General features: G+C 38.5%; 5 protein-coding genes and 1 long non-coding RNA gene across 6 annotated transcripts; 4 read left to right on the top strand and 2 right to left on the bottom strand.

The window, feature by feature from the left end:
- The first annotated feature begins 500 nt into the window (after window positions 1-500).
- LOC139739065 (neutral cholesterol ester hydrolase 1-like) lies at window positions 501-17094 on the top strand. The gene is made up of 4 exons (XM_071649678.1): window positions 501-799; window positions 4912-5143; window positions 7670-7733; window positions 16175-17094. The coding sequence occupies exons 1-4, from the start codon at window positions 653-655 to the stop codon at window positions 16962-16964; spliced, it is 1233 nt and encodes a 410-aa protein (XP_071505779.1). The 5' UTR covers window positions 501-652; the 3' UTR covers window positions 16965-17094.
- Window positions 17095-29494: 12400 nt separating this feature from the next.
- On the top strand, window positions 29495-35024 carry LOC139739056 (arylacetamide deacetylase-like). The gene is made up of 4 exons (XM_071649668.1): window positions 29495-29632; window positions 32856-33096; window positions 33607-33670; window positions 34220-35024. The coding sequence occupies exons 1-4, from the start codon at window positions 29495-29497 to the stop codon at window positions 35022-35024; spliced, it is 1248 nt and encodes a 415-aa protein (XP_071505769.1).
- A 3822-nt stretch (window positions 35025-38846) lies between these two features.
- On the top strand, window positions 38847-52302 carry LOC139739055 (arylacetamide deacetylase-like). Its single transcript, XM_071649667.1, has 4 exons — window positions 38847-38984; window positions 49527-49767; window positions 50392-50455; window positions 51495-52302. Exons 1-4 carry the CDS (start codon window positions 38847-38849, stop codon window positions 52300-52302), a joined length of 1251 nt encoding a protein of 416 aa, XP_071505768.1.
- Window positions 45861-47746, bottom strand: LOC139739064 (uncharacterized). Its single transcript, XR_011711497.1, has 3 exons — window positions 47287-47746; window positions 46691-46835; window positions 45861-45910 (listed from the first exon to the last, which is right to left on the bottom strand). It is a non-coding gene; the product is annotated as an uncharacterized lncRNA (long non-coding RNA).
- Window positions 52303-57843: 5541 nt separating the features above from the next.
- LOC139739054 (neutral cholesterol ester hydrolase 1-like) lies at window positions 57844-62964 on the top strand. Its single transcript, XM_071649666.1, has 4 exons — window positions 57844-57984; window positions 58860-59100; window positions 59393-59456; window positions 62124-62964. The coding sequence occupies exons 1-4, from the start codon at window positions 57844-57846 to the stop codon at window positions 62929-62931; spliced, it is 1254 nt and encodes a 417-aa protein (XP_071505767.1). The 3' UTR covers window positions 62932-62964.
- Window positions 62965-65993: 3029 nt separating this feature from the next.
- Window positions 65994-69747, bottom strand: LOC139739063 (arylacetamide deacetylase-like). The gene is made up of 4 exons (XM_071649676.1): window positions 69514-69747; window positions 67980-68226; window positions 67619-67682; window positions 65994-66969 (listed from the first exon to the last, which is right to left on the bottom strand). Exons 1-4 carry the CDS (start codon window positions 69661-69663, stop codon window positions 66174-66176), a joined length of 1257 nt encoding a protein of 418 aa, XP_071505777.1. The 5' UTR covers window positions 69664-69747; the 3' UTR covers window positions 65994-66173.
- Window positions 69748-72089: the final 2342 nt, after the last annotated feature.

Raw genomic sequence — 72089 nt, 5'->3', positions numbered from 1 at the left:
TTTTTGTTCTTTTTTTTTTAACAATTTGATATGATTTGATTTGATATGGAGAATTATTTAAGACCTGAGGTCTGCACTGCGGCCAACTTCTTAAGAGACAAGCGATTTCAAGAGAGGAAAAAAATAATAATGTGTGAGACTATAGCTCACAGAGTCACACTGACCAATATAGCTCCTTGCACTGACCATCATGCACTGACCAATGTAGATGAATAGAAAGAAGTTTGGAAGGCAGACTAGATTATCTTTGTGCTGACATTCAGTAGCGTGCAGTGTAATGAGTATCCATAGTACAATTTTGTACGCTATGTTTACATTCGGAGTGTGCGAGTATAATGGAGATAAGCGTGTTGACTTGGCCGCGTGCCGTCCCGATCCCGTGCGTGATCCATATACGCGTCGATCGGTACCCGCGCCGTGCAACCGTATATAAATGTACACAAGATCCATGTGTGTGATGAGATATTCTGTAAATACATCAAACGCTGTGGATGCGCCGGTATTTCTAAGACTAAAGGCGGCTACCTAATACAGTGCCAGCGCTACTGTGAAATTACACGACAGAATTGGTATTCGTGATTTCATAATTTAAGCTTCATATGTTACTTGTCGACTTGAATTTCATCTGGTGTCGGAAAGAATCAGCGACAATATGGGCGTATCGCGCTATGTCTTCGTTCTTATCCTGATCGTCGGGGCCTTCTCTGGGTACCTGTTCCACCCGCCGGTGCCCAAGGGCTTGGCCGAGCCGTGGAAGTACAGACTGGTGCTAGGCGTCGCCAAAATAACGCGAGTGTTGGTAAGCCACACGCATACAACACCGTATCACGAATAACTTGATTACCTTGAGTGATGAGTTAATATTTTGCAAACCCTACCGCAAGGTAGCTCAGGGTGTATAGGTCTAGCCTTTTTTTCCCAGTAAATCGACAATAAAAAGAGCCACGCACGGCCCAGAGGCAGAGAGCGAGAATCCATATCCACCCCATACACTGTATGGAGTGCAGCGGTGATCATGTTTTGACTTAGTGTTACTGTACTGTAGGCTAGTGTAGAAGGCAGGGAGGTGTGATTACACTCCCACCTCCCTGATGTGAAAAGCGTCAGTGCTAGCTGCTGTAGGATGGGGGGTTGGGTGTCCGGACACTTATGACTCTCGCGTACTGACTTGCTTACTCTACTTTGAATACGCATTTACGCACAGCTCCTCACTGACAAACAACTGTTCACGTAGGCGCGTCATTGTCAAACCAGACGCACTTTACAGTACGCGTCCGGTCCCACAACCTGTCCGGACACCCAATGACTGGGTATACAATATGTATGTAGCATAGAGGAATCTAGACCGAAAGATCCGTCTGTCCAGAAAAGTCTTTTATTTTTTTTTTTTGACGTTATTGCTCTCCTCTGGAGGGGATCCGTGAAGCCAGACGCAGTCTCCGCAGAACATAGGTCATACATTTGTATGTCATATCCCCGATGATCAGATACAGACCGATCTTTCGGTCAAAGAGGAATCATGACAATTTAGTTACACAAGTGTAGAAAACATGTCACAGCAGCAGTATTCCTTGTGCATCAACTAACAAATCTAAATATGATTTCTTTTAACTGCAAATCAGTTTCAATGTTTTTGATTGTACATGTATGAATGCTACGACCTACAGTTGTACAGAACCAAAGAAGCATTCTGCAAGCAGGACTTAAAACACAAGCAGGACTTAAAACCTGCCCCCAATGTTCAACCTCCCATGCCAAAATTTGACCACATGCAAAATCATGTGATTCTATATGTCTAGTACCCTACATTGTATACTTTGGAGCCTCATTTCTTGGTGCACAGTTTTCCAGAGTGTGTTTTCTATACAATAGATACATTGTAAGTTTGATACATTTGAGATAAGAGTACTGGGGGGCATTTCATGAAGCGTTTTGTCAGATATTTCGTCTGACAAAATGTTAAAAGCTACTGAAATCCTTGCATCTGATTGGCTCAGAGCAAATTTGTCCGACAAGTTGTCGGACAAAAAGCTGGAGTCTTTTCTTTTGGAATCTTTGTACCATGCATACTGTAGTTATGGGTAAACTCAGCCACTTGTAATGCGTGCACTTGGGGCCGAGTTTGCCCACTAGGCCGAATTTACCCATATTGGGCCATAACTACGGTACCTCTCACTTACAACGAGAATGCGGGATGATATTTCAGACTTACAACGTACAATACATTTGACCAGTTCACACTGGTTACTGTGTACTCCAGTATACTGGGTACAGAGTTTCAAAATTTATAGTGATAGGGGTGAGGAATAAAAATGTTTTCAAAATTTCCATTAATTTTAACAGATCCTAATGAACAAGGATGATGACATAGAAGATTCACCATAAGAATGTAGGATTGGGGCTCAAGGAAGCAGAGCAAAAGAAAAAAAAAAACATACAATGTTATATTTGTAGTGTAAATTCCAGACAGGTAAAAATATAGTGTATATTGTAAGGAAGCATGGTACATGTATTGTAGTGGAATTTCATTGGTACATTTCTGAAGTCTCCTACATGTCATCATCCTTGTTCAGTGTAATTTGTTTGGTGGGCTTCCCCTTTGAAATTGATGTCAGGTGACTTTTTGTTGGTTTTGTGATGCAGGGTCACATGTTTGCAGTTAAGACAGACATAAAATATAATTGGTGAAGCATAAACAACATGTTTACAAACAGAAAATAAAATAAAAAACCAGTGACATTCAGTAAATTCTTTGTATTCAAGATTGTCAACAGTATCAAAGGGCCTTCATTATACAGCCTGATAGATATAAAAGCCAGTTTATACCCCCAGCCCTGGTAATTAATGAATAGAAGGATTTGTGTAATCCCTTCTCATTGACAACAACAGGCAAAGAAAGTCTCACCAGTGATGTATGCTTTAATACAGAACAATCTGGGAACTCTGTTTTATCATTTTGGAGAATGGGTCAATATTTTTGACCCTGTATCACAAAGCCACCATAACATCGCCAGACATGGCTATTTTGTTCGGGACAGATTCTAGATATTCTAGAGCTTAGTTTAGAAGCATCAAAATGACATATCCTAATGCAAGCACACTTACTTAACTTGTCTAATAATGAAGAGAAAGGAAAGTACACCCCTGGAAGAGAAAATAAGCTTTGAAGAGAAGGTTCTATTCAAGCTCTTAAAGGGATCATATACATGTAGTTTTGGTTGAGACCTAATTTCAGGTTTCTTAAATTTTTTGGTGTGATAATGAGAAACCTCTTATGAAATATGAAAGAACATGTAATGCAATGAGGAATTCAATGTTTATTTGATGAAAATTGGTTTTCATTTATATGGCTGAGATATCCAAAACAGAGCAATTCTAATAATTGTGGGACCCACACTTTATTACGATCACTTTGTTTTACTCTGTTTTTGGATGTTTCAGCCATTTCAAACCAGATTTTCATCAAATAAACTTTGAATTCCTTTTCAAATGGTATGCGCTGTACTACAATGTATTTCATGAGTGTTTTCTTGGTATATCGCAAAAGGTTAAAAGCCAAATTCTCATCTCCACCAATACTTTACTATCCCTTTAAGCTCTCCCAACTGTGCTCTGTGCAATCAATGGGAACAAACAACGGTATGAAACTACAATGTACATAGGAGCCTATTTGAAGCGCAAACAGACAAACCAATCATGCCAACCAAAGCACAACCTCCTTGCCCTTGATGGAGGTTATAATGGAAGATGAAATAATGATGCCTGTAGCGTGATATCCAGTTTCATGCCCATGCCAAGGGAAGTTCTGTACCCTGTAACTTGGAGAAGGAATCCTCCAACCTTGTCATTTGCCACCAGCAACTTCACTACATAAAGATGTCATCAGTGTTTCTGAGGGACAATATCCTTAGTAGAAGCTCATGGATTCAGTAGTCTTTGAGATTGTCCTGCTCAGGTCATGAAGCACAGGAAATGAGATCAGAAACCTTGAAAGTTGGGGATGAAGATCAACAGACTGGGGAAAACATGCCAGCACTGTTGGCTGTGAGATGGGACCCATGTTGGGGGAGAATTCAGGCAGAATGGTTCACGTCCAGACTGCTGTAAAACCAGAAATGTTCGTGTGCATTTTGATTTCGCAAATTTTTCGAAAGCCAAGATAAATTTTGCAAAATTACAAATAAAATGCATGCAAAAGCTCTTGTCTTCACTACATTGTACACACATTGAATGCCAGTGGCAATTTGTGAAACTTCATGCCACGAAAAAGGCTGTCATCTCCCATTCAGGAAAATGTTATTGTCCTGAAAATATCTTGTTTTACTGTAGATCTTACTCACTATGTCCAGCACTCTGGTACAAATGGGCAGCATTTCATAAGGCTCTTTTACAATAGTTATGAGTGCAGTAATTGAAGTTTCTATGGCAGCAGCCATCAACCAATCCAATGTATGTGAGTCATTGTTATGGTTACGACAATTATAGCAACTTTCAATATTTCAAAGCCAGTTTCAATTACTGAGAGTACAATGTACAAATGTAATATCCAGTTGGAATACATTATCACTATGTAGCAGGGCATTAGGTGGCATTGTGTCGCAGTCAACACAATGATGTGACACTTTGACGAACCCACCCTTTCAGCAAAATGCAGGGGCGGGGCTTTGGATAAATGATAAGGTTCCAGCCAATGCAACACTAAAATGCCAGCCCTTTCCGTACAAGTTGATACAATGTTGTATTAATATGTACAGTTTTCTAGAAGAGTACCATGTTCATGATGTTCAGAGAAACCATGAAATAATATTATGTACAATGCATGGATATACAATGTATGATAAAGTTTTGATATGAATGAATTAATGATATTTTAGTAGTCATTATTCTTTCCCCTATTTTGTGTTTTAACAGGCATTTGTCAAGTACCAGTTTGTCGGCGGAAACCAAACATTCATTGAGATGTATCGTGGAATGTACCGCAAGCATCGACCCAAGGAGGTCGTTCCCGGCTCCAATATCAGGTCAGAGGTCATGTCCTTCGATGGGGTCAAAGTTCGTGTCTATGAGCCAATCAAGAGGAAGGAGGCGGAGGTGCCTGCAATGATCTTCATGCATGGGGGTGGATTAGCTCTGGCGAGTATCGGTGAGCACGAAGGGAGTAGTATGTTTGTCTGTTTGTTTGTTATTCTGTGTTCTATCAATGGTATTATTATATTTTCTGTTTTCTTTAAGTTGTTTTCCAGGAAGCAGAAGTCCTTTCATCTCAATGTAATGCATTTCAGAAGGTAAACATGAACATGTACACTTGTAATACTGTGTCATGCCTAGTCATATTTTATGTTGGGTTTACATTACTATTGTATGTTCCTAATAGCCAAGGAACATTACATATTGGGCCACAAACTGGGATGGACGTGAGACACTGCAGGGGACAGGATGGACAAAAGTAGCAGGTCATGATTGCCAATGATGTCAGATGAGATTTTTAGGCTTTCCAAAAGATTGCCACATGTGGCATTCACAGTGCTGATAAGAAATCTACATGTACAGTAGGCTGTGGCAACGCGAGATGAACAACATATTGATATGAAGAAACAAGGCCAAAACTTGAGTGCAAAGAAAGAAAAAACAAAACAAAACAAAACCTAAATACCATGGCTGATGGGGACATACAAACCTAGCATTGCAAAGGTATGGTGAATTCTACCAGGGTACATGTTGGAATTTTATCTGGAGTGACTACTAGCATACAAATGTATGCCATGAAGTTGGGATGGGTGGTAAACCTCTGTTGGAGAAATCATGCTAGATTATGTTTCTGAATCCCATCTCTCTCAGATTTTAATGTTCTGAAGCATCCTGTGTTCATGTTCAATATTCAGTTTCAGCAAGTAGATCTCCATTTTGTTTTATAGTTTACTCATTTAAAAAAACACTGCTAGCATTACTATACATGTACCCACAATATTAAAGATCATGCAGGAACGACATCGTAAACATCTGTGCCAGTTTGTGAAGAAAGTAATCCATTGGATGTACCAATTGGACAAAATCACATTGAGGACCAGAAAATGTGTCATTACAATTGTCAAATGCATACATCGTGTATAATGTGCTGCAAACGCAAGGCACCGTGGGTTTTGTTTCCATGACAACCAAATTCTGTCTCGGATTGGATCAGGCCCTGACCGAAGTCAACCCAGAAGTTAGACACTTCCTATTGGTTGTTCACGCCTTCTGAAACCTAAAGATGTACAAAACAATATTGTGTGAATGTGCACGAGGTGAAGGCTAGGCCAAATTGTTTTATCAGTGTCAAATCAGTACTACACAATTGTTTGATTTGTGCATACACCGTGTAAGAGTAATTATGCGTGATAAAAGCACTAATTGTGTGTGTGTGTGAATATTTGTGTCATACTGTAAATGATACTTCATTACAGGGTTACATGTTCTAAATTCTATACAAACGAACCTGCCTTAGTACCGAACTGTCTATAAAAGTCATGTCTACTTTTTGTTAATACATTGTACAGCCGCTAAAAGTATCCCCAAGAAAAGTTAAAATACTGATGACACTTGTATAAAATGTGGCAAAGTGACCTCCTACAGTAGCATATTTTTTTCCCCAGTATACTGTGAAACCAGAAATTTTCATGTGCATTGCAGTTTTGTGAATTTTGCAAGAGTGAAGATTTACAAAGTGTATGTTTCAAAGTAAATCCACACTACACTACAGTGCATTGCATGCCAGTGGCAATTCACAAAAATTTCTTTATACCGGAAAAAGGACAATGGAAAACATTCATACTGCAAATATTTCTTTCTTTACAGTATGGGTGTGACTTGAAGTATTTGTATGGCAGCCACAGACTATGTTAAAGGGAACCCAAACCCAAAGAGCAATGTGGATTAAATGAGAGCAGCAACATTACATGTATGTAGTCTTTAACACATCAGTGAAAGTTTGAGGAAAATCAGACAATCGGTGCAAAAGTTATGAATTTTTAAAGTTTTGGTGTTGGAACCACTGGATGAGGAGACTACTAGAGGTTATGAAGTATGAGTGGACAACAATATAAAGAAAATGTAAAGAGAATTCCACACACACACACACACACACACAAATTGTTTTTCATGAAAATTACACATTCCATCAACTTGATACTGACGTAATAATTGTTACAGTAGTAGCAATCATTCCCCCTGCTTTCTGAAAACGGTTACTAGTCAAGTGGTCATTCATTACCGGTACGCTAGAAAAGTGAGTTTTTTGTGGAATTTTCTCTATATTTTCTCTATATTGTTGTCCACTCATACGTCATAACCTCTAATTGTCTCCTCATCTAGCAGTTCCAATGCCAAAACGTGAAAACTTCATAACTTTGCATCGATTGTCCAATTTTCCTCAAACTTTCACTGATGTGTTCTACTAATATTGCTGCTTTCACTCAATCCAGATTACTCTTTGGGTTTGAGTTCCCTTTAAGCTTTGGCTGGTGACAAACTGTATTGTACTTTGTACATCATGTATTTTCAAGCCTTTTTTGCTATGTACAACTGTACTTAATACTCATCATATTATCAAAGAGCTAGTGTATTTGCCCTTTCACTACAATTTGAGTCAGTATTTGTACTCAGGCTTGTTTTGTTGACCTTTGTTAAACAGATGTCTATGACCGCTTGACCCGTCGCATGGCAGAAGAGCTGGACATTGTCCTGGTGTCTGTGGAGTAAGTTCCTTTCTCTATTTTTCCATGGTAGTTCTCTGTTTGTAATAGACAAAATAATAGACAAAGAGTCGATGTGATATTACATGATAATGGTATCAGATTAAAACATGGTCTACTGTACTGTTGATAATTGTACTGTATGTGCCCACAAGTGCTTCTTCTTTTTTATTGTTATTAAATTGCTAGTCAAGTTACTGTAAATGAATGTGGCAAACTTTCTTTATGCCTTTAAATTTTTAGCCCCATGCAACATGTTATCAGGAAGGTGCCAACAGTATCTGTGATTTAAAGTAGAACACCGCCTCATTGTACTTCCTGTAGGGCGGTGAGTTGGCTCAGTCGGTAGCGCGTCTGCCTCATGATCACGCGGCCTGGGTTCGAACCCGAGTCTGGACTGAGCAATGTTGTGTGTAAACATACCGTCCCCTCTAGCAAGAGGCAAAACACTCTGTCCCTCGGATAGAACATAAAATGGAGGTCCCGTGTATGAGAAAGTCACAGCTCATGCAAGTAAAAGATCCCACTTCATTCATTCATCGCAAAGAGCAGGGTGTCTAACCCGGTGAAGTGGTCCCACCCCACATCCAACTGGACCCCATGGAAGACCAGCTTAGTGTAGCTGAATATGGGCTATCCAGCCATCTTCACAGATGGAAAATGAACAACAACAACAACAACAACTGTTGACCTGTATCCAGAAAATGCAACACTGCACACAAAACATTTCTCAGTAGGATGGTTCTCTGTGAAATGGTGATTTGATTCCATGACAAACCTTGTGAAATACACATACATTGTATTTCCTTCTCTTGTTTTTGGAAGCATGCATTTCCAAAAAGGTTTCATGCTAGAAACTTCCACTTTTATTTTGTTCAGTCCAGTCTTTCACATCTATTCTGCTAATCACTCTTACACGTGTATGAGCCATCCTCTCTCAAAAGCAGGAATTCACAAAAGCTATTTTGATTCTAGTCCATTAATTATGCAATTTTTTACTGTGCTACAGTGTAGATCGTATGACACATCACACACTGCAGCTGACATCCAGCTATAAACATGTACTGATATGTGTATATAATACCTCTTTTGCACTTTTAATTGTCCGTGGTATAAATGTAAACCATAGATTTGATTTAATTACATGTACCTTTGTGAATTTAGGTTTTATACAGTAGAGTTTACATGAATGATCACTGGAACTCTAAGGGTTTATACCCTGCGTCAAAAGTGCCATTATAATCTGTTCGTGCCTTAGAACCACTCACCATTTAAATATCTTTTGTATATCATGGCTATAATTTCTGGGAACAAAACAAAAGACAATAAAGACAAATCATGACTTTGATATCATAATGACATCTTTATATGGAATTTTTGAGCGTAAATTCTATGTTTGACTGTCATCTGTCTTTGTGTATTAATGATGCACATTATACAGTATGTACATGCATGTACAGTTGTACATCCAATGCTTATTGCTTCCAATATAATAAGGTCCTCTGTATTGATAAAAGTAAAGGATTAGCCGCATGCATGAATGTGCAGGAGGCACACGTGTGTAATAGTCTACTTGTAGCTGGCAGAGAACTTAATAGTTTTTATCACACATGGAAGCGCGGTGGCTGGATGCTAGGGCCAGTGAGATATCACTCCCTTTGACATCGACAGTGTGGAGTGATGTATCGTTTACAGAGCGACCACCTGGCAAAAGATTGATGTGATAATGTGTGTCTGAGTGATTTATCTGTGTATGATAGCAAAAAACAACAAAGTCACTGGCTGATAGTACCCTTAAATCACAACCTGTACCAGGGGCGGATATACACTGTACGTTTTAGCTGGGGGGGGGGGGGGGGGGGGGGGGGGGGGGGGGACCCAATGGCGATGTGGAGCATCCGAGAGGTGGATGTCCTCTTCTCACTGATTTTTCTTTTGTTTTTGTTGTTGCTATTTTGAATGTCCATAAGTGATGTGTTCCTGGCATCTACAATGTACTAACACAATGGAAACCAGTATTACAGAGTGCTAGGAACACTGAGAATTTCAATGGTTTTGAAAATCCTCGTGCGACAATGCTGACTTCAGTTGGTGCACATCACAAGACTGACACCCAGGAGTCATACAGCCCATGGGTCATACAGCTCACGAGTCATACAGCCCATGAGTAATACAGCTCATGAGTCATGCAACCCATGAATTCGACCCTAAGCAAACAAGGCTCATGAGATTGACACATTAAACCCTGTGTTGTATCTGTCGAACTCATGGGCTGTTTTAACTATGTGTGTCACTCTCATGGGCTTTATTTGCCTAGTGTTGAAGTTGTGGGCTGTCTGACTCATGGGTGTCTGTCTTGTGGGATGACCCCGACTTATAACACAGATGTCGTTGTGTGCTCAGATTGCCTTGTCCACATTTTTATTTTATTTCTTTATTACTTTTGTGGCTAGCAACATTCCTGACTTTACTCTGAATTTGAAAAATTGCAACATTAGTATACATGTACATACTGTATGTCGGGTTGCCTAACTGTACCAAATTCCATCATAAACTTTGTACAAAACATTGCAAGTTAAAGTGAGATTTTTCTAACTTTGTATGAACCTTCACAAGGTGTTTTATATGTGAAGGTTAAAATGAAGAAGAAAAAGGAGAAGGAGAAGGAGAAAGAAAACGATATTAAAGGGAAAAAAATGAAGTATGTATGAGCTATTAAGAAAATAAATGATAGGATTAATGTAGTCACAGTTTCGGTGTCCATGCCACCCAGAAAGAGGAAACTATAGATAGAAATAATGCCATGATTTTAATATTGCTTGTACATAAAGGGATTGCTAGGTTACAGTACAAATTTGTATTGCATACTGCACCAATACCTGTACACCAGTGTACTGGTATACACTTCTTCCCCTTTCTAATACAAATATGAAACATATGCTGTTTAGTGTGTAATTACATCTGAACACCAGGATATCATATTAGACATCATGTTGGTTGAAATTTTTGTCTGAGGAGGTGTTAAAAAGTCTGCCTTGAGTGATGAATCTAGGCATACTCCGTACAGCTGTATGTGATATTATTACAACCATATGTTTTAATGTGATAATTTGATCCTGTATACACTGGTCATATGCACTTTGTATGTACATAATGTATATGGCAGTATTGCATTATTACAGAGATGTGCCCTTATTGTTCCAAACTAGAATGAACACCAATATGTACATTGTACATTGTACCATGAAGTATGGAACACTTTTCATGATCAAAGGCAGTATCCCTTCCACAATATTTCATTACATTTCAGCTGCAAAGGCACGACATCACTAAAAAGGCGTGAGGATACAAGTGTTCATTAGAGCTGTGATACAGTGTACATGTATGCTGTATGGTACTTGCCATTTTTATGCATCCTTTGTGAAAAACACACATAGTATCTTTAAATGTACAGTTTCGTCACCTACATACATTGTACATGTACACAGTATGTGAACAAAAGTAATTGTGCAAATTTTATACTGTAAAGCCCAAAATTTAAACAGATGAACTTGTCAAATGATATGAAATTCCCAGTCAAATGAAGCAAGCCATACAAGTACATGGCTTGACATTCCTATTGTGGTTAATTTTTGGTTGATTTTGCAGTATTCATAATATCACAAGTTCCACAAGCATTTTAATATCAAATACTGTAAAACGTAATATTTTCGCAGCATGACATTTTTGCGAATTGGAGCCGATGTCCTTTTTGGGGGCATGAAATTTTTGCTAGTTGCCTCTAACATTCAATGCACGTATGTGACCCTGCACCACAAAACCAACAAAAGTCAACAAATGTGGATTTTTAGCTCACCTGAGCCAAAGGCTCAAGTGAGCTATTGCGATCGCCCTTCGTCCGGCGTCCGTCGTGCGTCGTGCGTCGTGCGTCGTGCGTCGTCCGTCGTCCGTCGTCCGTCGTCCGTCGTCCGTCGTCCGTCGTCCGTCGTGCGTCGTGCGTAAACTTTTTACATTTTCATCTTCTTCTTGAAAACCCCATGACCGATTTTCATCAAACTTGGCAGGTAGCATCCCTAGGGGGTTAGGAACTCAATTTGTTAAAATGGGCACCATGCCCCACCCAGGGGGCCCCCAGGGGGGCCCAAACCCCCCAAAATTAAGGAATCTGTAAAAATCTTCTTCTCTAGAACCAGAAGTGATAGAGCGAAGTTAATACTATGAGTTAGTACATTGATGACTGTAGTTTCAAGTTTGTTCATGGCAGAATCAGGGGTGCCCCCCTTGGGACCCAGGGGAGGGGGGTGGGGAAGGGTTCTAATGGGGCCTAAATTGTACATTTTCATCTTCTTCTTGAGAACTCCATGACCCATTTTCACCAAACTTGGCAGGTAGCATCCCTAGGGGGTTAGGAACTCCATTTATTAAAATGGGCACCATGACCCACCCAGGGGGCCCCCAGGGGGCCCAAACCCCCCAAAATTAAGGAATCCGCAAAAACCTTCTTCTCTAGAACCAGAAGTGATAGAGCTAGGTTAATACTATGAGTTAGCACATTGATGACTGTAGTTTCAAGTTTGTTCATGGCAGAATCAGGGGTGCCCCCCTTGGGACCCAGGGGGGGGGGGGGGGGGGGGTGGGGGTGAGGAGGGGTCCTAATGGGGCCTAAATTGTACATTTTTATCTTCTTCTTGAGAACCCCATGACCCATTTTCACCAAACTTGGCAGGTAGCATTCCTAGGGGGTTAGGATCTCAATTTGTTAAAATGGGCACCATGCCCCGCCCAGGGGGCCCCCAGGGGGCCCAAACCCCCCAAATGAAGGAATCTTTAAAAATCTTCTCTAGAATCAGAAGTTATAGAGCTGAGATAATACTATGAGTGAGTACATTAATGACTGTAGTTTCAAGTTTGTTCATAGGAGATCCAGGGGTGCCCCTCTTGGGGGTAGGGGGAGGGGGGTGGTTGGAAGGGTCCAAATGGGGGCCTGAATTGTACATTTTCATCTTCTTCCTGAAAACCTCATGATGGATTTTTGTCAAACTTGGCAGGTAGCATCCCTAGGTGGTCAGGATCTCAATTTATCAAACTGGGCACCATGCCCCACCCAGAGGGCCCCAGGGGGCCCCAATTCCCCCAAATTAAGGAATCTTGAAAAAATTGGGCCCTTATTGTACATTTTCATCTTCCACTTGAGAATGCCTCGTCAAATTTTGGTAGAGCTGTGAATAATTTAGATTAGTGACTGCGTGAAAGGTGAACTTGCGATACTCAGGTGAGCGCTAGACCCGCGGGTCTCTTGTTAGTTCATGTAAAGGTCAGATTCTGAAAGAGCAGACTCTAAGCTTTAAAATGATATGAACAACTCGATCCAAATGGACTCTCCTACAGCACCCTACCTAAACATTGGAAAGAAAGCACACACTGTGGATAAGTGTGAACTGAGAAAAAGAGGCTGTGTAGAACAGGGTCTATTCAAGAGCTTCGTCTTTACCAAGCTGTGCTAGCTGTGTGATGAAAGGATCAAATGACAGGATGAACACCACCAGAGCAACAACAATGAAGGGATTATCAGATTAAGCTGAAATTGTGCATGCTTTATCAACACATTCTGTTAAAGGGAAGTAGTCCTGAGATTTTCACTGTACTGATAATTAAGAAGAGTAAAAGATATAACCTTTCACCAATTCATACGCGTGGACATCAAAAATTGTCTCCGTACGCGATTTTTAAAAAATAATTCCTGCAAGCGATCGTGTAAGAGCCTGCCAAAAGGTGCAATGTCATTGATGCCCTACTCTCAAGTTGACAGCCGTGCCTCAGAAAACCAATTTAAGTGTTCAAACTGATCATATCTGATTTTTTCATAAAATGTGACAATATGTGGTTTTATTATTTCAAACAAAATATTTCAAGCTTATTCATATATACAATTAATATAAAAATAAATAGTATACATAAGTATTTATAAATAACTAGGGATGACGAGCAGAACACCGCTGGAAAGAGTTGTGCATCGATGACGTATGACTCTCCGCCAAGACTTGCTCATTTGCAGAGTCACACTTTTTTAACCGAAATGTACGAGCTTATTTGGTGATTTGAAAGTTTGTTTTTGATGAAAGTAGTTCATTGGAGGTACCAACAACAACATATTTTTTTAAATTTCGTGAGGACTGCGTCCCTTTAATGATCAATGCCAACTTTCGAAGCAGTAGCATTATCCCTTCTAAAGCTTTTGGAGTTGAAAGTGATAAGCATGGACATGGTTTTTAAGAAATGAAAAGAGGACTCTTTGAGGACCACCTAATCACACCATTCTACCAAGTAGTGTTCCAGAAAAACTGCTGAAACCCAATTTCCTTTTTGTTTTGGGATCCCAAACTTTAGTATAATGTAGAAGAAGACTTGCCCTTTCAGAAATTATGAAAAAGTCAAGACAGGCTAGGTTGACCTATTTCACCTATTTTCATCTCTCACACAAAAGTAATGCGTGCGACTTTTTGTTAGTTTTATGATGCACGGTCACATATAGTGTAGACAAGAAGTTTCATGTGCATTTTAATTTCAAGAATCTTGGCTCTCGCAAAATTCGCAAAATTAAAATGCACGCCAACATTCCCCATTTTACAGGAAAATAGCAAAAGAGGCCTGGCCTTGAATTTAGGGGTAGGATGAAGTTCAGGATTAGGATTAGGGTCAGGATCAGGAAAAGGGTGTGGAGTAATTGTCCAGGGGGTAATTGTCCTGGAACTGCTTTAAAGGGCGGTGTAAGAATATAGAACTCTCTCACCTTGGCTCTTGAGCAATATTACAATGACAATACCCCAAAACAAGCATGGAATTGGCATGAACAAAGCGACTTTCTGTACAAAATATCAGACATGAATGTAAATGTTTTTAATACACTGAGCCAGCACTCAAGTTTGAATTGGGTTATCTTTGTGAACGCCACACTATGTACACACTGACCAAATATTTGATTTTATAATGTCAATATTCACTATCTTATCAGGCCTGTGTGTTTCAAGTTCAGTCAAGATATCGCAAAGTTTGTGTAATCTAAATTTCAAGGCCATAATGGTCCTTCTCCCAGTCATTAAGTTTTTTCCCTGGGTGGGGGGGGGGGGGGGGGGGGGCAATGAAATATTCCTGAGCATGCGTATACCAGTAATATACGTACTATGTAGTCTCAGTTTAGTTATCAATACCGTCTTATTCTCCCAGGTTACTAGTATCCTCTTCAGCTATATTTACATTGCACTGTTCTTTGTACTTTGATCTCCTTGTGGATATGTACGCTTCCTAATGAATGCTGCTGTTGCCTCCTCAGTACATATCACTGTGGTTTGACAGTGCATGATATTTTTGTTGTTGCTGTTGTTTTACCCCATATTAGTATGCAGTATTGAATAACACAAAATTTTAGCAGTTTTAGGGCCAAGTTTTAAAATGTCAACAGTCTTGGACTTCGGGCACTTTGGCCCGAATTCACGAAGGTGGTACAAATGAAACCATGGTTTAAACCATGGACAAAAACCATGGAGCGCCAAGTGTCGCACGGAATATTTCGTTACGAAATTGATCATTTCGTTGACATATTGACTGTTTCGTTAACGAAATTATCATTTCGTGGACGAAATGTTCATTTAGTTACAAAATGTTGTCATTTCATTTCAAAATATTCATTTTATCGACGAAATGACTGATTTCGTAACGAGATATTCCGTGCGACACTTGGCGCTCAGTGGTTTTTGTCCATGGTTTAAACCATGGTTTCTTTTGTACCAGACCTTCGTGAATGCGGGCCTTTGTGTCTATTCACTTATTTTTGTGTTTTGTTTTCCAAAGACGTCTGATGCTCAAGAGGTAAGGGTATTCACTGATGTGCAGTGCTCTGATGCAGCATCTGTAGGAAGTCAATTTCATCACCTCCCTTGTTACCATGGAAATGACAAAGAGAAATACACCTAATCATTAGCCAATCATTTCATCAAGGAATTTTTATGAACATGTGGGGTCAAATGTGCAATGTAATAACCATTCACACTGATGACCTCATAATCCATGTCCAAACTATTACACTTGTAATAGGTTTACATTGTACATCAGTCTGCTCTCCTCTCCTCTCTATAAAATCCATTGAATTTGCCGCAGCCACCAAGTTGTGTGTTTAAATGTTTTACAGTGCTGGTACATTGTAGGTGTGATACATACTGTAAGTCTGGGCACTGTGTGTGAAAATGTGTGCATTTCTTTGCATGGGTCACATAATTTCTGCATAATTTATTGGTTTGAATAGCAAGACATTATGATGAAACAAAAGGGCAGTGTGGTCAGCCAGTATTACAAAACTTGTATGCATTCCATTCTAGAATACCTGGTGAAAGCACCTATGAAGGGTATTAAATAAGATGTTGTTCTGTTTTATCCCAATTTCTTTTCAGATACCGATTGATACCCGAGTATCTCTTTCCAGCTCAGATAGAAGATTCCCTGACAGCTACCAAATACCTCCTGACTCATGCTAGTGAGTTTGGGGTGGATCCCAAGCGAGTTGGTGTTTCTGGAGACAGTGCTGGGGGGTACCTGGCAGCAGTCATTGCCCAGCAAATCCACGACATGCCTGAATTCCCCGACATTAAGGTTCAGATCCTCTTCTACCCGGGGACTCAGATGTACGACTTTAGCACGCCGTCGTACCAAAAGTGCAAGGCGGTCTTTGGCGAAAACGGCATGCTGACCCAGAAGACGCTGGCGTGGCTGGGCAGCATGTATCACTTTGGCCGGGCGGACCTTGACTTCATGGGCAAGCTGATGGCCAATAATCACACAGCGCCGTCCTTCAAGCAGTCGGCCCGATACCAGCGGAACATCAACCACAGCCTTATTCCCAAGGAGCTGGTGCCAGACTTTTACAAGCCGCCTCCCAACAACACGGGTGACCTGGCGCTGTGGGAAAGGGTCAAGGAGATCTTCTCTGATCCCCGTCACGACCCGCTGATGCGCGATGACCTGCAAGGCATGCCGCGCACGTTCGTCGCCACCTGCGGCTTTGACTGCATCCGTGATGATGGCATTATGTACGCAAAGCGGTTGGAGCAAGACGGCAACCATGTGGAATGGGTGAACTACGCAGGATGTTTTCATGGCATCCTTTGGCAAGGCTGGATCAACTTTAAGATTGGAAACCTGATGCTAAAGGATGGCCTAGAGTTCTTCAAGGCGAATATCTGAAATAAAGTATCAGTGATTTTTATTTTTCTATCTCCTCTCCTTTTCACCCTGTTCTCTTTATAATGATATATGTTTTATTAGTAGTAAAAAAAAAGGAAATCATGCCATGATTAATTATTTGTGTAGTATTTACTAGACAGGATGATCATGTATACTCTAGAATTGTCTTAATTTGCACATTTTGTGTATTATATGTAAATGCAGATTTATTTATTCACAAAATGTGTGTATTGCATTTAATAGCACTTCAAGTTACCTTAGCATGAATAAAAAATATATGGAATTAGAATTACATGTACTTTCAAAATCAAGCACCTTGTCAAAAGTTGTTAGCATGCAATGCTTTAATGTCTGTTTTCTGCAACACTTTATTAGTTTAAAAGAGTAAAATGTTAATCTCAAACTATCTCACACACAAAATAAGACAAACAACAATCTCTTTGCAAAATTTCATGCAAAGTAGCATATTTTTTATATGATTTTGAAATTGGTAGTTACTCAGTATAGACTACATGCTCATTGATATGTGTAATTCTGTGATTACAAAGAGAAAATATGAGAGTTAGGGTTTGGGTTCTATGCGTGGTTGATGTAATTACATGATATTATAATGATTCTGATATTGAATATAATGATGATGATTTTGTCATTCTTTGTTATGATTATTGATATTTATACAACTTTCATATTGATTAATGACCACGTTTGCCTATATTGGTTTTTATTTTTCTTGTGCAGACGTAAGATGTCATTCCTGTTTCTTGTCTAGACCCTACCTTTGTCCTTGCCTACAGGGTACAGCAGACACTTGCAATACTCCATGTTTGTTATTAGAGCTATGACAACCCTTGGTCAAAGTGTTGATGAAAGCTCATACATGTACCTCAAAACTGTTTATCATTCGCCAGATATCCTCTGTTTTGTTGGTTAAAATTCATATACGATCCCAGATGTTGACATCAGCAGTTTTTAATGCAAATTTATCAAGGTCAGTCTTCTTCCAAGTTCTGTTTCCTGTCAGTGAAAAGAGTAGATTAATCTGTTTGCTGTGTTGTTCTTCTTGTGACTGTGTGTCGATACCATCAAAAGTTACTAGTTTTTTCAACATACATAAATGCCTTGATGTCCCAAAATCACTTCAAGAACTTCAAAGTTTCCCCAAATGATGAATGAATTAGCAGCGTTATAAAGTGTGCATTTTGTATGTACTTGTAGTTCTGTGTATGCTGCATGCATACAGTAAAACCTCAGGAAAGACATATACAAGGTTGTACACATAGCAGAACACTTCTGAAAGCCAATACTGACAATGTAAGCTCCTTTATTACCCCAAAGCAAGTGGGAGATACCTATTGAAGATAGGTAGGACATAAAATGGAGAACCTATATGGGGTTAATCACGTCTCATGCACATAAAAGATCCGGTGACATGACAATTGCTCCTTCGACAATTGCTCCTGTCTTATTTTCTCCAAGGACGTACATTGTAGGGTTAGTATTAGGGTTTTGATAGGATTATAGGTTTAGTTTGATGTGAGGATTAGGATTAGGGTCATGTCTTTGTGGGTAGAATTTATGTTTGGCTTAGCGTGTAGATGTATATTCATTGGAGCAATTGTCTTAGGAGCAAATGCCATGGAACCAAAAGATTCAGCTTCATTCATTCATCACAAAGAGCAGTGTGTAAACCATGTGAAGTGTTCTCCCTATCCACCCACACAAGAAAAACTGGCGAATGATGTCGACCTCCCGTGGTTCGCCCCAGGTAACTAGCAATAGTCATGCAAATGGTATCAGCCTGGCACATTGTGCCCTACATTTAAATGAGTGAATCTACAATTGTAAATGCAGGTTTTGTTTTGTTTTGTTTTGTTTTGTTTTGTTTGTTTCGTTTTTAGTTTATTTTATCCTCTGCAGTACTTCCTGAATGAAAGACAGTGATTCCTAACATACAGTGTAAAAGAGAATGGTTGCCCTATGAAAATCTCTTGCTCTTTCACATTACTTGCCCAGTGAGGAATTTCACTTGCCCCATGTTGCAAGCATGTAAACCCTTGGCATGCACAATCATACTCACTGTGTTTTGTTCTGTTGTCTTTGTAACCTGAAGATTTGTGTATGGACATCTTTATTTATGAAAACAAGAATAATGTGAATGTAAAGATTGCTTGTTGTTGATTATGTGTATCGATGAATTTTGATGTCTTTGCAAAAGGCATAATTTTGATTGAAATCATCTGAAATAGGTAGTAAAATCGAAATAGGTAAATTACCACGCCATGTGCAACATTTTTGTTTTCCATGTACTGTTTCTTACAGATGATTGCTCTTATTATCAAATTTTATGACAGTTATGGAGTTTGATTCTGATTTATAGATTTGAATTGTCCACTTTCCAATGCTGCTAGTGTGTTATCACTATAGGAGAATGAAAATGTGATGGAAATATAATTTGTATAAAAGCTGTGATTCAAGGCATTAGATCATGTAATAATCATGTGAAAGAGAATACAGGAAGTTATGACAAATTTCAGGTCAGTTCAAGGCTGGTGGGTCATTTATCGTTGCATCCATTTAGTACGGTCACATATAGCAACCAATTTGATCATGTACAGTTGTAACTGTTAACGGTGACATCATGTTGTTACAAGTAGATTTGTCCTATATGTTGCACATTACTCTTCAAAAGAGTAATTTCCATGATTATGCTCAGAGTACAAATGAATTATTTTTTTTAAAATCTTCATTTCACTAGAAGAATTTAAATCAGTCTTCATGCACATGAAAAAAAAAATGTATGAATAAATGTTTTAGAGGAGCATCTAAGAATAATACTACTCAATTACCCAGATTGGCATGCCTTATTTGCCTAGATAAAGCTTTATTCAACAAATTCCTTCACTAATATGATTATATTCTTGTACATATCTGATCATGTTCTCATTTTAGCTCATATTTTGAGTAATATTGTTCCATTGTTCACCATCCGTGTTCCAACATTGTTTTTTTTTAATGGTATGCCTTTGAAATCAATACATAGTCAAATGACAGCTCATGATGCATATTAGGAAATGTAGGATTATATGTGTATAGTCTGATAGTTTAATAACAGTTCATTTGTGACCATCCAGCTCAAAACCCCCCAAAGTAAGCAAAAATGAATTCCTCTCTTTTACATAGTTTGAAAGAGTATGAAAGCTCTAAGCATTGAAACTTGTTAAGCCATTGAGGATGGGTTTATTTTGCTACAACATGCATTTCCCATAGACACCTGCCTGAGCGTACTCATGACTCGTCCTCAACTGGGTAAGCCTTGTTGGGCTATCCTAACCCATCTAAAAATGATTTGGATCAGAAAGAGTTAGGAGATGTAGTTTTACAGAGAAGGGAGAAAAAAAGATTTAAAGATTAGTGTCTCTCAGGCATGCTGTGCATACAATAATGAAAATGTGTTGTATTTCCAAGTGAAAACAACACCTGACTGAAAAAAAAAAATATGGTCTAGAAAACCAGATAATAATATAGATTTCAGTTTTGTTTTGTTTTAAACTGATTGATATTGACAGTAAGTAGAGAAGAGATTACTCTCCCAGGTAAGACAAACTTTAAGAATTTGAGCCAGTCAGCTCAAGTGACATGTTTTGGTCCATTACAGAGAATTGTAATGTGTGACTTTTTGTGGATTTTGAGCTTTGCAGTCACATATAAGGAACACTTAAATAGAACATATGTCAAATAAGGTGGACAGTATCAAGGTAATGATATGGCCTTGAGGTGATGGAATTTAGAGGAAAGAAAAATGTGCAATGAATGATAAAGAATGTCTGATGTCACATAGACAATTACAAGTAGAGATATGTAGCAGATAGTTTAATAATCTATAGACACATGTAATGTTTGGTTTTTGTTTGTTTCTTGTTGTTGTTTTTTACCAACAGCTGAAGTTGGCCAAAAGCAAGACAAAACTCAAACGCTTTTTTTTCAATGCAGATGAGCTCCAAGCTTCCATGCAATCAATGTCTTACCAATGAAATGATCCTAGGGAAAAATGATATTTTTTGTTGATGCTGCTGTATCCTTGTGCATGAAGTGTTGAGTTTGGAAAGCTTGGAGCAAGAATTTCCCATACTTTCCTTCTCTGAATTGGTTAATCAATTAAGCTGGCATAGTTTACATTGATTGCATACCTGCCCATCATATCACATAATTTATGTGACATTTTCATTCTGTTCTTTGATAGGGATTTGCTGTCCAGTATTTTTCAGATTTTGTTTGTCTGTTATATGAAGGAAATTTATATTTATTTGTTTGTGTGTTTTTTGTTTTGATATTTTGCTGTTATGGGAAACATATCTATCTGATTTATCGCTTGATTGCATATACGTGTATCTCACCAGATCAAGCCAAGTGGAATTCAAGTGGGCATGATTGTGTACCTTGAGTATGCTGTACAAAACATCAATTCATTGATTAGCATGATTATATTCTTTTCTGGATGTGAACTATGTCCCAAGAAGCACTAAATTTTAGTTTTTAATATCCCTCTCCCCGCTATATTTGTGACATTTCTCCTGTCTGGGAGTTTTCATGATAATTTTTCTTAATAATGCATCATACAGCTTGACAATGTCTCTGCATTTTTGAAAATCAGAAAGTAAAAAGTATGGGGAAGAAAGACGACTGCGTTACGTACCATAGTGATTCTGCAGGTCTCAATTTTTCTGAAGTTTTTAACGAAACTTTGTATTTGTCACATGGACTACTGATCCATAATTCTCTGGTTACATACTAAAACCAGTGCATTCAGTATGAGTTAGCTGACATTCATAAGATTTCTTTCTATTCTTGTTTTTTCTTTGTTGGTTTGTTGTTGGTTTAAAAATGATAGGCATGTCCTTTCATGGTGATCATATAGACCTATCACAGAATTTCTCAGGAATGTTTGAGGATTATATGAAATAAACTGCATCCCGACTACCAAGTAATATTATCTTTCGCCACACAAAATGCTTCATCTGCTCTAGTCGCTTGGAGAGGAGCCACACTTTCAAGATAACGTGATTCAATGTCAAATCTCAAAAAAAAAAAAAAAAATGTTTACATGGTGCAATTGCTCTTTGTGTTTTACAATTTTCAGAGTTAATGATGAACAATCTTTGGGTTAGTGTAAAGCAAAGATGCAAAGTACAGTGTGGTGACTTGCACTAGTGATGAATACGTTTGCCAAGGAGGCAAAGTTCTCATGAACCCCCCCCCCCCCCCCTTACAAAACTTGATATGACTGTCTGTTATCTGTATTAGTAAAGCAAAAGGTCAATACCAGTAAGGATACAATTTTCTTTATTCTAAAAACATGCTGAAAACCAAGTAACCTCACCCAGATCTGAACATTACAGTGACAGCACCAGAAACACCTGTTTAAGACTTGCCCCCTTATGCTGCTTACATTAATTTTGTGCATTGGAGTTTATGTTGCTGTGGTAGACTACGGGTGTGAGCTTGATACATTTATCCATTTTATATCCACCTGTACCATGTCAGCTGGTGGCCTTGCCCTATTATGTACCATTGACTCATGTATGATTTTGAGAGTCCTAGAAAATGTGATCAAGTGAGAAGGCCATTAATGTGATTGTTTTTATCTATTTATGGATATTATCCCATTGATGTATATTTGCTGCACTTAGACTTTCGTAAATTTCGTTACATTATCATTACTGCCAGAATCTACTTGAAAAGCTATATTTAATGCGTATTTTATATGTTCTGAATACATGTAATAGTTTTCTTACAATTGGAGCAAATTGCCCCAATTTAGTTGCATATTTATCAACTCCAATTTCATTTTTGTTTTTTTCTTCCATGGTAATGCATGTACCATTATTGCTTTGTGCATTTCTTTGCGATTATGTGAGTTTTTATATTACCCAACATACATGTATGCTCCCATTGACATCCTAGGGTAGCATCACATGATAAAAGGACTAACAAAGGAGGACTGAAAACAGTGTTCAATGATACTAATCTTTTTCTTTTAACAATCATTTCCAGTTTAAGGAAGAATTAAATGATATAGTGAGAGCTCTTGTACAGAAATTTTGCTTGCCAGGAAAGACACTGAAAAAAAAAATGCCGAAGCAATGCAATCATGTGACTGATACTATCTCCTACTCTTGTCCAAATTCCATGGAAGCCTTGCCTAGTTTTTCCAAACACTATTTTTTTTTCATTCTTATTTTTATCATTTTTATACAGCCCACTGTGGGGCTAAGAATAGAGTATAGTCAATAAACATGAAAGCAGACTACATACAGGTCTGATGAAAAAACATTGGCAGGCGATCCCTATCATTTCCAAAAGCATGAAATGCCAGTGGTAATTATAAGTAGATTCCATTTTCTTGCATGAGAAAACTTCATCAAGCTGTCAGGCTAGGCTTTACCTCTCCCCCCTCCTCCCCACCGCCAATCAAAACAGGACTTTGATAATGGTGTCATTTCAACGTCTCACTTTCATCCATTTTAGGCAGAGACTTTTTTAGTCATTGTTCATTCCTTGTGCATGTGTAAATACTTTTATATCATTAGTAATTTGTTACTTTATAACTTATAAAGTATTCAGTCAATATTCTTGCATCTTGTTTGGCACAAGTTGTGGTACATGTATGTAGGGCTGGGAGTGTAATGATACACATATTTATAGTGAAATAATCATGTGCACCTTTACTTACAATGGGACATTATTATGTTATGGTAAATTGCTTTTGTGAATTGTATGATGTTTCCCTAACATACAAATGTACGTGTACAGGCATGTTCAAAGACTGTGATGAGTGTTTCCACTCTGTATTTCTTATTTCTTTCTCTCTCTCTCTCTTTTTTTTTTTTGGGGGGGGGGGGGGGGAGGGGCAGTTGAAACAAATCTGAGAAAGCAAAATACATGCAAAGAAAACTTTTACCATGATATAGCCATGTCCAAATATTCATTTGAAGGTTTAGCGGGGATTTGTATCTGACAACTTCAGTACTGAAGGAATGTTAATAGCACATTATGTTTGTTAGCTACAGACCAAATCACAAAGCTGGATTCTGAGGGCAATGACAAGCTGATCACATTTTTTTTTTAATAATCAGTGCATATTGGATAATGATTTAAGCATACAAGTTGTCAAGTCAACAAGTCAAGATTTGTTTTAAAGGCTGTCATTAATTTCTGTGGCATTCTTGACAATAATTAAGCACCATCTGTTGATGAGATTAATGCATATATTGTATAATGCATGTACAATGTAGCTTCACTGGAAATGTCAAGCTACCTGTACTTGATGGATAACCTGCAACCTCATGCTATTTCATGAGTCCTTCAGGGCTGTCAATTATTTTTAAACATTTTGTGATTACATTGCCATCTCAATTTCTCTTGGACTTGGTGCAGAGGTAGCATCAAAGTGTACACTACAATGTAAACGTATACCAGCATTCCCCGTGGTAGATATGGTGTTGTATTGCTGTCTTGTGTCAGTCAAAAATTTATAGGTACACTGTATCTCAAAAAAAATCAAATATTCGGGAGAGCAAAACACACACACACACACACACACACACACACACACACACACAAAGAAAAACATGACAGCCAAAGTACCATAACAAATGGGATCACCTTTGCTTTGACATGCCATGATAGCTCCACTTTTGAGGTAAGACAGCTAGGATTTGGACACGACATTACTTGAATGCTTATCTGACAATTGATTTTTAAACAAAAGAAGATTTTTACCAAAATTTGAGATAGAAGGTATTATCACCCCAGCGACATTATGCTTTAATGTCAGATAATCTGACAATCTATTGATAATTGTACATTATACAGCATTGAATTACAGGTGCAATTTCTGTTGAACGAGTGGATTCATATCAAATCTGTAACATTGTTATCATGTTTGTTGGAATTGATGCACAATCACTAATGTGGAATATCTCAAACAGTATCACGAGTATAATATTAATTGCTATATTAGTAGGTATGAAGACTTGCTTTGAGCAGGGGTGTATCCAGGATTTTTTTCCGGGGGGGTCGTAATCAAAATTTTTGGACCTTTTTTGCGAGGGAGCGGAGCGACCGACCGGGGGAGGGTGTGGGAGGGGGGTGTCCCCCCTCCCACGGTAAGGAGTTTTTGAATTTTATATCTTAAAATGGGGCCATTTGGTGCATACAAAAGTTACTTTTTCGGCATGGCAGTGCGGCTTAGAAATAAGGTATGGCATTGCCATTGAAATTAACTTACGAAATTTACGAGGTTTTTGACAATTTGCTGGAACACCACTTGGTCACTTGTTTTTTCTTGATTGTATATAGGGTAAAAAGCCCTCCAAAAATGTCTCTTACAAAAAGTGGACCTTTTGAAAATTTTTTTTTTTTGGGGGGGGGGGGGTCGTACGACCCTCCCGACCCCCCCTTGCATACACCCATGTTGAGTACCTTTCAACGTCATATCTGTAGTGCGTCTCTTTCATTTTCTTTTACACTACCTCCTATTGTTATCTGTGACATAAATAGTCTTTTTGTTGAAGTGTATGATAATTCAAACTCTGGCACAATGTGTACACCATGTATTCGACCACAGCCCATGTGTTGAAAACCTAAGGAGGGATACACTTTACTGCTGTATCCCTTTGAAAGTTCCGCAAACCACATACATGAATTTATTACATGTTTTGTGTAAGGTAGCGTGGATCTATGTGTGAAGGCAAAAGTTATCACTTAATTTACACATGATTGCCCCTCTTTATGATGAGCCCCAGATATTTATGTCTCACTCTCGCCTCATCATTGTTGACATTTTTGCTATATTCAGGATTACCAAGTTTAGAAAAAGACTATTTTTGTTCTTCTGATGTACACACAAACCTCAAGAAAATCTTATGCGCAAAGTGAAAGTCTCTCTGGTCACATGCTGAAGATTGCAGTTTTAGGGACTCCTGTATTAGCCTGTGTATTAGCTGTCATGATCAATCGAATGTTGATAGTTACTGTCAAATTTGATGGATGTATTTCCTACTTTGCCCAGACCTCAGTTTTTCACAGCATTGGATTAATGAATATTTTGAAGAATCTGTAGAGATCAAATTAGCTGTAAAAGAGTTTCAAAACCTGAAAACGTTTAGATATTTTGAAGGTCAGCCGGTCGGAAACCATGTGATATCTTATTTTGAAATTTGGCCTGTTGTATAATTATTTCAAAATGTATTAAATGCAGCTCACAGCTAACTATTATTTTGGCAGAGTTTCAAAATGTGTGTGGATTATCTCCACAGTGTATTTATAGGCTTCTGAAGAGGCTGCATGCGTTCATGTCTACCCAGACAGTTTACAATCTGCTGCAACATCTATTCACCCATATTCCATAAGATCATGTTTCTTCTAGTATGTGAATTAATTGATATTTTATCTCATTTTGTGGAATTTGATTGCAGTGTTGCTTGAATAGAATTATAGCTGGAGTCGATTTACTCATGTTAAAGTGTGCAATATTGAAAGCGTACAATAGGCATGAAAGATTTTCTCTGATTTTATCAAATTCAACACGTTTGCTCTGCCACGGGTTTGTCATAGCAGTGTAGGTCACGTGTGTGGGATTCGTAGTTATTGTCTTCGTGTTCATGCAAAGAAGCAGACATTAGACTAGGTCCAGGTTTGTGTTCAACAGCGCCATCTTCCGTTAAAAGGGCGTTCGTGTTTTGGTGTCAATAGCGCAGGGATTTATGGGCTTGTTCCGGTTAAAGTCAATTAAATGTTTGCTTGTTCTATGATCATCTCAAATCTAAGTGTGTGATTCTGTTCATTAATCAATGAATGTCACTGGAAAAAAAAAAGTATATTGAATCTGTTCGTGAGTGTGAAAAACACATGCATATTGTATCCATGTCTTCATTGTGTGATCCATTAAATGAAATAATGCAAAGCATGACGTAAAATTGGCACGATGTGTTTCTTTGTCAGTCGTCATCAAGGGCATCATGATGAGATGCTGATTAAAAGAGAGGAAGTGATGTATACTTGTGATTACCAAGAAGTTATCTGATAAGCGACAGAGGTTGCCATTTTGCTGATAAGTAGGCCAGGGCCCTGTTTTATCAAAAGGTATATAAGTGCAGTAATCGATTATAAGTTCCCTTACCACGCAGACTGCCATAGACGCATGATAGAAATCAACTACACTGTATAATCAAATATTCTCAGGGCCCTTGTGTGTTACTATAAAAGCAGTATAGCTGAATTAGAACATGTCGGGGATGGGGTTCATATACAGGGTGCTATTGTTTGTTTTGTATGTGTGTGTGTGTTTTAACACCAGACCAATAAAATCACTTTGTAATATCAGAATTTGGCATACACCTGTATCAATAGAAATGCAAGGGATCTAAATTATGGGACTAGAGTAATACTATTTTATAAAAATGGTTTGTTATACAACTGTACATGTATCGATGTTCTTTCTTTGAAAGTGTCGCTATTCTTCCTCGCGCTTCTGGGGATAAGAATGTGACGCCAGACCCAATAACAACCATTTCACATTAATTTTCATACCGCCATGGTAAATTGAATTTTAGTAAGGAACTGGAATAAGATTTTCAGCCGACTTCTGCTTCACATTATGATCCCAATATACTTTATACCGAAAATGGTATTTTCAAAACTTCAGAGACATTTTGCAAGACCTACACTTTGTATAGATTCGCGACAGGAGTTTTCAAGTCTTATAACACTCTCAGTTTCTAACTATTTAAATCCAAACAACAATTTGTATTCTCGGAGTATACCAGTGTATCAGGTGTGCACTATGTACACGTGTGCGTGTCTGTGTGTATGTGGGTGTGTATGTATGTGTGTATGTTTGTGCGTGTGCGCGTGTGTGGGTATGTGTGTACATAGATGGATAATGAGATACCTTTAAACTCGCTCAAAATTGCACCATCGAAATTCAAAATTATCCTATGCCGTAAAATGTCGTTCGCCTACATGTACATCCAAAAACAAAAACAAACTACGCCAAAGGGAAGTTCGTAAACGTCTGCAGAGTCGAAAGAAATCCCAACATTCACTCTCCATAAACATTTTTTTTTTCTCTGTTTGCTCACGTGAAACAGTGCTGTACAAGAAACATCTTCACAAAAAAGGGGGGAAAATAAGATATACTCCAGTAATCGAAAGAGCATAGTAAAACTTCATGGCGTCAGAACGCTTATTTTATTACAGTGACACATTTTGATAACACCTTTCTTCTAACCATCTGTCCATTCATCTATTCAATCTTATAAAGCAATCGTATTTATCAATCTGTCGATCAATCTAGGCTACATATCAATCTATTGATCAATCTATATTCAGTTCAGTTCAGTTTTATTTCTTATTCCATTTTCAAAGTAATTTGAGAAATATGACAAAGTGTTGGCATAATTATCTTAATTATTTGTGGCCATCAATATACATTACACTACTGTATGTATTGTACAATCGTTATCGTGGTTACGGTAGCAGGGAATTAGATTTGCAACAGAGAGAACTGTAAATTCAGAAGATTTCGCAGCAAAAGAAAGATAAATCAACAAATGAATTATGATATGGACGGATGTCGAAACTGCAATATATTCTCAGGTACAAATATGCCAAAAATTGAATTTTAAAAGGTAAAAAGGTCAGATTTTAAGCAGGTCTGAGGTTAAAATGCTAAATAAAAAAAAGAATGTAAGTGACAAAGTCGGACGTATATGATAATTAGCCAAAGGTAGAAATGTCAGAGGTACAAACAGAAACAGATGATTATATTACTATACCCGACTAGCAAACTGAACACCTATGCGCAGTCTAAATAATTGTATTCACATGTCATCGACACCACCAATGACAATAACATTTTATTTGCGGAGTATATACTTTTAGTTATCGAAGTCCCACAGGAAACGATCTCACATTTTCATCTCCGGCAGGTGTTTTTCTTTGCAGTTTGTTTTGTGGTTTGCTTTCTTTTCCTATGTCCGATCATAATCATGGTAAACTACCCGTTCTGCCAATAACATTGTTGAAATACAGTGCACTCCTGTTATTACGAAGTCCGCGGGACCAGCGGTTTTTTTTTTTTTTTTGGTCGTTATATCGAAATTTCGCCATAGCCGAAAAGTGTAGAAAGATGTATAAATGACAATTTTGTGACCTGAATTTTTGCTTCGTTGTAAGGAGAATTTCGTTATGATCGTGTTTGCTATAACGGGAGTGCATTGTATCGTATCATTGAAACAATGGAACAGCTACACACAGACCACGTTACAGTGTATTTGTCAGCCGGCTTCACATTGAGCAGGCGTAACATTATCAAAGCTGTAAATGGGCAACAACCAAAGTGCTTTGCTGCTTTCTTTTGTAGATCACCATCCGCTTCCATTTGATAGGTTTGTTTGCAAGGATAATCACATCAAAACAACTGTTTAAACGTGGACGGATAGGCTGGACGACGTCTCGGGCCACACAACATGAAGTCTCCGTGGATTTTATTAGCAATCTCTGGCGCTGCCCTGGCGTTCCTCCTGCGCATCCCCGTGCCCGACGGCCTGGCGGAGCCATGGAAGTACCGCATGTTGGTGGCTTACATGTCGGTCTCCACCTTAGCAGTAAGTATAGGCCCTGCATAGTTAGTGTAATATCGAGAAAAACCCCCAATAACTCGAGATGATTGTTGTCATTTGGGACGTGCGATCAATAAGCCTTGTCAAAATTGGCGTCATTTTATTATCATTGTTGGTCAACTGTGTAGGGCTATGATGTAACGATGATTATAACGAAAGGAAAGTTATGTCTAAAGAAAGAATGCTCGCTCTCGATGGTTAAACTTTTTGTTCCCGCTGAACTCATTCTACCTCTAAATATCTATCTATTAATCTACCCCCTCTAAGTCTCTCTCTTGGTTACTTAAAACACACACACACACACACACACACACACACAATAGCCATAGTAATTGTAGGCTGTTTATAGCTCGCATGGTGACGAATATCAATGGCTGAAGACGAGCACAAGAATATCAATACATCTACGTCAGAGGATGACAAAAATGCAGGAATAAGATATTATCATCATCATCATCATCATCATCATCATCATCATCATCATAATCATCATTATTATACCAGAACCAGGACTTTGATTATTTCCTGGGGTGAAAACATCAAAAGCAACGTCAACGTTTAAAGTAGTTTCTCTGAAATTCAAGTTCAGTGAAATGCAACTTTGTTTGATGTGTGCCTTTAATTTATGTCCGGAGAACAAAAGGATCATTGAAGCTGACAGCGTCTGTTGCACAGTTTTATCCTCTTCGATATAGGGCGCAAAACATGAAGCAGATTACTTCAGATAAAAATCACACAATTTCTGCAGTCAACATTCTTGGCATGGCTATTATTCTTGTGTCCTTATTGTATGAGCTGTGGGTGCACCTACATCGTACCTTGTACATATGCATGGTATGATCACTAACATTTTACGAGCTGTTTAAACGCGCAATATCAATACAATGTCACCTTTGAACTTTGATCACCTACCGGGCTTACATTACAAGTCGACCAGCTAATATAGACAACAACGTTGCATTTGTGTGCACGAAAACTACATTAAATTTAGTTTGTCTGTCCCTATAACCCTGATCCCGAAGAGATATCTCAAGCGATGGAAATTATGCAGCAGTGACTGAGTGAGTGAAAGACAGGGAGAGAGAGAAAGGGAGGGAGGGAGGGAGAGAAGGATCGGCCATTGTGCAATGACGGAATGATGGTGGCAGCTTTTTGTTTGTTGATGATAATTATAGCAATGATAACATCAATAATAATAATAACAATGATAATAATAATAATAATAATAATAATAATAATAAAATAATAATAATGATAATAATAATAATAATAATGATAAAAATGATAATAATAATGATAATAATAATAATAATAATAAGAATAATGATAATGATAATGTCTTCTTTATCCTGGGTAGCCTCTTCAGTGCTGCCACTGCTATCCACAAGGAGAGGGCCCTGCCATTATTATTATACCCTAGCGTTGTCAGGTACCCATTTATATACCTTGGCTGAGAGGGACATCGTGGGCAAATTGTATCTTGTCCAAGGACGTAAGCATTGGACGGGAATCGAACTCCGATTGGGAGTCGTGAGTTTTATCCTTTCAAATGCCACAGCGCCCCCACCATGATACGATGAAAAGTCATTAATAATAATAATAAATATCATTTATAAAGCGCTTTTTACGATGTTTCTAAGCGCTGAAGAAAAATTAGGAAAAATAGATTCAATCATGGAACATATAAAGATTGAGATACGATGAAACGCAATACAATATACAAAATACATAAGATAAACATTGTAAGTTATAACGTATAGAACTAACTTAACATATATACAGACTGCATATAATAAATCAATATAAATTACATGGCATGAGAGAACAGATGAGTTTTCAGTGATGATTTGAAGGAGTCTACTGTTGGAGCTTCACGGACGTGGATGGGCAAGTTGTTCCATAGTGTGGGTGCAATAACACTGAAGGCACGGTTGCCATAACGGGTACGGGTGCGCGGTGCCGATGTGAGTTGAAGATGTGCAGTGGAGTGAGAACGAAGGCGTCTGGTTGTTGAGGAAGTAGATATAGTCCGGAGGGAAACCAGATGATGAAGATAGGATGGTGCTAAGTTGTGGACAATCTTGTAGGTGAGGAGTAGAACTTTGAAGATGATGCGGTCATGAATTTGTAGCCAGTGCAGTGATCTGATGACAGGTGTGATATGTTCATGCTTCTTCGTGCGTGTGATGAGACGTGCAGCGGTGTTCTGGATGCGTTGTAGCGGAGCAAGACAGGAGCGAGGAAGACCAACGAGCGAGGAGGCTGTTGCAATAGTCTAAGTGTGAAGACACAAATGCATGTACCAGCTTTTCTGTAGATGACTCATTAAGGAATCTCCTTATTTTCCCGATCCTAGCAATACCAAAGGAAGCCGATCTGCAGATATTTCGAATGTGGTTAGTGAGAGTGAGATGCTTGTCGAGGGTAACACCAAGATCCCTCACACAGTCAGAGGAAGAAACGCATTCTCCAGCCATATCCAAAGAAGGTTGAAATCCCGGTTGCTGCCTAAACTGAGATGAGACGAACAACAACTCAGTTTTGGCTTCATTTAGTTTGAGATGGTTGCGGGAAGACCATGACTTAATATCAAGGAAGCAATCATGAAGTTTCTGCATGGAAGCAGCCCGGTGGTCGTCATCAGCGTTCATTATGACATACAACTGAGTGTCGTCCGCGTAGATTGCGTGCTGCACTCCATGGTGTGAGCCAATGATTACCTTCACCTTTTCTTTAAGTTCCACTCTCCGTTCAAGTCGAATGTCATGCTGAAGATTTGATTTGATTTTGACTGCAAAGGAGAATGATATGACTCCACGTCATTATCATACAAAAAGTTATCTAAGACAATAATTCCCAGTCTTTCAAAGTGGGACTAACAATGTATATAATGCATGTGTGTGTGTGTGTGTGTCGGTGTGCACGACACAGCGATTTTAGTCTCGATGACTAATGCAAATCACAAAAATCTTTTCTAGAGTTTCTTGGTGGCGTTGAAATCACTATTTTGCAACACATTTCATTCTACTTTATAAGTCAACCTCAAAATGGAGAGATACAACTGTACTACACTGCCTTGTCCTTTACATAATATCTTTCTAGACAGAACTATTCAGTGCCATCACATGTAGACTGAAGTGAAGCAACTTCATTATCATAGCTTTAATAATGACTGACTGTGTGTCCATCTTTGCGTTGTGCTTTGCAGGGAAAAATTAGTACCTACGTCCATCCGGATAACGAAAATGCTTACATCCAGACGGTGAGAGCGGTTAGGGACATGCAGAACTATCCGATGCCTTTCGAAGTCCCGGGTTCAAATATCCGTTCCAAGGTCACGAACTTTGATGGAGTGAGAGTACGTGTCTACGAGACCATCAAAAGAGGAAAGGAATCACTTCCGGGTATGATTTACATCCACGGGGGAGGATATGCACTCGGATCGGCAGGTTCGTTTATAGGAGTTCAGTGTACTCATTTATTAATTTTCCATTAATCATTTCTACGAAAACTTCGAAGTTCCTTAAAATTTAGATCAATAAGCTGATAGGGCCTACATTAATTTCCATCTACCCTCTCCGGTCTCCCTTTACATGTGTACATATATGAAGGAAGTTTATTTAAGTATTCAGTATATAATTACACATGATATGTAATTATGATATAACGGGTGCATGTAAAATATGTAATAATATTATATGCCAAAAGACAAGAGAGAGGATGCTGATGATTTTAGTGGACATTAATAGGCATCACAAAATTATACAAAATGCAAAATATAATACAAATATCATTACAATCTAAAAACTCTTTTATATCGACTCTGAGATCATTTAGATACTAAATGCTTTAAATAGTTGCTTCATCTGCTGCACTGTAATCATATATAAAAAAGTTGTTTTCCTTCTTCACCTTTGATCAAAGCGTTTTGCTGTTTTCTACTCTATTTCGCCCTCCAGATGGCTACGACCGATTCACCCGATACTTGTCGGAGCGTCTTGATATGTTCGTGATGTCTATCGAGTAAGGCCCTCATAAACCACAACTTTCTTGAAGTGAACCCCCCCCCCATAAAGAATAATAAGACGTTGACTATTTAGAAGTATACCAACAGGTTGTTTCCCTTTACTTAACAGATTCCATATTTTTGCATCTTTGAATTCCATTTCTTACTTTATCATAACGACACCATCAAGCCTGTTCTTTTGCTTTTTTATTCATCTGTTCATATTCAGTCATTTATCTAATCAACAAAAAAGTGAACAATACAACAGCTTACCACTTGGATGTACTTTGTATTTCTTGTTTATTTTGTTGAAGATGTACCTCATGGTTTTGTGTAATCATTTTTCAACATGGTGAACCATAATTGATTTAATTTCATGATTGATATGAGGTGATGTGTATGTTCATTAAGAGGATGAGCTAGGCTACAAACTACAGTATTTGTATTATCGGTCACATGTACGAGTAAGCTATTAACCAGATACTTTGCATCAAGATCTAAGTCTTTTCAACTTCGTCTTATACAGACAGTGTTACTTGACTATGTCCCCTCCCCTTCCTCCCCAGCTATCGTCTAAGTCCCGAACATCCATTCCCAGCGGGACTCGAGGACTGCCTGGCGGCCACCAGGTACCTCCTTCGACACGCCTCCGAGTTCGGACTCGATCCCGCACGGATCGGCATCTCTGGCGACAGCGCCGGTGGTCACCTCTCCGCCGTCATTTCGCAGATTATCCATGATGACGATTCCACGCCGGATTTGAAACTCCAAGTCCTTATCTACCCCGCCACACAGTCGATGGACTTTCAAACGCCGTCATATCAGAGATACGCTGAAGATTTCGGAAACCAGGGGATACTACCTGCTACCCGAGTTGCAGCGTTCTACAGCATGTATCATATAGGACGAGCAGATCCACTGTACATCCATCAGCTCATCTCAAACCAACACTTGACGGCGTCCTTCAAGGACAGTTCACGGTTCATGAAATACCTCAACCATGACGTCATACCCGAGGCGATACGCGCAAAAACGAAATCGTACGTAACCCCCGCGCAGCGTATGGACGCAGGAAACTCGACTCTATGGGAATCCCTTGCGCGTCTATACTTGGACCCGCGATGGACGCCCCTGTTCCGCGAAGATATGACTGGTCTCCCGTCAGCTTTTATTGCGACCTGCGGATTTGACTCCATACGAGACGATGGCATATTCTACGCTAAAAGACTGGAAGCGGCTGGGGTCGAGACTAAATGGAAGAACTACGAATCGGGCTTCCATAGGGTCATGCACATCTCACATCCTTTCTGGTTCCAGGTTGGAGAAGAGATAACGACAGACTTTGTCAATTTTGTCAAGGAAAAAATATAAGGTTACGATCATAGTTTACCTTCATATCTCTCGCAATCTCTGATTCATTGTAACATCTCTGCTCGAAAAATGAAAACAAAGAAAATCAAACTTTGAGTTTTCATAACCTCGCAACGCAAATGAAATCCATCAACAAGATGAAGAAAAGTCATGACGAAGCGTTACATCTGACTTCAAAATTAAAATTTTGATTTCCACATTCAAAGTGTGTCTGTAGACAAAATTGTTTAATCTGATCAATTAAAGATGTTCATCTTTTCTTCCATATTGGAAGGAAAAAAACTTTTATTTTCTTATTCAAGAATGATAATGTGTCTTTTGTTCATTAGGCGGAAAATAGTGGAAATATTTTACTCGCTATTTAGGATTTTTCGTCACCTTTTCCGTGTTTTCCATACAACAACGTTATGACTGCCTTTAAAGGTCCTGTTTACCTTTGGGAGCAGTGATTTAAAAGATGTTCAAGATATCACATTTGATGCATATGTGTAGGTCTGTTTATCTCAAAACATCCTACCATATAAATTTTTTGCAATAAAGCCTAAAATGTAAGGAGATATCTGTATTTTTCTCATTAAACCATAACTGTAGACGGTTTAGTCTGGAAACATTTTTATTACAACTTTTGTTCACATTTTGTGTATTTAACAATACTTAACATCGATTATACGGATTAAAAGTTTACAGTGGTTGTTTCTATCAGTAACTCACACTTTAGAACTATTTTAAAACACTAATGCTGGGTTTTTGTTTCTTCTGCAAATGGTAAATTATGCCTTTAAGCTGCAAACATTGCGAAGAACAGCAAAATCATATAATCATCCGAACAAGACAAAAAAAAATGAATAAACAACGGCACCGATCATCACAACTCTGAGACAGTCAAATGTATAGCGTACAAACAGGGAGGAGACTCACATCCCTGGTACAAACGAGGCCCAACACAGCAGTTACAGTTCGTTATTCCGAAGGTTCATTTATCCGAAAACGCTAAAAAAAAAAGTTCATCATTGCGAAGTTTCAAAGGTACTATTCGGAATTACAAACCTTTCGGGATAACGAAACTTAGGAACAACACCACAAAGTGTCCGGATTAACGACCTCTTTTCAGTATCAAATCAATGAACATCTAGTTTTACGAAATTTAAGTATTTCGGATTGAAGAATTCTATTTCATTTTCGGATTGACGAACCTTTTGAAAAAAAAAGAACCTTATTGAATTACGGAATTACAAACCTTCGGAATAACGAAGCTAAAGAACAACACCAGAAATATTCGGATTAACGAATGCCTCTTCATTATCGGATTATCTAACAGCTAGGTTTCCGGAATTTGTGTGTTTCGGAATAAAGAACATTTTCATCGATCAGACCCACTCAATCTGTCTCCCCCAGTGGCGGATCCAAACGGGGGCGCACCGGGCGCGCGCCCCTCTTAATTTTTTTGTTAAAACAAAAGAAATATAAAAGGAAAAAAAAAGGGGTGCGTGCGCCCCTTCTTTAATTTTGCAAAAGCACTTCCTTATATGGAATTCCTGGATCCGCCCCTGTGTCTATGGGGTGTGCAGTGAAATATTGTTAAAACTTCTGTCTCGAGGACTTTCCCGTAACGTACTTGAAAACAACAACAGCAACGCGAACTGGCGTGCATGAATGTGCTGTAGTTTATGCTCGCGAATTTCGCACGGAGCCAACATTCGCGAAAGTGAAATGCATGCGAAAGTCTTTGTCTACACAATGCATGAAAACCACTTCAATGCTGTACACCGTATATATACATGAACGTTCACTCTTGCCCTGATGCTGTAACCATGGTAACAGTTAGTTTGACCTGGGAGATGTCATAGATGGAGTGACAACTATTCGTTCCATTCAAACAGATGTTTCGTTGAAAAGCATTGCAATGGGATGTATAAAATTCCTCTACTCTTTGAAGTCATGCTCGGTGCCGCTCTTGATAACCCCAACATCCGCCCAACACGAAATTCGGAGACGAAAAAAGGTTTTACATTTCATTGAATTACTGGCTCTATTTAAACGTGCAATTTGAATAAACCGTAGAATTTATTTAGAAAAGTGTAGGAAAGAATTCAAAATTATTAACATGTACTTCTGTACTGCTCTTAAAGCGCAAATCAATAAAAATTAGTTCCTTTAAATGAAATACTTCTCGTTAATGAGCACATTCACCCAAGTTAATTTTCTGCCCTTTTAAAGTGACATGATTATTCTTTGCTCTTTCAACATTTGATCATAACAAAGTACTCCAGTAATTGAAGTGTGATCAAGCGCGTTTTTTGTTTTTTGTTTTTTGTTTTTTGTTTGTTTGTTTTTTTTTGGGGGGGGGTATTTTTTTTACTCCTTGCCATAAAAAAGTGTATTCTTTTTTACAGTACATTTTAATTCGCTGGTCCGATTCAAAGCACACGCTAATTCCTGACAGCAATTTGTCATTCATATGTCATTTGAATGTATATTAAATTGTATTGTATGTTTTGCTTTGCAAAAAGCATGTGGACAAAGCAAATATCCGTTAATGATCGAAATGAAATGAAATGAAATATCGTTTACAGTTTATTTTCTATGCGTAATTCGTCGAATAAACATTGACGTAATAAATACTATGTAATTCAAAATACTGAATTTCTCTCGATTTCATGCATTTGTTTTAACATTCTGTTTGTTTACACTTAATTCCCTCCTCATCCCACCTCTCCCTTTAGTATTCCCCTTTTGCTTGAATGCAGAAACATTAGTAGAACACAGTTATGAGAAAATTTTGACATGTCATTCAAAAGTTACTACAAGGTTTGTAAGTTGAGGTTTGGTTATAGTCATGTGTCGCTATCGCTGGATGGCAATGCTATTAGGTGGCACAATGGTACAAAGATAAAGGTACAGAAAGATAGAATTCCAAAAATGTATGTTGTATATGAGAAGTAAGTAATACATTCCTATAATAAACCTTGCTAATTGATATCCTTCCCCTTGAATTGCCTTCAGCTGAAGAAGGCGGGGGGGGGGGGGGTGTTGATTTGTGTGTGTGTGTGTGTGCGCGCACGCGTATGTGTGTGTGTGTGTGTGTGTGTGTGTGTGTGTGTGTGTGTGTGTGTGTGTGTGATATACTGTCTCTTCATGACAGACGTACTGCAGATATCCATAATGTATACATGCATCACACAACAACGTGCATTGAACAAGTAATGACTTTTTAAATCGATTATGTATCGTGCCATGAAGGCGGGTTTGAGAAAGTCAACCTTGGTCGAGGCGCGATTACTCGATATAGACGCACAAATTGCTAGACTCGGTACCGCAATATTGGACCCAGGCAGAGCCGCCTCTCGGCCTATGCCTTTGGAGTAAACAGGGTCACTGCTGAGATATGAAATACGAAAGACACCGAATCTTTTGTGTATTATTTCTATTCATTTTGTGTCTATGTTGATTTATTCATATAGGTGATATGACACCACAACGGTGCCCGTATGGTCACAATCCCGTTTATAGGCATGATAATTTGGAGGAAATTTAACGCGATTTGCTTGGAGCCAGACTGGCATCCTTTTCTTTCTTTTTTGTGTGATTGTCATGGTGTGTTAACGCGATCTACAAACTGTTAACTCATGTGTGTGAATGGGTCTTTATTCAACGCGAACAACGGACAGAAATAGTTCACTCTTGAACTTTAGGAGTAAACAGAGACAGGAAAAGCAAGTAGCTTGCTTGTTATCTTTGTGGTATAAATATACTCAACTCTACAAAACTGGTATAAAATAGTTCCTCGCCAAGTATCCAGCCATAATAGGTCACATCACCATCATGCGATCCTTTTGGGTATTGCTGGCGATTCTTGCCGCTGCCCTGGCCTGGCTCCTCCGAGTCCCCGTACCCGACGGCCTGGCGGAGCCATGGAAGTACCGCATGTTTGTGGCTTACTCGTCGATTCCGGTGCTAGCCGTAAGCTCGTTAACTCCCTTTTGTTATGTCAGTTATGTGCTTTACTTTACTTTATTTTACTGTATACTGTATTTCTACCAATAAAAGACAATGAATTATAAAGTATACATTTGACAATAATGTTGTATTGGTTTAACAATGCGTAAGAAACAAAATACAGATTATAATTAATAGGAACGAAGGCATGATGAGAAAAAAAAAAGTATGAATGAATTAAACAACCGCAAATAAGGCTAGGGTATTTCGAAGATGTAAATTTGTTATTTCCTTCTTTACTGTGAAAAGTTGACACGCCTTTGTAGTATTAATATCATTAAATCTTGTTATTGATTGTTTAAAAGTCCGCAGATATTGAGAACATCTAATTTATTCTCAAGAACTCACTGAGGCTGATTTTTGCAATTGCGATACTCCTGACGGTTTTGAACAAAGGGGCGCAAAGTTTTGAAAGAAAATATTGTACTCGGAAGGCTCCTCGGAATCCTACATATTTCAAAGAACCATTACTTATGCCCTTTTCTACTCTAACCAGAAGTTTCTTGAAAAATATGAGGATTGGTTGATCCCATTTAGGTTATTTGAATTTCTGACAGGCTATATAATTCAGTTTGACTTCTGTGGACATTTGAATATTATCTTAATGAGGGTGTATGCAGCCTGCGTATGCGTGCATTTCTTTAAGACATTATTGCATTCACTGGGATTATTGGCAGAAGAATGCATTTCCTTCACATGCAAATTGTCAATGGGATGATATAGTCTTCGTTCAGGAGATGATTCAGCTTGTAACATTTTGCAAGATCACTCTATAGAATTTTAGAAGCTTGCAATGCTTAGAGGAATCAAAAGTTTATTGGATGAAAATCGGTTTTAAAATGGCTGAGATATCAAAAAACAAAGTTAAACAAAGCAATCCTAATAAAAGGTTGGTCCCACCGTTTTTTAGAATCGCTTGGATATCTCAGTCATTTCAAAACCAATTTTCATCTTAAACTCTGAATATTCCTATCAGAATTACAATTATGCTCTTTCATATTCATAAGAGATTTTCATTATCTAAAAAAAAAAAGGATGAAAACCCGAACCCTATCTCAATAAAAAACTAAAAGTCTTATTTGTCCAGGACAGCCTCTTCAGTGTTGCCGCTGCTCTACCAGAGGGCCCTGCCATTATTATTACCCCAGCGTTGCCAGGTACCCATTTATACGCCTGGGTCGAGAGGGACATGGTGGGTAAAAAACCATCTTGTCCAAGGACGTATTATAAGCACTGAGCGGGAATCGAACTCGGGTTCTCCGATTGAGATTCGGCAGTCTTATCCACTACGTCACAGCGCCCGCCCCCCCCCCCCCCCACCAAAACTATACTGTCCTTTAACAATTCATAACATTTATAAATAGATTCCTCAGCGTCCTGACTTTTCACGAGGAACTTTACGGTGCAGTGAATCTATAAATAAATGCATAGATTAAGAATAAACAAATCTAGGCCTACTTGACTCAAGTATCATCCTGAAATAGGACGAATGCATTCTGAGGCTTATTTTGCATGTAGCTATTTTGGTGCCTGTTCGACTTAAGTGGCCCAATCAACATACATCCCGATAGCACTGGCAGCAAGACAAGTGTATAAGGTATATTCGAAATACAACACACACACACACACACACACACACACACACACACACACACACAGACGCACACACGCATACATACGCAGAACTCATTTATTATGATATACAAAATTATTATACTAATCAGGACTCGACAATAACTTTTTTTTTCCTCCGGTGGCCTATCATCGAGCAACTGAAACCTTTAAGATTTCAAACAATTTTGATGTTCCGTAGGCGAAATGTAGTCGTGCACAATATTGAGCGATATTTTATTGGTACTCTCTAAAAAAGAAAGAGTGAATTTTCACTCGATTTTCACTCCCCTTGGTAGTGACGTCAAGGATCACTAGAAGTGGAGTGAATTTCGAGTGAACAGAAATTTCACTCCAAAAGAGAGTGAAAAAAGACGGAAATGTTTTTGGTGGGATGTTCACTCCTTTCTCACTCTAAATTCACTCCTGACGTGTTTCACTCTTTTGTCAGTCGTTTTTCACTCCTTTCTCACTCTCAATTCACTCCTATTTATTTCACTCTTCTTTCACTCCGGAGGTTTTTCACTCCTTTTTCAATCTTTTTTCAATCCTTTTTCAATCTTTTATCAATCCCAAATGGAATTACACTCTACATGAGCACACATCTCTATCACAGCACTCAGTGCACTAGTTATTCAACCCTGGAAGAAAAAGTGACAATGGTGATGAATTTGGGAATAATCTAGGTGGTCTGGAGCCATTTCTGGAATAATGAATACCAATCAAACTAATACAAACAAAAACAGCCAGCAACGTTCATAATACAATGTATAGATATTTGTTAATATTAATGCATGTATTTTGAAGCCAACGATTCACCACTGGTAGCCCAGTGCATTGCCAACTTTGTGTTCCAGTTTTGAAAGTCATTCCTACCCGAGCTGGATCAATACATGAAACTGAATAAATATAAGCTAGTAATCCAATTGGCTGTTGTTTCATTCTTTCTTATTAATTTATTCTTCTTTAAGTAGCATTGAGGGGGGTATACGAAGATAATGTACTAAATGCTACGCATAATATGTTTTTTTTTAATGAGCTGATTCTCTATATTAAATAAATGTGTGATGTCCACTGGATCACCTGAAATAAAAAAAAAGAAGGAATATACCTCTTTAAATATCTAAACTTCAACTACAGAGCAGTACACCATTACAAACAGTCTTCATGTGCTTTTCCATGAATTATGTGGCCAATAATAATTATACATATTTTTTATCATTTAAGAACAACTGTCACCATAATCATCACAAGGTCCTTGTAAATATGCTATTCTAGCTGTCATTCCCAAAGCTCTACAAATGAAGAGTTTGTTTGCAAAAACTGATAAGTCCATAAGTGCCAAATGGAGATATTTGCGATTAAAGGTCAAGAAAAATACAGAGAATAATAAGAAAATGTTTGCTTCTTTTGATCATAACTTCAAAAATGTACCTTTATATGTAGTGACCAATATATAATTCAAAAGGTGTTATTTTGTACTTTATGACAGAAACCGTACTTCAAAATCTTCAAAAATGGACATATCAGTTTTTGCGAACAAACTCTTCAAATATTAGCATCACACATTTCCCCGAATATATGCCAAATTCATAAAGTTTGTGCAAAAGTGAAAAATTTTACAAGTACCCTTCCTGAACATGTTTAATTTTCGACTACAAGTGAATATAATTATTGCATGTTCAATGATAAGCTACAAAAGACTTGCAAAGTATAGTCACCATTATCTATATTATAATACAAAAACAATTACACATGTACCAGGAATTGTGATTGCTTTGAAAAATTGACAAAAATACAGAAATTTTCAATACTGCATGGTTAATCAAGTTTGGATCCTCTGTCATGTAACACAGTGATGCTCTACAAGTACATTGCACAAATACCTAAACATACTCGATCAGAGAAGCATGGTCTTGACTTTAAGTAGGCTTTAGGTGGGGTATTTATGTAGATGATAGAGCCAGAGGGGGGCCTCCCTGAAACCCCCCAGACCTCGGCCATCAACCATGCGATCATTACAAAATCCACACACAAATTGCCTGTGACATAATCTATAAAACGGTAATGTTGATTTTCAACAACAAAAAAAGTCACTTGGCTAAATTATGCTAATTTGAGCATGAAATCAGACCATTTGCCATAACTAAAGTTCCAAAAAGGCACATTTTTTGTTTTTTGTGTAAATATTCTTTCTAGCGTCCATAGTAAATGAAAGAGAAAAAAACTGTGCCATCAAAAAATTCTGAAGTATCTATTTTTTTCTATTTACTCATGTATTTCTTTGTTTCATACTTTTTGTTTTTCATTGCCTTTTCAATGAAATTTGTCAGCGACACGTCCAGCATGAAAATATCTATGTTATTGATTACAATCAATAACCCCCCAAAATAATCATGCCTTCATGAAATTTGGCATGGAATGTCAAAGGGGAGGAGGGCTCGTAGGCCCCCCCCCCACCCCCTCAACCGGGCCTACTATTTATGGAAAAAGAATTGCAATCAATACAGTTGACACAACATGTATCATATAATTGATCTTCTTCACCTAAATAAGGCATCACTGTACAATATTGAACACTTCTAATCCTTCCGAGTTTTGCCAGATGTAGCAACAACTAATGCATGCAAACTGAATTTCTTAAACAGCGTGTAGAGTGATTTCATGTGACGTCATGTTGGCCACCATAATGGTGGCTTCCATAGCAAAGGCGATCAATATTCATTCATGCATGCCTCTCTAACAAAGGTGTTCTTTTGCGTTAGGTTTCCCTGAAGTAAACATTGCTGCAGCTTTTGTATGCAGTCTTGATTTCTAGTCAGTTTAGGCAATTGACTTCATTAGGCTGCGTTCACATAGAAGTACATCTGTACAATATACGGTATACGGTATTCGCTATTCGCTATTCGCTATTTGGGCACCCAGCACACCATCACCCTCACCGTGAACTTGCCATCCCATGCAGTGAGGATTTCTTCCTCCTACATCCCAGCAAATCTTATTAACAATTTCTAAACTGCATCAGAATGTCAGTCTACATGCTTATTTTCGCTAAAGGGCAAATCCAGACCAAAATTGTCATTATTTCATAAACGTGAGACGGTATACGCTGCAGGAAAATCGAACAAGCTCGATTCCCACTTTGCTACACTATTCTATGCTATTCGGTACATTCAAATAGTGCCCTCTTATGTGAACCGGTGTTAAGAAATCCTATCATTCGATTCAAGCTATTCGCGTGCCCTCGAAAACGAGCCCCGAATACCCAAATAGTATACTTCTATGTGAACGCAGCCTTATGGTGGGCAATTGTGACATCACTGCTAACACTCTATAACAAAATATGATTGTCAGTTGCAGGTTATCTTAATAATTTGTTATGAGGTCAAGGGAAGAATTATCCATAAGTTTGACTTGGCACATTAGTGAACTAATCTATTTGGCTCCATCTACTCTAATGCCGTGGATTTATCAATGATGGGCTGCAGATGTTTCGTGGAAAAAGAAGTTGAACCAATTGAGCTTCTACCCACAAGTTTTTCAAAGTACAGTACATCAATTACACAAAGGTGAAAATGTACAAAATAACTCTGGGTCCCGTAACCCTAGAGATCAATGATTCCCATCAATTTTGTTTTATTTTTTTTTATAGATTTTTCCCTCTACTCCAAAGAAGATGAATTCAATAAATTTGAGCACATGCATATTGTACTGCATTACTGTTAATCAAAGGGGTGACAAATGTATGTGGTAACTTAATCACAACATGGAGACATGATCTTCATCCCAAGAGCATGGATGACCATTGGAAGATTCTACTATTTAGCTGCTATTTGTAGCATTCCCCCGCCCAAAAAAAAAAAAAAAAAAAATGAGGGAAAGAAAAAAAATACATACGAGTGTCTGTCAACAGTTTTCTCTCTTGAATATTAGACCATAAAAAGGTTTTATTAAAGCAAGTCAGAATTGCCTGGAGAGAAGGGGGTGCTTAATCATTCTTTCATATGCTTGGAACACCTTACAGATGAATGTATTGATTAACATGTGGCCATGAAGAGGAGATTTTTTCTTGACTATATAAGTCAAAACTATTTTCAGTTACTAGTATATACAACAATCAACAATTTAAACCATTAACAATCACACATTCTATGCAACAAACTCTTTTCATCGGCGAGCCCTGTTCTACTTTTAATGTTGACGTGCTGCAGTACATCCTGGTAACAGCTTCATGCTAAACTACCGCTGAGCCTGATGAGGCTGACTCTTCAGCAAGAATGTAAGTTCCAACGTCAGAGGAGCATATACTGTATCTCAAAAGAGGAAAAAGCAAGGGTATTTAGACCTATACACCGATGGTAGCTGTCTCTTCTCATTGGGCTTCTTATCTAATGATGGAATGGTGCTCGGTCAGGGGCTTGGTGGGAGCTGCAACTACTCTCTCTCTCTCTGCCTGAGGTGATGAGTGGTGTCATAGCTCCTCAAGGTCTTCAAACGATACTCAATGAATCCATGATCCTTGCCATACAGGTATACTCCTGAAATATAAGAATGCATTGTAAGTCAAAGCTTTTTCTTGAGTCTCAACAAATTTGACTTTGGCACAGAGTTGACTATAACTGATGAAGATCTGATAGCAGTAGAAATACATGTAGTGGCATTCTTATGGAAGAAAACGAGAATAGGTTTATTATAAATGAACGGCGCAACTGGCATGTTGGAACTTAAGTTACATTACGTTACGTTGAAGTTAACGTTTATCGAACATAAGTCATGGAATCAGGCCAATCTGCACACAACTTTATTAGACATCTATGAGAAGGTACATCAAAGATTATAAAAAGTCCCCACATTGCCTGTATATTTGCACAATGAGTTAATTAAGAAATAGATGCAATTTCCCTGTAAAGGCCATTTTTTTTTTTTTTTTTTTGGGGGGGGGGGGGGGGGGGTCATGCCCATAACCTGAAAAACTTTGGGTCCTTGCCCCCTAACTAAACAAGGATGATCAACTCCTCGTTTGGTTGCTTAATTCTGTCCACTAGCTCTTGAGAAAAGTTGAAAATGTTGAAGTTTTTGCAAGCTAGATGAATAAGATACCATGTTACAAGGTATGTCACTTTAGCTTTCTGCTAAAGAGGGCTAAAAAAAGTTGTAGATCACATAAACTTACGAGTATAAACTTACATGTCCTTTTGCACCTTGAGTGGTGTCTCACAAAGTGGGGTACTGCATCGCAACAGCCTTGGCTACAACATCCTTTGCTCACTACTTGGTATCTGAATTTAAAAAGAAAGCAAGAAGAATGTTAATCATATTCTAGGACGCAAATATATAACATCAAAAATTTGGCCCTCATTTTAATCTTTTAAGGGGCTGAACTATTTTTATGTTTTTTTTTTTTCTTGGCATTAATTTCTATTGCTATTCAGTACCACTGTTTCAAGTACATTTATTGCTACTTGAGCCAGATATCAGTTAATACATATGAAAACTTCATGCAGATAGGTTAAGTGTGAATGTGCACAATTAGTAGAAAAATTTATACAAGATGTGATTATCCATTGAACTTCATGGCACATCAACTCCCACTTTTTTATTAATCATTGTGATGATTAAATCATAAGTATTAGGACTATTATCAAGTCAATATACATGTGGCCCGATGGGGCTACCAAGAAAATAAGTCAGCGTGGAGTCTTGTACGTACACTCTGTTTACATGTCTCATACAAGTATACCAGTCTTTATTTTTAAATCTATAACCATCACTTCATTAACAATGTTATACTTACCGGTCCCTTCTACTTTCTTTCTTCTTCTTTTTTTTTTTTTTTTTTTTTTGGGGGGGGGGGCAAATTTTAGTCTGCTTTTCTCTATACTTCAGAAGACCAAAAAAAAAACAAAAAACAAAATGAACAGGCAAATTACATGGTTATATATTGGATGGAAATGTAGTACAAGACATGACAATGGGAAACTGGTATTCCAGACCAATTTTCAATAATTATGATAATATAATATATGAATAATAATGATATTTTAAATAACTGAACTTACGCTGTACAGTTTTCTGCTTCCATTTTCAACAACAAATATGCTGCAATGATCTGGGTGTGCAGATGTCTCCTCGGAACAGTCAGAACTCCTTCCCTCAGCTTTTGAAGTATCTCTTCCCCCTTGAAGTGATGTGTGTGTTGAATTCCTGGGCAAATAAGTAAAATTTAATGGTTTTATGAATAATACTAATGGCATGAGGATAGTAGGTTCCTCCAGTTTACATTATAAACTTGAAGAGCAAAATCATTTAACATACATATTTGACATAAGCAACAGCTCTACTTACACAACTCAAGACTGACCATAACATGGTTTTCACTTCTGTCGATACGGCAAGTACACGGTACACATTTTTCTTAAATACAAGTACTAACCTGTCAAGACATTCATTTTCAGAGGGAAGGACAGCTCCAAAACTGCTCCATGAAGTATCTTGAAAATCATTTCTTCAAACAAAATAAAACCAACCAAGCATTCAGTCTCTTAATGTAGCCTCTTATGTAATTACTAAGACTCCAGAATGTAAAATAAATATAAATCAATTTCAAACTAGTCTCCCTTCATTAATCATAATTGAAAACAACAGAATAGCTTACAGCAGGGTTAATGCAATGGAAGTCCATATCTCAGAGGCTCCTTCGCTGATGTTGGCCCGGTGTTTCCAGCATTCGTCAACCCTGAATTCAATGGCTAGTCGTTGACCACATCTGGTACTTTGCAATCTGGTGATCTGCACCCTCTTCGTGTGACAGAGACTGTACAGCTATCAATATCTGTCTTTGTTCTCCAAATGATGACCCCTACACCGAGTTCCTTTAAATCACCATCACTCCCAAAGAGCTGTCATGTCTACGTCTTTATCTGGAGGAAAGTATGAAAACACAAGGTTCAGAAAGGGATTTAGAACTCATTTCCACAAGACAATAATTATGCAGTTGTTTTGTCCACACAAATACTAAGTGAGCACCAATACAAAAGCTAGTAGGCCTAATTACTTTTTTAGCTACATCAGCATATTTAATGTTAGAATTAAAGACCCAAAGATGATCTCTGCCAAATTTCAATACCGGTACCTAAGGTCACCTGTAACTTTCATGAAAAAACAATGTTGAAAATAATACCAGTCATCGTCTGCTACAAGGGGGATCGATCTCCATGATGTGTGAGCACGCTGATCTTCACCTAGGAGTGTGATGTCACAGTGGACCAACACTTAACACGAACAGTACACGCATCATACTTCTTACCTAGTACAGTAGTAGATGATCACGACACATGACGTGGGAGCTATAGTGTACGTGGTATTCTCCCAGCTGTTTGGATGCTCGAATGTAGCGGCAAATAAAAGTCCTTTTTACTACATACAGTGTATATAATGAACAATAATCATACATCACCAAATTTCACCATTATTTATTACCGTACTGATCGATATCACCATCTCATGACATCTGGCAACACAGACCAGTGTCAGTGATTCGGCTGTCAACTCAACAATAGCCATGTAGAGTACGTGTCTGGCGCTAGGCGCTTCTAATCTATTGCTTTAATTAGCACAGCTTAGTAACAGTTAAAGTTCGATCTCTGCACTCGACCACAGTAATCTCTGTGTGATGATTAACTATACACAGCCCAGTCGCTGTACATTAAGAGTAAAGACGTACCTACGTACAGCGACTGGGCTTTGTATAGTTATGTGATGATATTATGCTTTAACGAATGTCAATTCAATGGCTAACGACCAACGTTTCATTCATCACTCATTTTTTTTTTTTGAATAGTTCAAGCCCTAGATCCCAACGTGTACAATTAAACTAAAGTCTAAAGACTCAACGTATTATTAGATCCCAACACCTAGTGGTGTGTACCAGTTGAGTTTCGGCCTCGGATTCTTGCTGTTCGTAAGGTGTTCTATGGTATGACCAGCCCTATAGCCCCGGAGACCCGCCGCTCTGCGGCGGGCCAACACTGTACGTTGTACGTTGGGGCTGCTGGTCGCAGTTAGACCAGCCCCATAGCTAACTGTGCCACGGGCGGCCCGGGGTTATTCGTATAGAACCCTAAAGGTATCAACTTACTTATGGTCGTTTACGGAGAGGTATAACGTTAGACTAGCCCGTAATGCTGAAAAAAAACTCAACAAGTTATAATTAGATCGATCTATGGTTTGCTTACCTTCAAAAATGTGAATGATATCTCCGCCCCACTCAATTTGAAGACAGACATTTTCTCACGTCCATCACGACATCCAGGCTCAGATTCTCACGACTGCACTTACACTACACGCACGTAAATTTGTGACCCTATGCATAATACACGCACAGCTAGCACACAGCGCGCAATTGCACACAGTCCACGCACAGGCGACGCGTCGCTGTTCAGGTAAACCTGCTCGCGCCCAAGCCAGGGGAATTTGCGGCTGGTGATTGGCTTAGAGTAAACACATGACAGGGGAATTCTCAATTTCTATTGGCCTAGCCAAATGCGTTTAATTATGTATTCACTCGGAATTCACTCGGCTTAATTTTCACTCGGAATTCACTCGGCGAATGGGTTTCACACAAATTTCACTCGTTACAAGAGTGAAATTCACTCGACAACGAGTGAAAGTCACTCTTAATTGAGTGAAATTTTATTCACTCCTTCCGAGGAGTGAATTATTCACTCGAAATTTTTTAGAGAGTAGCAAGTGTAAGCTTGTCGCGTACAGTATCCCGTTCTGATGCACTTTATCGCGTCCTGAATCTATGTCAAAGACACTGGAGAGCGACATAAAGGACCGAGTGTTCCATTGATATTGATAGCCTACATCATCCCTCCGCCTTTTGTCTTGCAGGGAAGACTAAATGCATACTTCCATCCGGATAGCGAGAATGCCTACATCCAGGCCGTGAGGGCGGTTCGAAACATCCCCAACTTTCCTCTACCCTCGGAAGTTCCGGGTTCAAACATTAGGTCAAAGGTCACGGACTTCGATGGGGTTAGGGTCCGCGTCTATGAAACTATAGTGAAAGGGAAAAGTTCACTTCCGGGTCTAATCTTCATTCACGGAGGAGGGTTCGCACTGGGCTCGGCAGGTTTGAGTCTCTTTCATTTTACCTATTTTTATACATAATCTATTATGCTGATAAATTCTCATTCCACTGGAGGCCTAACATTGAAAATTCATGAAAAATAGTATGACAACCCAGTCATATATAGGTCTACTCTAGTAACTCTACCGGAAAAGGCAATAATGTGATATGATTCCCACTGTAGAAACATTATGTTATCGTTTGATATTGTAAATTATCAAAGACAAACTATAAAAAAAAATAACAGTGATTATGACGACGTTAAAAGAAAACGAGGTGGGAAAATTTGATGTATTCAGTTTTATTACGTCATTAGCCATGCTCTTTTCCAGTTAACAACATCATATTATGCACAAACGTGTATTTATGATAAGCTATTGTGACATGAAAAAGCTGTCACATTTTTCATGTTCTGGTACTTTTTTATCGATTCTCTTTCAAAGTAGGTATGCAATAGCGTCGTAATTTGCGAGTAAGCACATCATACACATGAATTTAAATACAATGCAACGGCATCCACATGCATGTGTAATTATAATAATTTATGATATAAAGATGATAATAATATTTTGATAGATTAATAATCGATCTGTTATTGATACGCGTCCACGTTTCCTCTGTGCACAGATAGCTACGATAAGTTCGCCCGGGGCCTGGCGGAGCGTCTCGACATGTTCGTGGTGTCTATCGAGTGAGCTCACAGTAGATAAGAATTTTTGCCAATACCGTTGTCTAAACATTAGATAAACCATGTAATCATAAATAGAAAGCAATGTGTGTGTGGATCAATCCACTCAACCTGTGTACCTTTTTTCGGGGTGAATGACTATGCAATTGGCATGCCTCCCTTGAAGACGTTCTTCTAGTCAGTGAAGTATAGAAGAAGAAGAAGAAGAAGAGGAAACCTAAATGACTGAATGAATAAATAGATAAATGAGTATCATATATAAATATATAAATAAATAGATATGTAAATAAATAAATATATAAATGAATGAATAAATAAGTAAATACTCGAGGGAGATGAGAACCTGAGACTACATTTATGGTGAATATAGCAGTGAAATGGTGTCCGTGTAAGAATTTTGATTGAAACAAATCGTCAATATGCAAGGTGATAAGTGATTTAGTTCTTAATTGTTCATTTTGGGGGGTTAGGGGAGGGGCAAACTGATCTCCTTTTTAAAATAAATTGTGACGTTCATGGTGCTTTGTCTAAAAGGAATATGATTTGATACAAAGTTATAATTGTCTGATGTGGTAATAATAAAAGTTATAATTATTTCACGCACTTTTCAAATCACGAGTACACTAACATAACGATAGCCATAGCAGTGGTTCCTTGTTGGGTTACTGGAAGACATCTATCGGTATCAAAGAGGAAAACATCACAGGGGAAAAGGAGATGGTAATGTTTAGACATCTCCATCTCATTATACATTTTGGTACAAGTCTATTTAGCTGTGACTGCCATTACCTCTCTCAATTCTTGCCCCTTCGTTAGAAAACGAAAAGTTTCTCTTTTTTTTAGAGTAACCGTTGTCTAAACCTTGTGTGACATGCAGTGAATTTTAAAGTTAGATTTGATTTAATTGATTTCATTTTATTTCTGCATTACTTTTTCATACAACTTTCATACAACTTTGATAACATTTTTCGTAGCAAATTTGCTCATTACTCTAATTTGCCTTGAATATTAACATTCTGGCATGATGTAATTTTCCTCATAGCTATCGTCTGAGTCCCGAACACCCATTCCCGGCGGGACTCGATGACTGCCTGGCGGCCACCAGGTACCTCCTTCGACACGCCTCCGAGTTTGGACTCGACTCCAAACGTATCGGCATCTCTGGCGACAGCGCCGGCGGTCAACTCTCCGCCGTCGTTACGCAGATTATCCATGATGACGATTCCCTGCCAGATTTGAAGCTCCAAGTTCTTGTTTATCCCGCCACGCAGACGATGGACTTTCAAACACCGTCATATCAGAAATACGACGAGGCTTTCGGGGACCAGGGGATCTTACCTGCGAAGCGAGTTGCAGCGTTCTGCAGCATGTACCATCAGGGGAGGCTGGACCCAGCTTATATTGGTCAGCTTGTTTCCAACCAGCACTACAGGGCGTCTTCCGGGGAAAACACAACATTCTTGAAATACATCAGCCATGACATTATCCCAGAGTCAAAGCGGAAACAAGTGGTAAACTACGTGTCCCCAGCGCAGTGCTCAAATGACGCGGGAAATGCAACCTTCTGGAGATTCATTGAGCGTACATACCTGGATCCGCGCTGGGCACCTCTGTTCCGCGAAGACTTGACTGGTCTCCCGCCAGCCTTTATTGCGACTTGCGGATTTGACTCCGTACGAGACGACGGCATATTCTACGCCAATCGACTGGAAGCTGCTGGCGTGAAGACTACATGGAAAGACTACGAGTCGGGTTTTCACGCAGTGATGTACGTTTTGTATCCATTTAAATTTCATGTTGGGGAGGAGATGACAGTGGATTTTGTCAGTTTTGTCAAGCATAATATCTGACAGCAACAATCGTCTTTGATATTTTCAATAAATAAGTGTGTTTGAAAAAAAAAACAACAGCTGGAAAAAGACAAATTCAGCTTTTACGACCAGATTCGTGCAACCAAACTCAAATGGACTCACGTGAGCAATTGATTTAGCTTCCGCCATCCCATTCGGCATCATGAACATTCCGAACTTAAAACTCTTCGCGCTATAAACTTTGCAAGCGTCACATAATAATATGAGGCAATATTTTTCCTTTTTTGTTTTTCTTGTTGTGGCTATGAGAAAAAAAAATATTTAAATGAAAGCATAAAAAAGAATAATGGCATACGGAGGTAAAAGTTTTGATATTAAGAATAATGACGTTGACAATAAAATTAAAACGCAATCATTTTGGTATGAAATACAACAAGCAATAAAACAAGTATGTATTATGACGCCTATGTATTCGAACTTATCAGTCGTTATGAACTCAGGCATTGTGCCGCAATTGCCTAAAGTCGATGTAGGCACTGTGATATCATAACATAAGAACTAAACAAGACAAACAAAAACAACAGACGATGGATTTCAATTTACTTTATGAACAATTCAAGATTGTATGTGCGTTGGTTAACAGGTTAATTCATAAAGGCCCTACATTGTTTTCTGCTGTACTATGCTCAATAATTTTTATTAACGGTGGACACTTAATAAAGGAATTCTTTAAAAAAAAAAATACCAGGGAGGGGCCTAAGCCAAGCGTAATAGCTATAGGGCCTACTGAGCCATCGCTCAAGCCTTGCTTTAAGGTTACATTGCTCATTTTTTGTATTTTGATGGCCATCAGATCGTGTGTCAAGTGCTGGAGCGCCATCTGTAGTTTTGAAGAGTTTGACAATAAAAACCATGGCTCCAAAAGGTAACTCAAGTATAAACGTCGTGATCATTTCAGAGATTGAGATAATTATGCTCCCCGATCAAAACGCAAAAAAAAAAAAAAAAAAAAAAATGTGCGTGAGAAAGAGAAAAAGCATGGTGTTGGGAGTGTGTATGGGTTAGCTCTCTGGCGAGGTTAGTGATTTTGAAGGCCTTAGTGCAGGGGTGGATCCAGGAATTCCGTAAAGAGGGGACGTGTTTACAAAATAAAAGGGGGGCGCATGCACCTCTCCCCCATTTTTTCTTTTTATTTCTTTTGTTTCAACAAAAAATAAAGGGGGGGGGGCGTGCGCCGGTTGCAGTCCTCCCTGGATCCGCCCCTGTTAGTGGCTGGGTCTGACCAAAGAGCTTAGCTTAGCTGAAATATGTAAGGATATATAAGGCAGTATAAGTTGCAAGGAATTGTGTTATATTTCATTTCTAAGCTCAACTGAAATGGATTGAATCGAATTGTATTTGTAAATATTATATAGGTTTATTTAAAAAAAAATCGTTTAATGTGGAAGAAACAACACAAGATGGTTGTCTTGTGAAATTATTCAGTTTTTCTTAGTTTTTAAGTGATAAATGTCTTGGGAGGTTTGTAGATTTAGAGCCACAGTATAATTACTGGTGCATGTCATCAAAGTAACCATATAGTGCAAGTTCTATTGTTTGCTGAAAAAAATATGCGAGGTTTACATTAACAATTACTGATATTATTAAGATGTTTATTACAATGATGATAATTATGTGTAATTTTAGAAACACCTCACACTATAGGCCCCTATATTCATAAGAAACAGGATTTGAACGACAGGCAAAGTTGAATTTCAACCTTATAAGGTTGTCTTATTGAAACGGAATTATAATCACACAGATACAGTATTGGCGAACGTATACGTATAGTGTGAAACAAACTCAATTACAACATGACACTTTTTGCATTAGTATACACTTTGAATTCAACAGTGTTTAAGATTATGTATAATTGATGTTTTCATGGCACATAAAAACATTAATTTTCTTGTCTAAAAGAGAAAAGGTGTTACAGCTTCTAGACCGTTACCTTTAGATTTGAATGGTTCGATGTGGCAGAAATCATGGTTACTCACTGTATTGGTAACTCAGTAAATACCTGAATTAGCATGATCATATTTAGTGATGAAATTCCCGGATGCACGCAAATCAGCTATAGCTAGGGCAGAGTATGTGATAATACTGTGTGAAGCAGAGAAAAACAGCTCCTATTATACCAGATGATTCTTTCTATTCGTACTGCTGCTTGCTTGGTACCTATTATAGTAACTGCCATGCTTGGGCAAATCTCTCTTGTATGCGGTAGCTTCCATTGGGTCCCTTTAAAACATGAAAATAGCATACAGTCTTTGCATTGACCACCGGAGTGAAAGTGACCTTCAAGCGCGAATACGTAATTATGACAGCGCCGCACGGAAACGCCGCTACACACTGACGGCAAACAAGCTAGCGGGCGGGCCTCGATCTATGGCGAAGTCAACATAAAACGTGAGTATATCTGAAATGAAATGTGCTGTTTCAGTTATTTTTGCAGATTATATGGCATTTTGACAGTGCTTGGTATGTGTGACAGTATTAACCATCGTATAGGGTCGAGCTAAATGATAACGTTACAGGTGCAGGCGAGCCAAACTGACGTTTGAACCCACCCATTGCACACAATATGCACCGTAGCAGACGGTTCTACAGAGCAGCCGACGACATGCATATGACATCTCATTTTCTCTGCGGATGCGAACAGCAAGGAATCGTGACTCATAGGCGCTATTTTAGGTAATGAGGGAACTCTTCATTTGATAGACATTAATCGCCATGATGTTCTTCTCCGGGTTTACAGAATACAACTGCATGTCTACGTCCTTGGAGCTGATCACTCGTCGATCTGCATGTACCGTCAAGTGCTGTCATTTTTCATCCAATTATTAATACATCACTTTGTATACTGCGCTTGGCGGACAGCAAACAGTAAACATAACGCGATATGAGCATGGTGGGGCGCCGTGGTCTGCTTTCCCGTAGAGTCCCTTTACAGAAAAGGACTCTATTTTTCCTTGCCATGTATTATTAGAGTGTCCTTTACACATAATAGGTGCAGGATAATAGCACGGGTGTCCTTCTCTGAGTAGGACCCTTGGTTAGCAGCGCCTTTTTCTGCTTGATGTGTATAATAGAATAACATAATACTTACTCGGTGCATGGTAAAGATCTGAGCGGAACGTTTGGCAGAGAGGCGCACGGCGGTGTAACTATGGCTTGCAGGGAAGTAGGTTACTATTATAGGGTAACTAATATAAGTCTGAAATCTTCTGAAAAGGAATGACTTGTTTTGTATACGGAAAATTAGAGAAGATGTGCGCAAAAAAAGGCCCCATGGATATTCATAACTATATGTAGTCATAACACTTATTGATAACCAAAAAGTCTAAACGTTTCCAGTAAAAAAAACAACAACAAACAAACCAAAAACAAACAAAGAAACAAACAACGGTGTATTAACAATTTGAATACTTGTGGCATGGGATGATAGGTCTATCACGTAACAATCATGCTTCGGCCGTTAGATATGATTATAGCCTACGGACAATTCGAAACAGTCGTCCTTGTCATTTTGTATATGGCGTGTTTTGGTCATATTCCTTTGCTTAAATTTACACAAAACGCCCGTGATGGTTTTCATTGCTTTGCTCAAAGGCTTACAATATTCCTTGCCTGCGAAGTATTGCATGAATGATATGCCTTTTTAATTTTACATCGGCATTCCATGACTTAACAGAGTAACTAAAACAAAACTTTCTTTAGACGAATCGCCCATTGACTATAAACGGTTTTCATGGCTTTGCTGTAAGGTTTATAATTCCCGTGTGCGAAGTACGTAAAGGTATCGTATAGTTTTGATTGAACCATAACTTCAGATTTCTTTTTTTTTTTGGTGAGATAGTGAAAAACCTCTTGCAAAATATTAAAGAGCATGTGATTCCAAGAGGAATTCAACGTTTATTAATGAAAATTGGTTATGAAATGGCAGAGAAATCTAAAACAAAGCAATCCTAATGAAAGGTGGGACCCACCTTTTATCACGAAAGCTTTGTTTTACTTTGTTTTTTGATGTCTCAGCAATTCCAAAACCGATTTTCATCAAAATATAGACTTTGTATAGTCCTCTTAGAAGGGTATGCATTATTCTATTCTTCATAAGTGGTTTCTCGGTATCTCACAAAAAGTTTAAAGTCCAATTGTCAGTTACACCAATAATAATGATAATAATAACAATACTAATAATAATATATAATAATAATAGTAATAACAATAATAATAATAATGATAATAATAACAATACTAATAATAATATATAATAATAATAATAATAATAATAATAACAATAATAATAATAATAATAATAATAATAATAATAATTGCATTTATAAGGCGCTTTATGACTGGTGTTCTTAAGCGCACAAAGAGACTAAAAAACAAAATAATATTTGGACAATGAAATACTATACCATATCCCTTTAAGGATATGCCTTTTTAGCTTTACATAAGTCATTGTTGAATGACTTTAGAGAGTAACTAAACCAATTCGTCTACAGAGAGACACTAACATCTCAATTCCTACTCCAGACTTGTCACAAACTCGAAACCGTAATAGCTATCTTTAGAATACACACTTAGTTTATGTACATTAATATGATGAGAAAGTAATCACATTCCATTAATCCTTTCTCGGCCGATGAGTCAAATCTGCACAAATTTCACACACAATCCTATGGACATATAATACATTTATTGTGGCATGCAGAGTATTAAAGCACGGCAGCTACAGTGTTTGATGTCTGTCGAATCATCATGATTAATTTTTAGTTTTAGTTTTGTTCAAATGTTGGTGTTTTTTTTTTCGAGATTACTTCCTTGTCGCAACATATTGTACTTTAAAGGCCTGCCGCAGGTTATTAGCATGGGTATAGTAGCTATAACGTCAATATAGATGCCATTTCGCAGAGATTTACTAAACTGTAGCTGTTCAATTCGATTTCTGTGTTAACTGTTCAATCTTTGTATTCTGCTATAGCCCAAAGTAATAATAGAAGCTTCTCATAATATTTCTCCGCTCCCGTGAGTACTTGGTATTTCACGATTTTGTTTGTTTAGTGTCGACAATGTACGAGCCAGATAGAACAACTATGATACGCATGAATCTATATCACCAAACAAAAAGTTGATAGTATTGCCGCCTACAGTGTCTGATGAATTTGCAGTGTTTCTCAGTATTTTCCCCGCACAAAATGCTTCACAACATAACCATTTACACACGGATCTATAATTGCCAGTGAGAAAACTCGACACAATGTATTGTCATTCTCTATATCATATTCATGTCATTCCGTTTTCGTCCTCATTGTGTGTGGCGTGTGCATGTGTGTGTTTACATAAAGTGCAGTCATTGAGGTTCCTACTTGGATTTCTAACATGTCGTAGAAGTTGTGTTGTTCATGATTATTATGACTCACTGTCAAATCCTGTAATAACAAACGACCCTTGAAATTGCTTGAACTCGTTCATTTTCTTCCAGGATTTCCGTGACATTCTGAGGAGGGACAGTGAAGACGTGATATTGAAACCATGTCCATCTCGTTGATGTTATCATGTGCCGCAGCCACGGCCCTGGTGGTGCTGGTGAGACGGATCCGTGTGCCTGACGGGATGACTGAGCCTTGGAAATACCGCCTCATGATCAGCCTTTTTGTTCTCCCTCGAATCTTGGTAAGTAGGTTTATACGTCATAATAGATCAAAACTATATGAAGATAGTTATGGTAACTTGAGGGAAAGGGAGGTGCATGGGTGGAGGTGATGTCAATCGTGGTGTCAATAAAAGGAAACTTTAAGATTGAAAAAAAAAATCTGAGCAAATACTGAGAAGATATCAAAGTCAACTGAACATTACAGCAATGATCATTAACATAAAAATGTCACATAAACCCTGCTGAAAAAACAAAGTGTTTGCAATATATGTATCTAAGAAGCCTTGACTGGTCATAAACGTCGAAAATTAAGTGGACGATTTACTCTGGAGCAGATGTTGTATTAAAAATGTTGTATTAAAAAGAGGGGAGGGAGACGGGGAGAATAATTAAATGGTGCATAGTTTGTTTTTTAAACTTCAGAAATTACATGTTTTTGATACTTGACAGTGATTTAATTTAGAGCAACACCAAGTAAGGATTTGCAAGCCACAGAGGTATCGCTACACTACACAAAAGACTTACGACAATTGCATTGTTACAATGGCAGCAATCTAACGCCAACCCATCAAATTCACACGTCGACATTGCTGTGATTAGTAAATCATGTTTTCACAAGTTCTCTCTCTTTCATGGGTCAAACGACAATTAAGACAGGCCGCGATATCAGTGTGAAGAAGAGCATAATCCATCGTGATAAGACAACATGATTTCATAAAGTAGAAATTGTGTTATGCCAAAAAAAAAAAAAAGAATCTTGTGCAGGTGCACTATCTTACATCTGACATCACCCATCTTTAAGGTGGGGAACTCCCAGTCTTAATGAAATGCATTTAAATTCTTTTTGTTATTGTTTTTATTTCATTTTCGTTTGATAAACATACAACATAAACAGGAATATATTTATGTGCTGCTAAATCGACGGAAGCCGTTCGCGCCCGTGCAGGCAAAACGACTGATATATGAGAGCACTGAGGCACGGCCGAAAGAAACCAGAAAGGGTTCGAATATAAGGTCAAGAGTCACGGACTTCGACGGGGTCAGGGTTAGGCTGTACGAACCAATCAGAAAGAAGAACGGGCTACAGCCGGGTATTCTTTTCTTCCACGGCGGTGGTATGGTCTACGGATCGGCAGGTGGGTTAACGCACATCAGCACTGCGATAACTTCAAACCTTTTGCTCGCAAGTCAGTGATCTAGGTTTTAAGTCAACGAAAGATTTATAAAGAGTTCCATCAATGTAATGCCAGTGGTTGTTGCCTGGAATGTTATAATATTTTGTTTCATGTTTGCTTGTTTGTTTGTTTGTTTTTTCCTGACCCACATCAGTTAAATTACCCATTTTCCCTTTAGTCTATTGTCTCATTTTTTCAATTGATTTCTTCTCGTTCTCCTTTCCTCGTTTCCTCTTTTCTTTTTCCGTCTTAGATTTTTACAACCACTTGACACGTAAAATCGCCGAAGAACTAGACACATTCGTAGCTTCTGTCGAGTAAGTAGTTGTAGGCATATCTTTCCCATTTTGTGTCCTTTGAGAGCAATATTAATTGAGTACACTCATACGTTTCATGTTTCGTCTTTTATGCCTGCCAGGTGAAATAAAATAGGGTACATGCAGGTAATATGAGACTATTAAGCTCATTTGCATAAATGGCATGAAGATGCATACAGAGAAACCCATCAAACTTTGTTTTTGGGAATTAGCAACTATTCATCCTTCCTTTTATATAGCATTTGCACCAATCAAATATTTTTGTTGACAGTTAATATGCAAATTATGACATCATCGCAGAAGTCTCATATTACCTGCATGTGCAGGTAATATGAGACTGTGCATGGTAGACATTGTGTCAATGTTAAAATGACAATCTTATGTCTTAAATTCATGACTTTTTTCTATTGGTGTTGTTTGACTATTTAATTTTAATAGATATCATATGAATATTATCTAAAACTGAGACAAATAACACAATTTTAAGCCAAAAATTGAATTTAAGCATGAAACGCCATTTTCCGTGTGTTTGTACACAAATCTCGGAAATTCTCAAATTTGACGCCGACATGAGATTTCATTACGGACATGAGATTATTACGTAAAGGTCGTTTACTTTTATTTTTCACAAAATAGGTATCAAATGTTGCACAAAAGTTCAAAGAAAAAAAGATAATCCCGATGGGCATTTTATTATATTTTATTATTCTTTTTTTTTTTTTGCAACTGAGCTAGGCCTGGCCTAGCTCAGTTGCAAAAAGAAAATTGAATAAAAAATAATAAAAACCGCGGAAATATCACACAAAACGTTGAGACCCCAGTCTTTTATGGTTAAAACTATGAAAATTGTGAATTCAAATGTTTGAAGTAATCGTGTACAGTATCTAACACATATAAAATAACACTTAAACTAAAGATTAAAGCACACCAAATTAATTGTGGCATTAATTTGGAAGCACCCTATCTAAAGTACACAAATATTAATTTACATACATGTTCATATAGCTGTGTGTTGTAATTTGTGATACATTTTTTATATACTTTGAACATAAAACAAACTGTCAGAGAAGAAAATGAGGTATTTTGATGTTGGCTTCTATCTAATTAGGCAAGTCACTTGAAATCAGAGATGTCAATAAAACCTGTCCGCCATATTGACGTCTCATATTACCTGCAGCTTGTTGGGTCTTGTTGGTCCCCTTTGAAGCCATATAACACATATTTAGTACAGTACATAGACCAAAACACACTTTCTTTGGTTAAACCAATCAATGAGCTTACGTAAAATGCAAAGAATTGATTTCACACACAATAACTTTACTTACACCAGTGTAATTGGTGAAATGTCAAATCTTATATCAAGGCTAAAAAATACTGTAATTTTTACATATCTTTTCAGTATTTAGTGATATTCTCACCAAACTTTCAGTCAGCGAGCAGGAAAATCATCAAGAACTAAGCACAGTGATGATACAAAACTATAGATGGCGCAATATGCATTTTGGAAGTGGTTCAGGTGGAGTAATAAGGGTTTTTAAGTCACGCGTGCCATATTACCTGCAGTATCATATTACCTGCATGTACCCTAGTATTGTTGTTCCATGGAAATAAATCTAATTGAATCGAATGATGACAGATCGTCTGGGTGTGAAAAGTAATTCCAATTTTAGATTACGATTGGTTTTATTTTTCAACAGAACATCGATTGATGATGTCAAGCTACATAGTTTGAATAATATGCATGAAATAACTTGTGATACTAATCACGGTCTGTAAAAATGGAGGACCCACTGTTGTAATGCAAAACACTTTGAAAACTACGGTTTGTCAAAAGATTGATAGTTTCTATGAAACGAAGAAAGTAAAAATTAAAGTCCGTATCATTCCCCTATTGTATTTCCCGTTAAGCCATGAATTAGTATGGGTTACCCAATCCAATTCCAAATGCAAATTGATTTCAACCAGTCATTATTTTGATAGAAGACGTACAAGGACATGGTAGTCACTAAATTAATGAAAAGAAAAGGGCCACCAGGGGCCACCAGGGTAATATTTTCATTATTGTTTGATGCTAGATTATAGAGTTCATAATAGATTGGCGTCACACAAGATAGCTGACAATACAAGACACATCCCATACCATGCCAAAGTATTCCTTGAGAAAATGTATCATATCCAATGTGATGTTCTTGAAGAAAAAAACACATGTTTAGCTTTAGTCAAGATAAATGACTGGTCACGTATTTGCTCTCAACCAATCATTAAAATTTATTAAGTTTCCTTCATCATTTCATAATAATAACTAACTCCAATAATAATGGCAATATTGAATATGATTATGAATAATCGTATCAATTCGTCGTTAGAAATTCATGTAAAATGCAACAGAGATAGCAACGCTAGTTTTACATAATTTGGTTTAAACAAGTCCGCTTGACACTATCCTGTCATTCCTTATGTATCCGTCAAACAAGCTATGGTGACAAACACTGTATGGAGTGATGGATTTCCTGTCATGTTTGATTGTTTGTTTGTTTTGTCTTTGCTCTGTATCCATTTCACTCTTTTTTCCTCCGTCTTACATTTTTTCTTTTCATCTTATTGTTTGACTGTTTGTTTGTTTGTTTAAGTTGTTTTTTCTCTCTCCATTTTTAACTTGTTTGATAGCTACCGTCTAGCACCGGAACACCCTTTTCCTATCGGGTTCAATGATAATCTACGCGCCGTAAAATGGTTTCTGAACAATGCGACGGATTTTGACGTGGACGCGCATCGAGTGTGCGCAGTCGGCGACAGCGCAGGAGGATGCTTTGCAGCGGGCCTATCGCAGGTTGTTTATGATGACGTCACAATCCCCAACTTCAAATTACAGGTGCTCATATATCCAGCCCTGCAGCAGTTGGACTTCAAGACACATTCGTACCAGAAGTACGAAGCGGAGTTCGGCGACGGCGGTTTCCTTTCGAAACTCGATGTCTGTAAGTATGTGTCAATGTACTTACATGGTCTGGTCGACCCCGTGACTACGAGTCGCTCTATGCAAAATGAACACATTTCGCCAAGTGTTCTTTCATCTTCTCCCTTCATCCAGTACGTAGATCGGAATTTGATTCCCGAGGAACTACGTCTGTCTGGAAAGTACGCGAAGCAGAAAGAAGATATGGAGAAGTGTACAGGATCCGATGAGGTTTGGAATGAAGTCGAAAAGTACTACACAGACCCCCGCTTTTCGCCTCTCGTGAGGAACGACATGCAGGGGCTCCCTAGTGCGATGATTCTAACGTGCGAATTCGATTGTTTACGCGACGACGGGATATTGTATGCGCGAAGACTTGCGGACGCGGGAGTAAGCACTGTATGGAAAAACTACGAGAACGCGTTCCATGGCATTATGTGGTTCGCGACAAGTGGTCGATTCGAAGTTGGCAGGCAAATGTTTGAGGACATGATTGCTTTCATTCAACAAAATATTTAGGCAATACTATGGTATTCTTCGCAATTTGTATTCGTTATTAGCTGACATACAATATTATTATCATTGTAATTCACTTTGCATTAGCACAAAATGGCTGAATAATGTCTTACAAAGTCATGTACTACTGTCAAGACAATTCTTTTACTGTAATTTCACCAATAAGAGGTTTTTCATCTAGTCTCTGATATAGGTATAACATGCTTAGTGAATCCGCTTCGAAATCGCTATGGAACTTTGATAACTAACTGATGTTCGTAATCTGTGAATGAGACATGTGAAAGGTATATTGTTTGTATTGGCAAGCTGCTTGGACAAATGTCGATGACAGGCATGTTTTATATCGTCTTGATTAAGTCATTGTCCAGCATTTGGTATTCTATGCATGTATGCAGCTGTGATTAAATTCACTTTTTAAGATGATGATGCTTAGGATGATAGTTAATAGTTAAAAAGTCTTGCTGAATATTTATCAACTGTACAATGTATACTGCATCTGAACTTGTCTGATTGAATTGCCCATTTCTTGCGATGGCAATATTAAACGCAACTTTTTTTTTTCAACATTTTCGCTGAAAGAAGCAGTGAAATCATCGACACTATCCTTCCTTGTCCATCGCAGCACAAAGCAAGGAATAAAAGATGCTAGATACTATTCATCTTGAGTCGTGAAATTTCTGAATCAGTGGCGGATCCAGGGGGAGCGAAACCGGGCGCCCCCCCCCCCTTTAATTTTTGTCAAAACAAAAGAAATAAAAAGAAAAAATGGGGGAGGGTGCGTGCGCCCCCTTTAATTTTGTATAGGCGCCCCCTCTTTACGGAATTCCTGGATCCGCCCCTGCGTGAATTATTAAATTGTTTGATGATTGTATTCATCAAGTGGTTAATAGTCAATGCCTGATATCGAAACATATCTTTGAAATCGAAATCACCTTTTATTACCAAATAGATGCATAAAAAAGAATAGATTCATACATGATTGAATGAATCAATAAATAGCTGAAGCGCAATGAAAATAGTGTTTGAACCTTTATTATAGGGATATTTTTTTCTCATGTTTTACGTCTTTCAGTCAGACTGTTAACGATCTGGGGTAAGTTTTACTTTCATAGTGGCAATATTGTTCAACAAGATTTATAACAGATTCTACGAAAAAGTGTTAGATGATTGCTTTGTTTTAAGATTTTTCTCTTCTCTCTTTCTTCCTTCTGTTTTTATTTTGGTATAATATAATTGATAAGTTATTACTGTAAATCAATTGTGTTAATGTCAGAGTACGGGTATAGCAATGAATGCAAAATGAAACCTTATATCGACGGATACCAGGCTGATAGCGATGTTGACGGTGGATTGCACTCGGGGAAGATTGAGAGTAGATGAGTGGGACAGTATTTACCCACTGGTATCATCAGTTCACCCTACTTTGTCCAGTTTAATGTTCCCTCCCTCATCCATGTTATGCATGATATAGTGCCGCTTGTTTTAATAGGGAACAGCGCTCTGTCAATAACATGAAGTGTGTAACGAGCACGAAGATAATGGTTAGGTTCTCATGATAGTCATAGATACCTCGTTACATTATTCTATTCTATTGACACTGAAATGTTTACGTTACAGGTATGGCATTACCATTAGACAATGCTGAGAATAGTTTTACGGGTTGTATAAATTATTGCAGGTGTACTAACATGCGTGTTACTCGGTTTTGTGTAGGAGTACAAAAATAACGTTCAAAACAGAGTGTACATGTGTGTCCGAGTTGCTGTCTCGAACTGTATTCATTTGTATCATTTTGTTATGAGGAATATTTTAACTGGTGTTAATCCTGCTACAAAGCAAGGATTGCAAAGGTAGATGATAAAAGCGCATGTCAAGTGCACAATGTTTCACCAGGTGATAATTTTACGTGTCAATTACAATAGAAAGTGCGAAGTATATTTATAGCGTTTCTGACACCTCTCTCATCTTACTCTCACAGGGTGTCGATGAGTACACTTATGCAACCTGTGAGGCGCAGGAGGGAAGCCTAGTTGTAAACTATGACAGCTATCAATAGTTCTGCATGCAGTCATTATAAACTAATAAAGTTACCGATCCATGACATTTCAAATTCAAGTGTGTATACATTACATCTCTATTTGATTTTTTCATCTAACATGTTTCTCAATCCTAATGGCCGTGTTGCTGACATGGTTACCATACTGTTGTTATTTTTGTTACTTCTGCTTCCACAAAAACGAACTCAACCTCAAATGAATTGAAGGGCTCATTTTATATTTCCATTTAAAGGCAAGAATGTGGAAGAGTCTGGTATAGGACCTGTTGTCCCAATCACCACGAATCCAAATACATTCAGAGAGGCTGATATATTACTATTATTATTATTATTATTATTATTATTATTATTATCATCATCATTGCTTTATTATGTTAATACAAACGTGAATTATACAAATCATCATTAATATCATCACAACTATACCTGCATGGACACAATTATGTTAAATAATGAAGTCTATTTATACACCAAACGTGAGATTGCACGATACTGGAGACTTTGATATCGCCTAGAACTTCACATCACCATGTCATCATGGAACCCCAGGAGAATTAGAGAAGTGGATAGAATTAGAGACTTGTCACACGTAAGAGAGAGAGAGAGAGCAAACAAAAAACAAACCCAATATTGCTATAACTTTTATAACACCTGTAATGGTAATCAGTGTTAACCACCAACGCTTCTACAATGGCCATTACTAGTGTGACAGTTATTGCATTTGAAATAATTTATAATTTAATTAAAGCTCGGGCAGAGCACTTATAACAGATATGAATTTTCGTCTGAGCTTAAATTGGAATCTCACTGGTACGTCTATCTTCCCATTATCCTTGGGAAGATGTTCTTATGAGAGAACGTGAGTTAGTACGCAAAAGGGTGTCCGTGCATTCATGGGTTGGGCCCAATATCTTAAACCTGAGTTTTGCGAGAATTATTTATAAGACACAGATACACAGACACACAGACACACAGACACACGGAGACACAAGACACACACTAACACACATACATACACGCACATACGTCAGCTGCGTCGGTGTCGTCAATACCATAAATTGATATAAAACTTTGTATAATCCGACCATTGCTCTGAGCGATGCAAAATTTTTCATGCATACAATTATTCCTCTCTCCCTCCTTCACATAAAGCTTTTCTTACGAGAGCAACCGGTGAAGTTAAAGTACTTTAAATGGTTTCTTTCACGAATTCGATGATGTGATCGATGATAGCGTGTCCAAGCTGGAACGGTAACCCTGACAACGACATTACGCCGTGGAAGGCATCTTCGTAATGGACCCATTTCACGGCCACTCCGGCCTCTTCCAAGCGATGCTTGTAGAATACACCGTCATCTCGCAAAGCGTCAAATCCACACGTGACGATGTATGCTGGTGGGAGTCCGGAAAGGTCCCGTCTCAGCAAGGGCGCGCTGCGCGGATCTAAGAGATTATGCGACATGTGCTTCCAAAGCGCGTCGTTTCCGTCACTGGGATCGGTGCGCGTCTTGTAAAACCGCGGATCGCGAAAATCGGTCGGAAGGATGGTATGATCCACGTACATATACTCCAGCGACTTGGTCTTAAAATCTGAAGAGGTGTGGTTATTTCTTAGCAGCTGTTCGAAGACGTAAGGATCTACTTCACCAAATTCGGCCAGAGTCACAAAGGTGATGATACTTGGAATTGAGAGTATACCGCCATCGCCGAAATCCGAAGCGTATTTTTGGTAGGACGGGGTGTTAAGATCGATTTTCTGCATAGATGGATAGATGAGAACCTGCAGTTTTAGGTTTGGAAGGCCGGGATCATCATTGATTGCTTGTGCGACCGACGCAGAAAGATGACCCCCTGCGCTGTCGCCTCCGATGCCGATACGACGCTGATCGACGCCGTGCTCCTCGGCGTGCTCCATGAAGAATCGGGTGGCTCTCTCGCAATCCTCGTATCCAGCGGGAAATGGGTGCTCGGGAGCCAAGCGATAACTGGTTGATAAAGGAGGGAAGAAATCGGAAGAGTGAGAGGGAATTGATTAACAATACGTACGGCGTGTTTCCTACTTTAGATAAACCACTCCACAGATGAACTGGAATTTATGGCAATCGTTGTAATGGCTGTCTGAGTGATGAACTTCTTACCTGTTTCATGAATTTCTACTTTTATAAAGCTTAACTCCACTTTGCCGACATTATGTCGATGTTAGATAAAGTAACTGGTAGGTAAACAAGGTTCCATCATGCAATATTATCCATGGTTGGCGTAGACATATCATCATAGGCAAGAGGAAGTTCAGTGGTATGAAACTTGCTTCTGTTGATTACATGCACAACAGAAAGACTTGGGCATTGTTCACCCTTTGGGGGCTATAGGAAAGATGGGAATGTTGGTGACAGGAAATGAAAAAAAGAGAGGAAATGTACACGATGTAGTTATCGTACCTGATCGCAAGGCATGTCTTTTCTTCTTGGTCGTGACTCAAAAGGTGGGCCCTATCACGTGTTTTACAATGAGTTTATATCTAACAATTCACCTAGCTGGTAATATTTATTATTAGTGACTTTTACTATACATTGTACAAGCGACATACATAAGCTTTCTACATGACGGCAAAAGTTAATTGAAACATGAACTTACTTGACAGATACGACCACTGCGTTTAGACCCTCAGCAATCTTCCGAGTCTGCGTGTCGTAGGAATCTAGAATGAACAAACGGGATGACAAAATTAATTAAACCCATACAGTGTATGATTCCTTCACATCCATCCTACACAATTCTGACAAGAAGTAACGTAATTTCAGGAAATCTCACATTGCAATAGTTATTTCCTTATGGTTTGTAAAGGTATGCTCAAGCCATGTTTGTTCAGTTGTTGTAGTGTTGTTGGTGTTGTTGTTGTTGTTGTTGTTGTTGTTGTTGTTGTTGTTGTTTGTGGTGGTGGTGGTGGTGGTGGTAATGGTTATTCATTGGTGTGTTCCGCACGAATAGATCTCACCTGCGCTTCCGAGCACCATTCCGCCGCCGTGAAGGTAGACGAATCCTGGCTGCTTTTCTTCGCTCCTTCTGATTGGCTCGTATATGCGCGCGCTAACCCCGTCGAGGTCAAGGACCCTGGATCTTATGTTGGACCCTGCGATTTCGGCCCTGGGACTGGGTGCGGTGTATTCCTGGATGCTACGTATTCTCTTGACGTAGAAATTGGGAAAAGGTTCGTCGCGATGAAGCAAATAAGTCGCAGATATCTAATTGAAAATACAAAGCAACAATAATAGCGGTAGCAATGGGAACATGGTCCTCTAATCATCAGCAACACCATCATCATCAAAGTATTTCATTAGTGTGATGAGGCTACAATGTAACTAATATAACTGTTGATGTAGGGCGGTGAGTTGGCTCAGTCGGTAGCGCGTCTGCCTCACGATCACGCGGCCCGGGTTCGAACCCGAGTCTGGACTGAGCAATGTTGTATGTAAGCATACCGTCCCCTCTAGCAAGAGGCAAAACACTCTGTCCCTCGGATAGGACATAAAATGGAGGTCCCGTGTATGAGAGAGTAACAGCTCATGCACGTAAAAGATCCCGCTTCATTCATTCATCGCAAAGAGCAGGGTGTTCAACCCGGTGAAGTGGTCCAACCTCACATCCAGCAGGACCCCATGGAAGATAGACCAGCTATTGCAGTTGAATATGGGCTATCCCGCCATCTCCTCAGATGGAAATGAAACAAACAAACAAACAAATGTAATTATTGACCGATTAATTATCAGAGGAGAATCTCGAGAGCGAGAGATTAATATTAATTTGTAAGGGGGGCACCAGCAGGCATCGGATGCTGTTTTTCACTTTGTCTTGTAAGCTCAAAAGTCTTGTTTTGAACCTTTGATATTCCAAGAAACGACAATACCATTACACTTTAATAAAAAATTACCCCAGTGATCATCATTGTTATCATTATCGTAATAAGCATATCAATTATGTCTTTAGAATCATTTATCATTTCAAACTATTATCAAGCAGAATGAGAAAATCATATTAAAAATACATGCCACACATGACAATGAAAGTTAAAAAGTATTGTAGTGTAGAATGAGAAAATCGAGAGAGATATAGATAGAGAAAAAGAGGGAGAGAGAAGCTATTAGACTACTTTGTTGTATTGGTTAAAAGTCAATTTTGATATCTTTCTGCTCAACGTTGATGAAACTTTAAAAGATAAAGATGAATTAAAACTCGAACACGTTGAAACTTTTGAGCGGGGATCCTAGTATACTCAATGATTTTCGAGGTAGGTGCGATTTGACTACGAAAGTTTATCAAACCATCAAAAAGGCGTTTATCTTTTTAATACCAAGTCTGCGTCGTATAGACGGCACAATCGAGTAGATTTGGCACCAAACTGACACGGTGAGCTGTATACAAAGCTTCTGATGACATGAGCTCTGGTAAAGCAACCTCGCTCGCAGACAATGGATATCGACGCCTTATACAGCCAGCATAAGACACAACTCAATGATTGGTACCGAGCTTACCAGCAGTCTTGTTAGGCGAATCGATGTCATGAACAGACGATATTTCACCGGCTCCGTGATACCAGGAGGAACCGGCTCGTTCAGGGTGTATGCGCACAGGAATCCCAACAATGCCACAACAATGGCACATAACATTGTATTACCCTTCATTATGGACACGTTTTGAAACGTTTTTCAAAGGTTGTAAAAAACGAGGCTTTTTACAAAGTATACAAAGCCGGCGGGGTCGACCAACCGAAGAGATACACCATTGTACGATGGAAGGTGTTCTTAGGCGCAAGCATAGTACTCTACTATACTGGTCAGACAATAATGCGTTAATGATTTTCTATACCCGCCCGATGCACTGTATACAGACGAGGGGCACTCTAGTGGTTCGGTCTTCCTGGCATCGGACCATGGTCTCTACAAATCAAACAACAACTTAGACTTTGACTTCAAGCTGAGAAGGGTTCTCATGACTGTAATAAGCCAGTTTAGCTCACGTGCACATTGGTACAAAATGTGTGACCCTTATTTCTCGGTATAAACATTTACAGCTGTAGATGCAAAGAAATACACCAATGACTATACAAAAATCTATTTATTCTGATTTGGTGTAATCATGATCAACATTCCAAAACACACTTGGGTGGAACACTACAATGTATTTGAACGACTGATACCTACATCCCAACATAGCTTTCTGTAACATTCTCCCTGGGAACATCAAGGGTAAGTTGTCAAACACCCCCCTCCCCCCCCCCCCCAAAAAAAAAAAAATAGAAGTGCCTGTATTCTAAGCATTTCTCAGTTCGGTGAGTGTGCTTGGCCCCCCCCCCCCCCCCCCCGTTTTTTCTTGTTTTTTTTGTTTGTTTGTTTGTTAGTTAGTTTGTTTTTGTTAAAATTATCATCTACCGGGCCACTGTCAGTGATTGGTATTGGGCTTGGAATATGAGTGGCTAGAAGCAGGCTAGGCTGCAGGGAAGAACAAAACCGTCACCTGAGGGCAGCCTCCAATATTTTGTAGCACCATGCATTTAGCATGCATTAGATCGCATGCACTATCCGCAGCACTGATTCATTCACACACGTTCTTCGTCGTCTGTAAGTTCTAAAAACAAATAAAAATTATCGCAATATGGTTGATATCCTTGGACCTCCGATTGCATTTTCCTGCTCATACGATCCATCATACAAAGGTAGGTATCATAATGTGCAATGATTTTCGTGTAAACCCTCACCTAATTGAGTTCTATCGTATCAATTATCGTATATGCGGTAATACGTACAATGAAATGTGAACGGCCCCACATACTGTAAATTTTGTTGGCAGTCTGTGACGGCGCTGCGCTGCTAATTATAGCTAGCTGCTATCATTCATAATCATGATTTAATACGAGTGTCTAGAACTCTATGCCATATAAATCAAAACATCATTGATGAATTGTGGCATATCGACCTTATTTGTTTTCAATCTTTGTCGGTCAAATTTTTCAATGACTGAGCATTAGGTTAGAACTGCGAAGTACATTTTTTCAGCCAGCTCCAGAGAGTAGTTGCCGACTGGAACAGATTGCCTCCTACTACTACTACCGAGTAGAAACCCTACTAGTGTTGTTGAAGCTTCCTCAATTAATAATTTCAAAGATTTATTGGATAGACATTGGAGCGGGGAGAAATTCAAAACCTCTGCTCCTCAACGCACATAAAGCAGCAAGGTTGAAGATAATTCTATTATGTTGAGACCGGAATACTGGAGTACAGGACTAGACCTCGTATCAGATGTGATGTGATGTGATGTGATGTGATGTGATGAGCAGTCCTCGGGATAAAGGGGCCACGTAATTAAAGTCATTAGGCCTAACATAGAATAACTTAGGCCTATTTTTATGCCTCCGCCAACGAAGTGGCCGGAGGCATTATGTTTTCGGGTCGTCCGTCCGTCCGTCCGTCCCGTTTTGTTTTTGTCGATATCTCAAGATCAGAACCGTGAGGTGGTTTTGCATCAAACTTGGTATGAGGGTATATCCTGGGGGGATAATACTTTGTTTGGATTTTAGGGTCACGGGGTCAAAGGTCAAAGGTCACAGGTTATTTTGTGAAAAAAAGGTTGAAATTTCATGTTTTTCTCCATATCTCGCAAATGGTTCAAGGTATCTTCATGGAACTTAGTATATATGCATGTACCGATGGGCAGTGATAATCTAGGGAAGTTGGGGTCATGGGTCAAAGGTCATGGGGTCAAAGGTCAAGGTCAACTCAAAATATCACTGCTTTCCTTATATTTATGCAATGCTTGAAGGATTTTTTTTTAACGTGATGTATGCATGTATAACCCAATATAATATTCTGTGGGAAGTTTCTTGCCAAAAGGTCAAAGGTCAAAAGGTCAAGTGAAAGTGCTAAATTGCACTTCTTCCTCCATATCTCAAAAGTAACTCAGGTATTATCATGAAACTTACATATTTATGCATGTTCTACCTAACAGTGATTCTCTTTGGAACTGTGAGGTCAAAGGTCAAAGGACAGGTTTAGATAATACTATTTTACCATTTGATACTGAAATTATACTTTTTATCAATACCTTGAAAATC

The sequence above is a fragment of the Diadema antillarum genome, unplaced genomic scaffold (assembly GCF_040938485.1).
Source record: "Diadema antillarum isolate AM-2024a unplaced genomic scaffold, OU_Dant_1.0 seq00000781_RagTag, whole genome shotgun sequence".
Taxonomy (NCBI): domain Eukaryota; kingdom Metazoa; phylum Echinodermata; class Echinoidea; order Diadematoida; family Diadematidae; genus Diadema; species Diadema antillarum.
This window is presented reverse-complemented; position numbering and strand designations above follow the sequence as displayed.

Bases quoted from the DNA above. Each gene is read 5' to 3' on its own strand.
- LOC139739065 (XM_071649678.1), top strand. From the start codon at position 653: ATGGGCGTATCGCGCTATGTCTTCGTTCTTATCCTGATCGTCGGGGCC. The intron at 5,144-7,669 runs GTGAGCACGAAG...TTTGTTAAACAG, and splicing joins ATTAGCTCTGGCGAGTATCG to ATGTCTATGACCGCTTGACC. The intron at 7,734-16,174 runs GTAAGTTCCTTT...ATTTCTTTTCAG, and splicing joins ATTGTCCTGGTGTCTGTGGA to ATACCGATTGATACCCGAGT.
- LOC139739056 (XM_071649668.1), top strand. From the start codon at position 29,495: ATGAAGTCTCCGTGGATTTTATTAGCAATCTCTGGCGCTGCCCTGGCG. The intron at 29,633-32,855 runs GTAAGTATAGGC...TGTGCTTTGCAG, and splicing joins TGTCGGTCTCCACCTTAGCA to GGAAAAATTAGTACCTACGT. The intron at 33,671-34,219 runs GTAAGGCCCTCA...CTTCCTCCCCAG, and splicing joins ATGTTCGTGATGTCTATCGA to CTATCGTCTAAGTCCCGAAC.
- LOC139739055 (XM_071649667.1), top strand. From the start codon at position 38,847: ATGCGATCCTTTTGGGTATTGCTGGCGATTCTTGCCGCTGCCCTGGCC. The intron at 38,985-49,526 runs GTAAGCTCGTTA...TTTGTCTTGCAG, and splicing joins CGTCGATTCCGGTGCTAGCC to GGAAGACTAAATGCATACTT. The intron at 50,456-51,494 runs GTGAGCTCACAG...TTTTCCTCATAG, and splicing joins ATGTTCGTGGTGTCTATCGA to CTATCGTCTGAGTCCCGAAC.
- LOC139739054 (XM_071649666.1), top strand. From the start codon at position 57,844: ATGTCCATCTCGTTGATGTTATCATGTGCCGCAGCCACGGCCCTGGTG. The intron at 59,101-59,392 runs GTGGGTTAACGC...TTTCCGTCTTAG, and splicing joins TATGGTCTACGGATCGGCAG to ATTTTTACAACCACTTGACA. The intron at 59,457-62,123 runs GTAAGTAGTTGT...CTTGTTTGATAG, and splicing joins ACATTCGTAGCTTCTGTCGA to CTACCGTCTAGCACCGGAAC.
- LOC139739063 (XM_071649676.1), bottom strand. From the start codon at position 69,663: ATGAAGGGTAATACAATGTTATGTGCCATTGTTGTGGCATTGTTGGGA. The intron at 67,683-67,979 runs GTGAGATCTATT...TGTTCATTCTAG, and splicing joins AATGGTGCTCGGAAGCGCAG to ATTCCTACGACACGCAGACT. The intron at 66,970-67,618 runs GTAAGTTCATGT...TTTATCAACCAG, and splicing joins GCAGTGGTCGTATCTGTCAA to TTATCGCTTGGCTCCCGAGC.